Consider the following 72,089-nt stretch of genomic DNA (forward strand, 5'->3'; position numbering starts at 1 on the left):
AATCCACTGGTACGGGACTCACTTCAACCAATCCGCAGCAACCGGGCCATGCTGAGGCTAAAATCCCTACGAATCACGATATATAGACCTATATATGCAGCGGGAAAGAGGAACGAACGTCTCCCTCCTCACCTGCTCTGCTCGGTCGCGCCATGGCCGACCTTGCGGGCGGCTCCTTGGTGATCTGGACGCGTCGCCTGACCTGCTCGGCCACGGTGGCCCTCCTTGTCCTGGCTCGTGATGAGGGGAGGAGGAGAGGAGATGGTGGGGGCGCTCCTCCTGCCTGTGCAGGTGAGGACGACGGCGACGACGCCGGGGAAGTGGATGGCGCACTACAAGAAATATGCCAACTTGTGACCAGCACTATTGGTCACTAAATGGTCACTGTTTTCAATTTGTGGTCTTTTTGTGACCAAAAACATAAGGTCAATAGCTGGCCATCATAAACTGACTATAGCGACCTTTCTTCTGGAATGGTCGTAGACGTTTATGACCAAAATACGTCTACTGTGGCGTTTTGGTCACTAGCAACCTCCCCAGGCCACGTAAGCATCCAGCGTGGCAATCTGATGTGGCACAAGATTCAGCCCGGTCCAATTCGATTTTCTACATGGGCCTAGCCCAACAATTCGGCCTTTTTATATATTTTTTCTATCAATTTTTGATCGGCTTCATGGGCCAAGCCCAACATTGCAACTTTTTTTATTGTTGGGTTGTGGCCTTTTTGTCTAAACGAATTTAGTTTTTCTTTTTTTCCAAAAGAAGGGTCCACTAGTCAGATGGGTCCCGGTTGTCAGGTTCTGGTAACTGGGTCCCATTTGTCATGTTCTGGTAAGTGGGTCCCATCTATCAGGCTCATATTCTTCATATTCGAACCAGTATTTAAATGGGCGGACAAAAAGCACACATAATACTTGAAATAAGAGCAACCAGATCCTTACAAGTGTAATACAGTGGCAATCACAGTAATGATTACAAGTGTAATACAATACTTTACAAGCTTTACAAGCAATCACAAACTCACAACATGCCAAACTCGTTGGACTACAATAGTGATATGAACAACATGCCGAACTAGCTGGACAACTGTAGTTAGGGCTGGGAACAAACAAAGCGACCTTCAAGAAAACAGACAACATGCCTTCCTCGGTCGCCCTGTTACATGAATCAGCAGGGAAGAATCAGAAAAGGTGAAGAATCAGAACAGGCCATTCAAGAAAAGGAAACTTATTTAGAATGATAACAAAAATTGAGCTAGTACCATGCTTTTTGTTCTCCAGCTAGTTAAAATGAGATAACTCGTTCATACAAGAAAACAGAGACGCAATATGAACACACAGCAGGATTGACAAGTACACAGCAGGATTCAATAATTTTTTAGGATCGCAAGACACCAATATAAGCTAGAATTGACAAGTACACATCAAGATTGAATTCATCTTGCCCATATACAGCAACCAACAGACATCTAACATTTCAGCATGCACATACAATTTATTTACTTATTTTTGAGCAAAACCGCCCACTGCCAAACAGAATGTCCTTTCATTTGATAAATAAGAATAGTAGGCCAAAGAAAGGCAAGCATACAACAAACACACTGCAGATAAGCAAGATACTAGAGGTCAGCACACAAGTCATATCATATATTCTGTTAACCTTTGACACATCATATAGAATTATGAGCTTGACAGTCGTCGGTCTAACCATATCACGCAAGCAACGGCATACAAACTAATTAGCAGTACTATATATGATGCAGCATACGGACAGAATTTCTACCTTGTTATCATTAGGGAGCAACAGGGGGTGGGGGAAGATTTCGATCGGCTTCGTGTCAGCTGCCATCACCACAAACTTAGAGTCTTGGTAGCTGGGGAAAATAGAAAATAGAGATTAAAAATCATAGGAACTGAAATTAGCAGGACCGACCAAAGCACGCAACTAGGGACTGGTCACCTTCAAGGTAGAACAATGAATTAACTAGTTTTAGTCAAAGTCGTAAGCATGCACATACAGACATACATACGAATTGAACCAGAATCCATGTATGTCTGTGCACTTAATTGCAGGTTCTATCCAACTTGCAATTGGAAGGAGTACAACCTAGTTTACTAGCAGCCTAACAAAAGATTCAGGTTCTTGGTTTGGTGCATGAATCCTGCTGTCGTAGACAGACAGAGAGGAAAGAGCACTGACGGCACAACTACGACAGCAGAGCGATGCGAGCCTGTCAGGCGGTGCTTGATAAGCTATTGATAAGCAGTTTGCACACAATTAGCAGGCAACCAACAAAGTAATGTTGTATATTGTTCTGCAGTAAAGAGTAGAATTTCTTTCTGTTGGCTCTGAAATTTCTGTCCATGGTGCACACATGACATACCATCGATTTGAATGTGAAAATTAATTCTGCACAATTTAGTTGCTTATAAATTTCAGCACCAGATTAGCATGTCTCGTTACTAATGAAGTACTTCCTTTATCAATCATAGAATGGAAGGAATCACACAACATCGGGTAGTACTGTAATTGGATTTAGTAGTAAATCTGTAGATACATGTGGTTGGTATCTACTAGTAGGGAGTTGCACAGCATCTGGTGTTCTAATTAGAGAGTTGCTAGTGTGTTTTACTTACCCTGCTCTGCTCTTCTTTTCTACAAGCGAAAGCAGAGCAGGGAGAGCAAGCACACTACCATAACATACAAAGCCATCTACAACCAGCCCAAAAACATACATACCTACAGGACTCACTCACGCACTGCCATTGTGTTATGGATGAGCAAGTCTAGTGTGTGAGAGAAAATGCAGACAAGTTGAGGTAAAGTGCTGACCCCATGCTGTGAGGAACAGATCGAGGAGCTAATAACTGGGCAATGCAGCACCAAGTCCGACTCTACTACTACTACCTGTGATGCATCATTGTTTATCCATGGCAGATAATAGTAAAGATTAGAACCATGATTTTGATACAGAAGTTACCTAGCCTGGTAGCCTAGCATAGAACAGCACTACATAGTACTTGGCCAGCAAATTTGAGCAATTCAGTGACCGCGTCGCATGACAACAAATATAAAAAATATGAACAACATTGCATACGATGTGTGACAACAGAGAACACATTTGACAATGCAGAACGCATGCGCAACCACACATCCCATAACAGGGTTACAATCTAGAGGCAGTTAGCTAGCTGCAACCAGATCGCTCACTCATCAATATAGAACTGCAAAAGAGCGCAAAAGAAATAAATCAACGAGAGCATAAGGCATACTGTAGCCAGCTAGCTAGATTTCATCTTGAGACTTATCCTTGTGCTTCTGTAGCATCTCGATAACTTGGTCCAGGGGTGGGTCTCCGGGCCTCCGAAAAACCCGGTCGCCGATCTTGAACTTGTACGCCTCCGGCTGCACAGAATGAACTCCTTCAACTACAAAACACATACATCCATGCATATATACACTTGAGCTAGATTGCACCAACCAGTGTGTAACTAACCAACTAGTCCAGCTAATTAACTTCAAGCATGAACAATTAACCAATTAAACAAGACAGAAACTAGCATAATGATCTATAAACAAAATGGGAAGTAAGCAGACGTGACCTGGAGGTCGTTGGAGAGCTCGGGCGTGACCTGGAGGTACTTGGTCTTGTCCTTGAGCCCGGCCATGGCCACCTTCTTCCCCAACCACGGACACATACACCTTGCACACTTGCAGACACAAACTGGAGCAGAGACAAGGAACTCAACATCCCAGATTGCAGCGCAGCCGCATCGTTTCGAGGGAGAGTCTGGGCATGACCTGGAAGTCGTTGGAGAGCTCGACGTCGGCGATGGTGGTGGGGGAGGAGAGGTAGCGGTCGGCGTCGAGGGAGGCCTCGGGGAGGACGGCGCGCTGCATGACGGGGTCGCAGGTCAGCATGTCCACCAGCTCCCGCTGGATCTGCTTCGCCACCATTCGCACCCGTCGCTCCTTGGCCATGCACCGCACCACGCGCAGCCGCCGCACAGAGACGGGCGGCGAGGGCCCGTGGCAGCGGCGGGGACACCAGTGGCCATAACGGGAACATCCTCGCTGGCTTCATGGTGGTGGGGGATTTTGCGCCGCGGTGAGGCCGTCGGCCGTCGCTGTGGGGAGTGGGAAGGGGAGGGGCGAGAGGAGGAGGGCGTGGGGAACGGCGACGAGCTCCGCCGGAGGGAGGTGGTAGCGGTGACACGAGACAGTGAGGAAACGGGGGATCTGGATGGTGGAAGGAAGGATGGCCAGCGCTGGGGGCGATGAAGAGGTCGGCGGCGGCGGGGGTGGGGGAGGCCGGCGGCGAGTTTGGGATGGCAGAGAGAGGGAGGTCTGGGTCGGGGAGAGTGGGATCTGGGAGGAGGTGGCGGCGGCGAGGATCTGAGGGAGGAGGAGTGCGGCGGCTGCGAGGAGAGGAGGGATGCGATGGGAGGGGTCGATGGGATCTGACCTAGGGTTTGGGCTGCGGGTGGGGGGTATCTCTTTTTCATTTTATTTTCTTTTTTTCTGTAGATAGATGGATGGATGGATGTGGGATGGAGAGATGGATGGATGGATGGATGGATGGGCGCCATGTCATCAATCCGTGGGAAGAGTCGTGATTGGTTCGAAAAACCAGTGATTTAAAAAAATGTCTAAGTACTAAAAATAGAGGGATTTTGTGAAGTAGCTATCAAAAATATTTTGCAAAATGGCACCACACAAATTTTCACTAGATTTAGACCACATTTTATGGATAAGGACCAATTTCTATGCATTTCTGATCTTTCTAGCTATTTTTAATCATTTTCCGAGTGCCCAAAATGACTTTTTTTGTGAAGGACCTACCATATATTTGTTGCAAAATTGTACCAAATCAATTTTCTAAAATACTAGGACATATTTAATGCACAATTGACCAAATGATTGGGTGTCAAAATTTTTGATCCACCTCTCATGAAAAAGACAAATTTCCGCTCATTCAGTAGGAAACGGGTCAAATTTGAACTGCAGCGTCCTCATTGTTTGTTATTTATTTTTTCCAAAAATCATTTCTAGGTACAAAAGTATCTATTTAATCAGAGAAACACCAAAAAAATTCCAAGATTCAAGCACTAGCTAGGAACGGTCATTCCCGCCGTTTTGACCGCATTTTGAAACGGGCATAAAAAATTCAAAAAAAATCAAAAAATTGGGAAACCTTCGCATTGTGTCATTATATGTGGCCAAGTTCCTAGGAAAAATAACAAACTTGTAATACGGCAATTATTTTAAAAAAGTGTTCTCAGAAACGAGCTATCACATGTGGAGATCAATGGCTTTCAAGCCAAATGATTAATCTTATGGCCACATCCATGGCATAGTTTGTTCAAATGATCTCATATTGTGCACAAGGGTGCATATTGGAATGGCAAACAATGTTGCCTAAGGAAGTTTTCATTTTCTTTGGACGAAAAAACCATTTTCCATTTTTTGAGTGCCCAAAAGGAGGTTTTTTTGTGAAGGACCTCCCAAATAATTGTTGCAAAATTGGACCAAATCATTTTTCTAAAATACTAGGCCATATTTAATGCACAATTGACCAAATGGTTGGGTGTAAAAAGTTTTGATCCACCTCTCATGAAAAAGACAAATTTCTGCCGATTCAGTTGGAAGCGGGTCAAATTTGAACTGTAGCTGCCTTGTAGTTTGCTCTTTATTTTTTCCAAAAATCATTTCTAGGTACATAAGTATCTATTTAATCATAGAAACACCAAAAAAAATTCCAAGATTCAACCACTAGTTAGGAACGGTCATTCCCACCGTTTTGACCAGATTTTGAAACGGGCATAAAAAATCAAAAAAATCAAAAAATTGGGAAACCTTCGCATTGTGTCATTATATGTGGCCAAGTTCTTAGGAAAAATAACAAACTTGTAATACGGCAATTATTTTAAAAAAAAAGTGTTCTCAGAAACGAGCTATCACGTGTGGAGATCGATGGCTTTCAAGCCAAATGATCAATCTTATGGCCACATCCATGGCATAGTTTGTTCAAATGATCTCATATTGTGCACAAGGGTGCATATTGGAATGGCAAACAATGTTGCCTAAGGAAGTTTTCATTTTCTTTGGACGAAAAAACCATTTTCCATTTTTCGAGTGCCCAAAAGGAGGTTTTTTTGTGAAGGACCTACCAAATAATTGTTGCAAAATTGGACCAAATCATTTTTCTAAAATACTAGGACATATTTAATGCACAATTGACCAAATGATTGGGTGTAAAAAGTTTTGATCCACCTCTCATGAAAAAGACAAATTTCCGCTGATTCAGCTGGAAGCGGGTCAAATTTGAACTGTAGCTGCCTTGTAGTTTGCTCTTTATTTATTTCAAAAATCATTTCTAGGTACATAAGTATCTATTTAATCATAAAAACACCAAAAAAATTCCAAGATTCAACCACTAGCTAAGAACGGTCATTCCCGCCGTTTTGACCGCATTTTGAAACGGGCATAAAAAATCAAAAAATTGGGAAACCTTCGCATTGTGTCATTATATGTGGCCAAGTTCCTAGGAAAAATAACAAACTTGTAATACGGCAATTATTTTAAAAAAGTGTTCTCAAAAACGAGCTATCACGTGTGGAGATCAATGGCTTTCAAGCCAAATGACCAATCCTATGGCCGCATTCATGGCATAGTTTGTTCAAATGATCTCATATTGTGCACAAGGGTGCATATTGGAATGGCTAAGAATGTTGCCTAAAGAAGTTTTCATTTTTCTTTGGACGAAAAAACCATTTTCATTTTTCGAGTGTCCAAAAGGAGGGTTTTTTGTGAAGGACCTCCCAAATAATTGTTGCAAAATTGGACCAAATCAATTTTATAAAATACTAGGACATATTTAATGCACAATTGCCAAAATGGTTGGGTGCAAAAAGTTTTGATCCACCTCTCGTGAAAAAGACAAATTTCCACCGATTCAGCTGGAAGCGGGTCAAATTTGAACTGCAGCTGCCTCATAGTTTGCTATTTATTTTTTCCAAAATCATTTCTAGTTACATAAGTACCTATTTAATCAGAGAAACACCAAAAAAATTCAAGATTCAACCGCCGTTTTGACCGCATTTCGAAACGGGCATAAAAAATTCAAAAAAATCAAAAAATTGGGAAACCTTCGCATTGTGTCATTATATGTGGCCAAGTTCCCAGGAAAAATAACAAACTTGTAATACTGCAATTATTTTAAAAAAGTGTTCTCAAAATCGAGCTATCACGTGTGGATATCAATGGCTTTCAAGCCAAATGATTAATCTTATGGCCACATTCATGGCATAATTTGTTCAAATGATCCCATATTGTGCACAAGGGTGTATCTTGGAATGGCAAACAATGTTGCCTAAGGAATTTTTCATTTTCTTTGGACGAAAAAACCATTTTCCATTTTTCGAGTGCCCCAAAGGAGGTTTTTTTGTGAAGGACCTCCCAAATAATTGTTGCAAAATTAGACCAAATCATTTTTATAAAATACTAGGCCATATTTAATGCACAATTGACAAAATTGTTGGGCGTCAAAAGTTTTGATCCACCTCTGGTGAAAAAGACAAATTCCCGCCGATTCAGTAGGAAGCGGGTCAAATTTGAAATGCAGCTGCCTCATAGTTTACTATTTATTTTTTCCAAAAATCATTTATAGTTACATAAGTACATATTTAATCATAAATACATGGTTTTATGGCGATACGTCGAGGTTTGGGCGGTGGCCAAGGCCCCCAACTCTAGAGCGCGTAAACTCGCATGCCCGACGCGTGGTCACCGCGTGACCGTGGCGTTGCCATGTGTTCTGGGCAGCCTAAGCATGTCTAGTGGGTTGGGCACTCCCCGGGTAGGTTCTAGGAAGAAAATTACAACATAAGATTCTCACGAGGAGACCGATCGATGCTCAAACATGAATTAGCAGCCAAGTGTTTGATTAGCGGTACGGGAAATGCACATGGCCAATGGGCGTGAGTTTTTGCTGAGGATGATTATCTACTAATAAGAATGTCTTCGCAAATTTTCAGATCAAAAGGAGGATCCTAGGTGGTACTTGCTTTGCAAAGTACCACACTGGACAGAAATATGAATGTTGAAGCTGGGCTCAAAATAATGAATGGATTGAGCTGAAATTTGGTGCAGGATGGTTATTTGGGCATTGGAAAGAACCGTAGAAAATTGACACCATTTGGACATGCCAAAGTGGTACTTCCTTCACAATGCTCTTCTATGGACAGAAATTTGGGAAAACTAGTGAGAGAAATTGGATGAATGAAATGAGCTCAAATTTCGTGTAGGTAAGTTACATAGGTATGGTTATGCCTTGGTAGATTTTCAGATCATTTGGGTAAGCCTAGCTAGTACTTACTTCATAAAGCTTCTCTCGAGGTAGAAACTTTGAAAATTTCCTGAGAAAGATTGACTAGGAAAATGGAGCTGAATATTATCATGTGGCAATGATTTGGGTATGGAAGAGTGACCAAAGAGTTTGAGGTTAATAGGAGGGGTCTAGATAACACTTGCTTTGCAACGTGCCAATTTGGCCGTAAAATATAAATTGAACCTGGGCTCACATAGATAATTTTCCTGAGCTGAAATTTGGAGGAGTGTGATAGTTTGGGCATATGAAGAAACTGTATAAATTTCATGTCATTTGGATATATAAAAAAGGTACTTCCTTCACAATGCTTCTAGGTGGACAAAAACTTTGGAAATTTGCCGAGGAAGATTTGCTAGGCAAGTGGAGCTGAATTTTGTCATGTGGTAATGATTTGGATAGGAAAGAGTGCCCAAAAATTCCGAGGGCAATCAAGAATATATAAATAGCACTTCCTTCATAAAGTGCTGTCGTGAACAGAATAGGAAAATGAATATTGTTGAATTAGTTTTGAACTAGGCAAGGAAGGATTTTTACATATTTGATGAAGATATGACCCAAAAAATTTATGAGATTTTTTGGGAAATTTTGGGAATGACAGAAATATAGGTTGCTTCACAACCTAGGGCAAAAACTGCCACATGGACATGACACATAGGCAAAACTGATGAGGTGGCGCCTAGTCATAGCAACCCACCATAATTTACAAGGTTATGACCATCTATATTGGTCATGATCAGCTGGAAATAAGGCAGCAGACCAGTGCTATCTGCTTTATGACCATTTCGTGTAAGAAAATTACGACCTTTCTGACCAAAATGGTCGTTATAGTTTAGGTTTTGAAGCCCCCCGAACAACTTTTGACCAATTAGTCTGAAATGGTCATAGATCTATGACCAATTCTTCCAGGGTCACTAACAGAAGGTCACAAGTTGACATATTTCTTGTAGTGGTGGCGGTCCGGCCGGCTGGGCGAAGTAGACGGCGGCGGCGGGAGCTCCTAGGGTTAGGGGTTGGGTGGATGAGGAGGGACGAGCGGGTGCTGGAGGAGGCGGCGGCTAGGTCTCCGCCACGGGAGCCGCCTCCTTTTTATACCCCCTGTTGGTGAAATGACGGAAATGCCCTCGGTGGGGCAGCGGAATTACGCACGGTGGCACGAGACGACGGTAACTATTCATTGCTACAACGCCTTTTTTGATCCGGCGGCCCAGATCATCCAGATGCTCGATCCGACGGTTAGATTCGCATCAGTAAAATGAGATGGACGGCCCGAATCGCCTGAGCTCTGAGGCGTGGGAGTGACTGGATCTCTTATTTCTCGATTCACTTCGGGCAGTCTTCCATGTTTCATACAAGAGGGCAAGAAGTGGATAGTCACTTCTTTCCAATTCGTGATTCACAGAGTGCAGCATTCATGTTCCCCTACCATGTTTGGGAATCATGAATCACTCTTTAAAAAGGAGTATTTGTTTTCTCCCAATTGGCTGTATTATAGGGACCGTGATTGATCTTGTCTGAAAGAAAAGAAATACTGGTATTTCTGAAGTTACACTCTATTCATTCAGTATCTCTCATTTTATAGGTTGATTTTTTAGGTGTGGCCACATAGTGAGAATTAAGCGCTCAGAATAAAGTGGACAGCAAGCACGCACAAGACAGAACAGAGGCGGCTGTAGTGTTGTTTGAGTGTACATAGTACGTACAATTTCAGCTAATTAAGGGTGAGAAGATATTTCTTCATTGAGAACACAAACTAACAACTTTGGACATGACTTGCTGACAAGATAAAATATCTGCAAAATTAGGGAATCTGTTCCACAAACGTTTGAAAGAAAACATTTGGGAAGTTACAAATCCTAAAATTAGGATGCGTATTTGAGTGTAAACTTTGTACAGTGTCACAATATCTTATTCTTGATCTATCAGTGATACATGGGGGTGAAGTAAAGAATTTTTATTTTTTTGAAAAAGAGGATATACAACCGGACTCTGCACCTGGACGATGCATGCAGCCATTTTATTAATTATTCACAAGAACCTTATAAAGTAATACATCAGTAAGCCTGAAGCCTCCATCTTAGCAACACCTGTCGATACTTCTATCCACTTGTTAAAGGGGTGCCGACTGTCTGAGACTAATACCAAAAAGACATCGCACCAAACCTAGCATCTAAAGCAGGGTACCCCATCCAAGCCACAATGCCGGGACTGGGTCACACACCGCTCCGGCGCACTCTTAATGGGCACCACATACGCACACTGCAATGGCCGTCACCACCATCTTCCAACGATCTATCTTTAGAGTAGATACTGACGCTTCGGCCTTGCCAGGCCTCTCTACCGTCGACGCCACCACGACGCCAGACAACGTCGTCCTCCTGCGCGAGTCCATCGCCACACATCGAACACCAAGTCTCCACTGTGCCATGCCATCGAGATCCACCGCCATCAATGTGTAGGATGAAGCACCACTGCAGCAAAATACCGTCCACTGATCCCTCGAGCCCGTGTACACCTCCAAAAATGATGCCCCCAAGGAGGAAATGACACAACAGCGTCGCCGTTATCCGATCTAAGGATCTAGGGTTTATCCCAAATGTAGCAGATGATGGTCTGGAACTTCTCAACGGTGATGCCTTCAAGAAGGGAACGACACCGAAGAGCACTGCCATCACCGGCCTTGGCAGCTAGCCGAGAGCAGGATTTCACGTAGATCAGTTCGAAGAACCTCCATCAAGTGTCATGTACACACATCGCCGCCTTCTCTGACGAGGACTAGACGAAAGGGTCCAGCTGCGGCTGCCTAACCACCGTCGCCTGGTCGGCTACCGCGACCACCACGCAATCACGCAGCAGCAGACAACCACCATCACCGCGCCTCCAGCCGCTACAACCGGTGCTCTACAGGCCCGTCCATGCACATCGGCTCGAAGCGCGTGGCTGCACCGACCACAGCATCTTAGCCAACAGCACCGGATCCCTCCACCCATTGTCGACGTTGGGTCACCGGCATCGCCATGCCGCAGCCCGTAACCCATGCGCCGCCGCTGGAGGATGTACCCGTCACCGCCATGGAGGAAGGACGCCTTGCTGTCGCCTTCCACATGCAGGCTTCGCCCGGTGGCAACCCTTGGCGGCGGCGAGGTTTGGGGATCAGTGAAGGGAGCTGCTAGGCTGGGCGAGATCCAATCGCCGCCCGTGTCGCCTAGGCGAGCGACACGGGGCAGTTGTATAGACCTACGAAACCTTCAAAAATGGGAGAACTTTTCATTTCCCGGCCTCTGCACCAACTAGGGATACATACAACCAATTTAGTATGAGTACCAAGACAAATATGAGAAACTCCGTGTGCATCACCTGTCACTTCTAGGAATTAAACTCAGATAGTTAGGCTCCACAATCGCATGCCCAAACACTGAGCCAAGGCTCTCTTAGCACAGGAGTAAAGAATAAATTAGGTCCAAAAACTGATAGACCAGGAAACACGGTGAGGTAGCCTTAGCTAAACAGTCTCAAACTGCTCCCCTAACTGCGCCTCTCTGAAAGACTTGGCGCACAAATTCTTCAAGTTTGCTCCTATGAAGTATGAACTCCGAAGAACTTCAGCACTTCACTTCAGTGGATGTTTTGGTCAGGTACAAGAACATACTTACAAGGATCGAGCGACTGCGCTCTGCTATTCTAGGACCTGTGTCGACTCAGCTGGCTCACATCTTAGTTGTCGATGCTGGGGAGGGTTGCATTTTGCTTCAGTGATGCTTCGAGCCCCAAGATGGCCATCCATGGCTCCCTGGAGCAGTGGTTACCATACCGACTTTCTTACCGGATACATTGTGAGCTCGAATTGTCTCATCAGAACTTCTATCCGGAATTGGTAAACATGTGCTCTCTATGACAATGTTGAATAGCTCGAAAGCATCAACATCATGGTTGTTGTACCATACGGACATTATTGTAGTGGGTGTTCCTAATTACTGGAGGGTGAGAAGAGATGAAGAGAGATAGAACATGCTCATATATACAGTTTACAACTTGTGAGGGCAAGGCGCAGAGCTCGGCCGTTGCTATGTGGAACATGCTCATATATAGTTTGTGAAGAAGCCATCTGCATACCTGTGCCGGCAAGGAGTATAGCTTGGTCTTTCCGTGGTTCATACCAGTAATACAACAAACATAACGTACACAAGTTATGTACATAGTTAGAATTTGAATCGCGCATACAAATGCCACTAAAACCCACTGACATCCTAGGACTAGGAAGCATCAGGATTTGTGACTACGTCTGCCCCTGGAGATGTATTGCCTCAGAGGAATTACAACGAACGGTCGAAGAAGCAGTGACGACCAAGCAACACAAAGGATTTACCTCAAGACGACTTTGAAGTTCCATACCAGTTTTAATCCGTACCAAGAGGGCAAGAAACCGATAGTCAATTCAGTCGCACTCATGATTCATACGAGTCCAGACTACTAGTACATGGTATGCTATGAGATTATTTGCTTTCTCCCAACTCGCTGAATTAAGAGGGGCAGTGACTAATTTTCTCTCAAAGTGGAAAAATATACCAGTATTTCTTAAGATAAGCTCTATTGATTCCGCATCTCATTTTAGAAGGCAAATTTCTATGTGCAGCCAAGTGGTGAGAAATAAGCGCTCAGAACAGAGCTGACAGCAAATGCCGCTCAAAACAGAGGCCACAACAAGCTGAAGTGCTGTTTCATGTAGTACAGTTTCCACTAATTAACCAAGGGAACATATTTCTTCATTCCAAACACATACTAAAAGCTTTTGATATGACTTGCCAACAAGATATGGTCTGCACGTCAATCTACGCCGGCCATCGTCTTCGCCTTCTCCAATCGGAACGCCGCTACCCTCGCCTCGCCGTGCGACGGGTCTTATCAGCCGGTGGCACGCGTCTCCCCAGCTATCAAGCTATTTGCATAGCTGTGCGGGCAAGGAACAGAGCTCGATCTTTGCTTGGTTCAGACCAATAATAGCACAAACACAATGTACACAAGTTGTGCACTTAGTTAGAACTGGAATCGCACTTGCAATGCCACTAAAATCCACTGACATCCTAGGACTAGGAAGCATCAGAATTTGTGATTACACCTGTCTAGATTTCTACACACGAGGTTACAACATCAGTGTGATTTCCGGCTGGAGGTGTATTGCTTCAGAGGATTTAAAGCAAACGATGGAGCAGACGAAGCAACTAAGAAGATTGTGAAGAGTTTATTCATTCTCTCACAATAGGCTGAAGTTCAGTATCTTCCATTTTGGAAGACATATCTTTCGAGGTGCGGCCAATCTAGGAGCTTCAAACAAAGTCTTGACAGAAAAAGGCGCTCGAAACAAAACAGAGGCGACAACAGCACGAGAAGATTTTCCTTTTTCCCAAGACAAATTAACAACTTTGAACAAGATTTACTGACGAGTTAAAATGTCTGCAAAATTAGATCATCCGTTTCAGAGATGTTCGAAAGAAAACATTTGGGAACTGGCAAACCCTAAAACAGGAGACTTATTTTTAGTGTATAATTTGTACACAGTAGCTTATTCTTGATCTATCATTGCCACAAGGGAGTACAGTAAGGAAGAAACTAGGTGCAGAAATTGATAAGACAGTAGACCAAGAAACTAGACCCAGAAACTGAGAGACCACAGACCACAGTCAGGTAACCTTTGCTAAACTGTCTGAAACTCCACCCCTACTCACAGCGCCTCTATGAAAGAATTGGCGCCCAGATCCTTCAGATTTGCCTCTATGAACTACGAAGAACTTCATTACTTCATTTCGCTCGAATTTTTGGTCAGGTACTGGAAATTTAAAAGATCAAGCGACTGCGCTCTGCTGTGCTAAGACCTCTGTCCACTCAGCCGGCCACCAGTCTGGCTTAATCGCCTTGACCCTCACATCTCTGTTGTCGCTGATGGCAAGGATAGCGTTTTCCTTCAGTGCTGCTTCGAGCCGCAACAGACCCATCCCACGGCTGCCGAGAGCGGTGCTTACCGTACCCACTTTCTTACCAGAGGCGTCGTCCACGACATCTGAGCCAGGAGCAACAGCCTGCTCGAGTTCTGATAACGGAGGTTGCAGAATCAATATCCGGTTGACAGAGACTGGATGACTGCATAATTTAGCACAGAATTAATACCTTTGTCATTTTCATCTACAAACTTCAAGGGTATCAGGCGCTTCCTGATGACACCACGGTGGTGTGTGCGTGCGATCAGCTCCTGACCAATATAGCACCCCTTGTCGAATGAAATAGCATTCAGGCCTGCAAGATTGTACTCGAGTGGGATTGCTTCACCTGGTACAAAAGAAGATGGTTTTAGCAAAAGAGGAAAGAACAAGCATCTTAATGTTTAAGCTGGAAATGTAAGGAAACATAGTGTAACAGCCAAAAATGATACAATTAGGAAAGCAAGAAAGGGCAGGAGAAAAGATGTTAGTTAAGCATAGACAGAGTTCCCATACCAACTTGCCCATGTGCTACAGCCTACAAGAGACAAGAGACTATGCTTCTAAGCTATGCCCCTGAAGCCACCGTACTGAACAATTCACTAGCACGAATCAACCAGAATCTCTGGGCTCCTAGCATTACTATCTTAAGTCGTAAGACAGAAATGAAATTGCCTATACGATTTATGCTACTGTAGGCTTCTAAGCTCTTCCTTATAGATAATGTATGCCATTGTAAAATATCCATCACCACCACTAACCAACCAGAATGACCTGACAAACCATGAGTACGCAATCTAATTTCCTTAAAATTGCTTCAGTAGATGCAGATGTTTTCATCAATAGTTTTACTGTTGTTAACAGGATGTAGCACAGTTCTTCCTGTACCATTGAATTACAGTGCTGGGTACTACCTCCGTAAACTGATATTTGTTTACAGAGGGAGTACCAGTTTAAATGGCCAGACTCTTCAACATAACACTGAACGAATCATTCCAGAATCGAAGCCATGTCCTTAACCAAGGAACATCAAATAGCTATACAAATCTCTAAGTATGCTGATGTTTCAGTGTCTTAACAGATCAACTGGAAATTAATCCTACCTTTTGGTATCTCAGTTGAGCCTTCTGCAACCCCATTTTCTATACGCCAAAGCAAATAATGGCGTTCATCTGCTTCTTTGTCAGCCTCAACAAGTGGTGCTGCGGGCACAACCAAGAGTTACTTGCATGTTCAAATGACCATCGGTAGATATTGAGCACCATATCAAATGTAATTTTAGAAAGCACCAAGAACAAATGACTTACGTATTGTATCAGCTGGAAATATTCCTCTGTAGCCAAGAATGTCAAGCCGAGGATCTTTGAGCCACTGCCAACCATGACCGTTCCCTTGTGCAGATGACTCAGCAGCATGGTCACTGCCTTGTCCCCATCCAATGGATTGAGCCTCGGGTTCTTGAGTGGAAGGTTCAGAATGTGCGACATCACTTCCAAATCTTTGCCAGCACAAAAACTCCTCACTTACATTATCTATCTCAACCTTGCTTCTTAGCCGATATCTGCAAAATGGACAAAAAAATTGCCATGGCATAAGTGATTTGAACTTGACCCTGACTGTTTGGAAAGCTATAACGGACATACTAAATGATAAAAAAGCATCAAAATTCTCATGTCCACACCACAGTCAAGAACAAACCCCAACCAAACAGGATTGCTACTTGAGATCAAACATGCTCAGATCCCGAGTTCAGATCAGAACATGCTCAGATTCATAGTTGAGACCAAAACATGCTCAGGCTCCTAGTTGAAACCGAAACATGCTCAGATTCCTAGTTGAGACCAAAACATGCGCAGGCTCCTAGTTGGGACCGAAACATTGTCAGCTAGGATTAATTTCCCAATTGTGATCCAGCTGATGTCCTTCTGGGGTTGCAACTTCAATGTTTATGGCACTGAAAAATCAAGATTCATGACTCCAAGTTATGCACTGGAATGTCCAGCCAAAACGGGCACACAATCGATCATCTTCAAACTGTATCCTCTGACAACACAAGGAAATAACTAATCAATCAGCAACTGCTTTGACTACAGAAACTCCGTTTCCTAGAGCTAATTGGCCCCATAGGTTGATTAGCTCGTACTGTTTCTTTCCCCAAACAATCTTACTTTTCCGGTCGCAGTTCGACCATGCAAATGGTCAGAGTAATGACTGCAAGTTTCGTGTCAGCACGGGATGCACAAAATAAATCAGCTCTGCGAATCCTCACCTCTTGAAGCAGGCGAGCAGCTCGTCGACCTCAGCGGCGTCGACATCCGCGAGCACCTCCCCGTCCCCCTCCCCACCCTCCTCCCCGCCGGGCCGCTCCCCGGTCTGCGGCGCGGCCCCGGTGCGGTCGAGCATCTGGGAGCGCGGGGCGGGGCGGTAGAGGAAGAGGTCGTAGAGGAACCGGCCCTGCGGCGTGAGCAGCGCGGCGTACCGCGGCGGGGGCGCCCGCGCGGGCGCGTTGGGCGTGGGCGCGTACCTCTGCGGCTGGGACGAGGCGGGGGAGCCGTGGGAGAGGAGGACGTCGTTGGTGAGGAGCGAGTTGAGGAAGCGCGCCGCCTCGGGGCCCCGGAAGCGGACCACGGCGCGGGACGCCAGGCGGCAGGCCAGCACGCCCGGGTCCGCCGGCGGGGCCGTGTGGAGGAGCCGGCGTCCGCGCGGCAGCAGCAGGCGGCGGGCGAGCGGCAGCATCTGAGCGGGCGTGGGAGTTGTGGCGGGGGTTTGGGGCAAATCTGGGGTGGGGGTGGAGGGAGGGGGTCGGGTCACGGCGGCGGCGGCGGTGGAGGTGAGGTGGGGGGACGCGTGGGGAGGGACGTGGCGGGAGCGCGAGCCGGTGCGTGCTCGGGTCGCGTCGCGTGGGCCGTGGAGATGTGTAGACGAGGGGTGTCGTGTGGTGACTCGTGTGCCCGACACGGTTAAAAAACTACTTCCACAGATACGCAGCTTTAGAAAAAATTAATAAAATTTATACTGTACTAAAATTGTGTTAAAGATATGCCAGTTAATTTGGATTTAACGTTCATACATATGTACTCCCTCCGTCCGAAAATACTTGTCGAAGAAATAAATGTACCTACACGCATTTTAGTTCTAAATACATCTATTTTTATCCATTTTTGCAACAAATGTTTCCGGACGGAGAGAATATATACACACTCGCGCTTATAAAGGCAAGCATGCACACCATAATCAGAGACAGATAAACTGAACTTTATTAATAGCTATTGATACTATATTAAATCAGAAGCAACTGACCCCAGGGTCGCAGAGATTGGAGAAGTCATTACAGTTGACGAAAACATCTTCTTTTATCAAACATACAATTTTTTTGACAGGTCTCTTATCAAACATGCATTGCCAGCGAGCAAAAAATAAATTTAATCAGTGTCTAGTGTAGAATTTAAACTCTGATGAACTGGAATACTACCATTCTCCTAACCATCCACTCACCCAAGTCCTTCCATTGATTTTAGATGAAGATTCCTGGATGTATTTTCTTTTATTATTTTTTTATGTTTGCTAGGGTCAAGAAGACCACGCGGGCGAAGATTCCTGGCCTTCCTTATGATGTGCCTAGACAGGCCCTAATATTACTCATAATAATTTTACGACATCGATAAGTGTCACACGTGTGGGCGTAAGAAAATCTGTCCACACATTTTATGTGGTGTATAAGAGGAACAGCCCACACATCTATGTGTGGGCAAAACAAGTAATGTCCACACACCTCTTTTTTCCCTCCCGATTCCTCTTACATGCGTGCGTGTGGGCGAAATAGATAACCCCCACACGCCCCATACGTCAGGCCTCGTACCTTGTGGTCCCGCACGCCCCGCCTGACAGTCACCGCGCGTCCCGCAGTTGCCATGGTCGAGACCCTCGTTCATGTTCGTTTAACTGTAGTTGCCATGTCGCTGAACTTCGGTTGCCATGTCAGACAACTACAGTTGCCTATTGGAAATATGCCCTAGAGGCAATAATTTATTATATTTCCTTGTTCATGATAATTGTCTTTTATTCATGCTATAATTGTGTTATCCGGAAATCGTAATATATGTGTGAATACATAGACATCAACATGTCCCTAGTAAGCCTCTAGTTGACTAGCTCGTTGATCAACAGATAGTCATGGTTTCCTGACTATAGACATTGGATGTCATTGATAACAAGATCACATCATTAGGAGAATGATGTGATGGACAAGACCCAATCCTAAACATAGCACAAGATCGTATAGTTCATTTGCTAGAGTTTTTCCAATGTCAAGTATCTTTTCCTTAGACCATGAGATCGTGTAATTCCCGGATACCGTAGGAGTGCTTTGGGTGTACCAAACGTCACAACGTAACTGGGTGACTATAAAGGTATACTACGGGTATCTCCGAAAGTGTCTGTTGGGTTGACACGGATCAAGACTGGGATTTGTCACTCCGTATGACGGAGAGGTATCTCTGGGCCCACTCGGTAATGCATCATCATAATGAGCTCAAAGTGACCAAGTGTCTGGTCACAGGATCATGCATTACGGTACGAATAAAGTGACTTGCCGGTAACGAGATTGAACGAGGTATTGGGATACCGACGATCGAATCTCGGGCAAGTAACGTACAGATTGACAAAGGGAATTGTATACGGGGTTGCTTGAATCCTCGACATCGTGGTTCATACGATGAGATCATCGAGGAGCATGTGGGAGCCAACATGGGTATCCAGACATCGTTGTTGGTTATTGACCGGAGAGCCATCTCGGTCATGTCTACATGTCTCCCGAACCCGTAGGGTCTACACACTTAAGGTTCGGTGACGCTAGGGTTGTAGAGATATGAATATGCAGTAACCCAAAAGTTGTTCGGAGTCCCGGATGAGATCCCGGACGTCACGAGGAGTTCCGGAATGGTCCGGGGGTGAAGAATTATATATAGGAAGTGCAGTTTCGGCCATCGGAAGAGTTTCGGGGGTCACCGGTATTGTACCGGGACCACCGGATGGGTCCCGGGGGGTCCACCGGGTGGGACCACCCATCCCGGAGGGCCCCATGGGCTGAAGTGGGGAGGGGAACCAGCCCATAGTGTGCTGGTGCGCCCCCTTGGCCCATCCCCTGCGCCTAGGGTTGGAAACCCTAGGGTGGGGGGGCGCCCCACTTGCCTTGGGGGCCACTCCACCCTTGGCCGGCGCCCCCCCTAGGAGATCCCATCTCCTAGGGCCGGCGCCCCCCCTTGGGGAGCCTATATAAAGGGGGGGAGGGAGGGGCAGCCGGACCCTTGACTCTTGGCGCCTCCCTCTCCCCTGCTACACATCTCCCTCTCGCAGAAGAACGGTGAAGCCCTGCTGCGGTGACTACTGCATCCACCACCACGCCATCGTGCTGCTGGATCTTCATCAACCTTTCCTCCCCCATTGCTGGATCAAGAAGGAGGAGACGTCACGCTGACCGTACGTGTGTTGAACACGGAGGTGCCGTCCGTTCGGCGCTAGGATCTCCGGTGATTTGGATCACGTCGAGTACGATTTCCTCATCCCCGTTCTTTGAACGCTTTCGCGCGTGATCTACAAAGGTATGTAGATGCAATCCGATCACTCGTTGCTAGATGAACTCGTAGATGGATCTTGGTGAAACCGTAGGAAATTTTTTGTTTTTTGCAACGTTCCCCAACAGTGGCATCATGAGCTAGGTCTATGTGTAGTTCCTTTTGCACGAGTAGAACACAATTTGTTGTGGGCGTAGATGTTGTCAACTTTCTTGCCGCTACTAGTCTTATTTTGCTTCAGCAGTATTGTGGGATGAAGCGGCCCGGACCAACCTTACACGTATGCTTACGTGAGACGGTTCCATTGACTGACATGCACTAGTTGCATAAGGTGGCTGGCGGGTGTCTGTCTCTCCCACTTTAGTTGGAGCGGATTCGATGAAAATGGTCCTTATGAAGGGTAAATAGAAGTTGACAAATCATGTTGTGGCTTTTACGTAGGTAAGAAAACGTTCTTGCTAGAACCCTATTGCAGCCACGTAAAACTTGCAACAACAATTAGAGGACGTCTAACTTATTTTTGCAGCAAGTGTTTTGTGATGTGATATGGCCAAAGTTGTGATGAATGATGAATGATATATATGTGATGTATGAGATGTTCATGCTATTGTAATAGGAATCACGACTTGCATGTCGATGAGTATGACAACCGGTAGGAGCCATAGGAGTTGTCTTTATTTTTTGTATGACCTGCGTGTCATTGAGAAACGCCATGTAAATTACTTTACTTTATTGCTAAACGTGTTAGCCATAGTAGTAGAAGTAATAGTTGGCGAGCAACTTCATGGAGACACGATGATGGAGATCATGGTGTCATGCCGGTGACAAGATGATCATGGAGCCCCAAGATGGAGATCAAAGGAGCTATGTGATATTGGCCATATCATGTCACTATTATTATTTGTTTGCATGTGATGTTTATCATGTTTTTGCATCTTGTTTACTTAGAACGACGGTAGTAAATAAAATGATCCCTCATAATAATTTCAAGAAAGTGTTCCCCCTAACTGTGCGCCGTTGCGACAGTTCGTTATTTCGAAGCACCATGTGATGATCGGGTGTGATAGATTCCAACGTTCACATACAACGGGTGTAAGACAGATTTACACATGCAAACACTTAGGTTGACTTGACGAGACTAGCATGTACAGACATGGCCTCGGAACACAGAAGACCGAAAGGTCGAGCATGAGTCGTATAGAAGATACGATCAACATGAAGATGTTCACCGATGTTGACTAGTTCGTCTCACGTAATGATCGGACACGGCCTAGTTAACTCGGATCATGTTATACTTAGATGACTGGAGGGATCTCTATCTGAGTGGGAGTTCATTAAATAGATGAACTTAATTATTATGAACTTAGTCTAAAATCTTTACAATATGTCTTGTAGATCAAATGGCCCACGTTGTCCTCAACTTCAACGCGTTCCTAGAGAAAACCAAGCTGAAAGACGATGGCAGCAACTATACGGACTGGATCCGGAACCTGAGGATCATCCTCATAGCTGCCAAGAAAGATTATGTCCTAGAAGCACCGCTAGGTGACGCACCCGTCCCACAGAACCAAGACGTTATGAACGCTTGGCAGACACGTGTTGATGATTACTCCCTCGTTCAGTGCGGCATGCTTTACAGCTTAGAACCGGGGCTCCAAAAGCGTTTTGAGAGACACGGAGCATATGAGATGTTCGAAGAGCTGAAAATGGTTTTTCAAGCTCATGCCCGGGTCGAGAGATATGAAGTCTCCGACAAGTTCTTCAGCTGTAAGATGGAGGAAAATAGTTTTGTCAGCGAGCACATACTCAAAATGTCTGGGTTGCATAACCGCTTGACTCAGCTAGGAGTTAATCTCCCGGATGACGCGGTCATTGACAGAATCCTTCAGTCGCTTCCACCGAGCTACAAGAGCTTTGTGATGAACTTCAATATGCAGGGGATGGAAAAGACCATTCCTGAAGTATTTGCAATGCTGAAATCAGCAGAGGTAGAAGTCAAAAAGGAACATCAAGTGTTGATGGTGAATAAAACCACTAAGTTCAAGAAAGGCAAGGGTAAGAAGAACTTCAAGAAGGACGGCAAGGGAGTTGCCGCGCCCGGCAAGCAAGCTGCCGGGAAGAAGCCAAAGAATGGACCCAAGCCCGAGACTGAGTGCTTTTATTACAAGGAGAGTGGTCACTGGAAGCGGAACTGCCCCAAATACTTAGCGGACAAGAAGGCCGGCAAAACGAAAGGTATATGTGATATACATGTAATTGATGTGTACCTTACCAGTACTCGTAGTAGCTCCTGGGTATTTGATACCGGTGCAGTTAATCACATTTCTAACTCAAAGCAGGAGTTGTGGAATAAGCAGAGAATGGCGAAGGACGAGGTGATGATGCGCGTCGGGAATGGTTCCAAGGTCGATGTGATCGCCGTCGGCACGCTACCTCTACATTTACCTATGGGATTAGTTTTGAACCTCAATAATTGTTATTTAGTGCCAAGTTTGAGCATGAACATCGTATCAGGATCTCGTTTAATACGAGATGGCTACTCATTTAAATCCGAGAATAATGGTTGTTCTATTTATATGAGAGATATGTTTTATGGTCATGCTCCAATGGTGAATGGTTTATTCTTAATGAATCTCGAGCGTAATGCTACACATATTCATAGTGTGAGTACCAAAAGATGTAAGGTTGATAATGATAGTCCCACATACTTGTGGCACTGCCGCCTTGGTCACATAGGTGTCAAACGTATGAAGAAGCTCCATGCAAATGGACTTTTAGAGTCTCTTGATTACGAATCATTTGACACGTGCGAACCATGCCTCATGGGTAAAATGACCAAGACTCCGTTCTCAGGAATAATGGAGCGAGCAACCAACTTATTGGAAATCATACATACTGATGTGTGCGGTCCAATGAGTGTTGAGGCTCGCGGTGGTTATCATTATGTTTTCACCCTCACTGATGACTTGAGTAGATATGGGTATGTCTACTTAATGAAACACAAGTCTGAGACCTTTGAAAGGTTCAAGGAATTTCAGAGTGAGGTTGAGAATCAACGTGACAGGAAAATCAAGTTCTTGCGATCAGATCGTGGGGGAGAATACTTGAGTCACGAATTTGGCATACACTTAAGAAAATGTGGAATAGTTTCACAACTCACGCCGCCTGAAACACCTCAGCGTAATGGTGTGTCCGAACGTCATAATCGCACTCTATTAGATATGGTGCGATCTATCATGTCTCTTACCGATTTACCGCTATCATTTTGGGGCTATGCTTTAGAGACTGCCGCATTCACTTTAAATAGGGCTTCGTCGAAATCCGTTGAGACGACACCGTATGAATTATGGTTTGGGAAGAAGCCTAAGCTGTCATTTCTAAAAGTTTGGGGATGCGATGCTTATGTCAAGAAACTTCAACCTGAAAAGCTCGAACCCAAGTCGGAAAAATGCGTCTTCATAGGATACCCTAAAGAAACTATTGGGTATACCTTCTACCTCAGATCCGAAGGCAAGATCTTTGTTGCCAAGAATGGATCCTTTCTAGAGGAGTTTCTCTCGAAAGAAGTAAGTGGGAGGAAAGTAGAACTTGATGAAGTATTACCTCTTGAACCGGAAAATGGCGCAACTCAAGAAAATATTCCTGAGGTGCCTGTACCGACTAGAGAGGAAGTTAATGATGATGATCATGAAACTTCAGATCAAGTTTTTACTGAACTTCGTAGGTCCACAAGGACACGTTCCGCACCAGAGTGGTACGGCAACCCTGTCTTGGAAATCATGTTGTTAGACAACGGTGAACCTTCGAACTATGAAGAAGCAATGGCGGGCCCAGATTCCAACAAATGGCTTGAAGCCATGCAATCCGAGATAGGATCCATGTATGAAAACAAAGTATGGACTTTGACAGACTTGCCCGATGATCGGCGAGCGATAGAAAACAAATGGATCTTTAAGAAGAAGACGGACGCGGATGGTAATGTTACCATCTATAAAGCTCAACTTGTCGCTAAGGGTTATCGGCAAGTTCAAGGGGTTGACTACGATGAGACTTTCTCTCCCGTAGCGAAGCTGAAGTCCGTCCGAATTATGTTAGCAATTGCCGCATACTATGATTATGAGATATGGCAAATGGACGTCAAAACGGCATTCCTTAATGGTTTCCTTAAGGAAGAATTGTATATGATGCAGCCGGAAGGTTTTGTCGATCCTAAGAATGCTGACAAGGTGTGCAAGCTCCAACGCTCGATTTATGGGCTGGTGCAAGCGTCTCGGAGTTGGAACATTCGCTTTGATGAGATGATCAAAGCGTTTGGGTTTATGCAGACTTATGGAAAAGCCTGCGTTTACAAGAAAGTGAGTGGGAGCTTTGTAGCATTTCTCATATTATATGTAGATGACATACTTTTGATGGGAAATGATATAGAGTTTTTGGACAGCATTAAGGCCTACTTGAATAAGAGTTTTTCAATGAAGGACCTTGAAGAAGCTGCTTATATATTAGGCATCAAGATCTATAGAGATAGATCAAGACGCCTCATAGGTCTTTCACAAAGCACATACCTTGATAAGATATTGAAGAAGTTCAATATGGATCAGTCTAAGAAGGGGTTCTTGCCTGTGTTGCAAGGTGTGAAATTGAGCTCAGCTCAATGTCCGACCACGGCAGAAGATATAGAAGAGATGAGTGTCATCCCCTATGCCTCAGCCATAGGTTCTATTATGTATGCCATGCTGTGTACCAGACCTGATGTAAACCTTGCCGTAAGTTTGGTAGGTAGGTACCAAAGTAATCCCGGCAAGGAACACTGGACAGCGGTCAAGAATATCCTGAAGTACCTGAAAAGGACTAAGGAAATGTTTCTTGTTTATGGAGGTGACGAAGAGCTCGTCGTAAAGGGTTACGTCGACGCTAGCTTCGACACAGATCTGGATGACTCTAAGTCACAAACCGGATACGTGTATATTTTGAATGGTGGGGCAGTAAGCTGGTGCAGTTGCAAGCAGAGCGTCGTGGCGGGATCTACATGTGAAGCGGAGTACATGGCAGCCTCGGAGGCAGCGCATGAAGCAATTTGGGTGAAGGAGTTCATCACCGACCTAGGAGTCATACCCAATGCGTCGGGGCCGATCAAACTCTTCTGTGACAACACTGGGGCTATTGCACTTGCCAAGGAGCCCAGGTTTCACAAGAAGACCAGACACATCAAGCGTCGCTTCAACTCCATTCATGAAAATGTCCAAGATGGAGACATAGATATTTGTAAAGTATATACGGACCTGAATGTAGCAGATCCGTTGACTAAACATCTCCCTAGAGCAAAACATGATCAACACCAGAATTCCATGGGTGTTCGATTCATCACAATGTAACTAGATTAGTGACTCTAGTGCAAGTGGGAGACTGTTGGAAATATGCCCTAGAGGCAATAATAAAAGGATTATTATTATATTTCCTTGTTCATGATAATTGTCTTTTATTCATGCTATAATTGTGTTATCCGGAAATCGTAATACATGTGTGAATACATAGACACCAACATGTCCCTAGTAAGGCTCTAGTTGACTAGCTCGTTGATCAACAGATAGTCATGGTTTCCTGACTATAGACATTGGATGTCATTGATAACGAGATCACATCATTAGGAGAATGATGTGATGGACAAGACCCAATCCTAAACATAGCACAAGATCATATAGTTCATTTGCTAGAGTTTTTCCAATGTCAAGTATCTTTTCCTTAGACCATGAGATCGTGTAACTCCCGGATACCGTAGGAGTGCTTTGGGTGTACCAAACGTCACAACGTAACTGGGTGACTATAAAGGTATACTACGGTTATCTTCGAAAGTGTCTGTTGGGTGCACGGATCAAAACTGGGATTTGTCACTCCGTATGACGGAGAGGTATCTCTGGGCCCACTCGGTAATGCATCATCATAATGATCTCAAAGTGACCAAGTGTCTGGTCACGGGATCATGCATTACGGTACGAGTAAAGTGACTTGCCGGTAACGAGATTGAACGAGGTATTGGGATACCGACGATCGAATCTCGGGCAAGTAACGTACCGATTGACAAAGGGAATTGTATACGGGGTTGCTTGAATCCTCGACATCATGATTCATCCGATGAGATCATCGAGGAGCATGTGGGAGCCAACATGGGTATCCAGATCTCGCTGTTGGTTATTGACCGGAGAGCCATCTCGGTCATGTCTACATGTCTCCCGAACCCGTAGGGTCTACACACTTAAGGTTCGGTGACGCTAGGGTTGTAGAGATATGAATATGCAGTAACCCAAAAGTTGTTCGGAGTCCCGAATGAGATCCCGGACGTCACGAGGAGTTCCGGAATGGTCCGGAGGTGAAGAATTATATATAGGAAGTGCAGTTTCGGCCATCGGAAGAGTTCCGGGGGTCACCGGTATTGTACCGGGACCACCGGATGGGTCCCGGGGGTCCACCAGATGGGACCACCCATCCCGGAGGGCCCCATGGGCTGAAGTGGGGAGGGGAACCAGCCCATAGTGGGCTGGTGCGCCCCCTTGGCCCACCCCCTGCGCCTAGGGTTGGAAACCCTAGGATGGGGGGGGGGGGCACTTGCCTTGGAGGCCACTCCACCCTTGGCCGGCGCCCCTCCTAGGAGATCCCATCTCCTAAGGCCGGCGCCCCCCCTTGGGGAGCCTATATAAAGGGGGGAGGGAGGGGCAGCCGGACCCTTGACTCTTGGCGTCTCTCTCTCCCCTGCTACACCTCTCCCTCTCGCAGAAGAACGGCGAAGCCCTGCTGCGGTGACTGCTGCATCCACCATCACGCCGTCGTGCTGCTGAATCTTCATCAACCTCGCCTCCCCCATTGCTGAATCAAGAAGGAGGAGACGTCACGCTGACCGTACGTGTGTTGAACACGGAGGTGCCGTCCGTTCGGTGCTAGGATCTCCGGTGATTTGGATCACGTCGAGTACGATTTCCTCATCCCCGTTCTTTGAACGCTTCCGCGCGTGATCTATAAAGGTATGTAGATGCAATCCGATCACTCGTTGCTAGATGAACTCATAGATGGATCTTGGTGAAACCGTAGGAAATTTTTTATTTTCTGCAACGTTCTCCAACATTGCCATGGTTGCTCAACTGCAGTTTACATGTATGGTCTGGTCTACTGCAGTTGCCATGATTTCAAAACTTTAGGAGTTGTCACCCACTAACACTAGGCAGTTGCCGTGTAGCACTACAAAAAGGCATGGCAAAAAAACATGTTCGGGTGAATGAGAGAGTTGCCGTGTGCTCACAAGCACGCTAGGGCAGTTGCCATGTAAAGAGAAAGAATTGCCATCTGTTTACATGCACGCTAGGGCAGATGCCATGTACCATGCAAAAACATATGACAACTCGAGTAAAAAAAGTTACTATCTGCTTACAAGCAAAGCTAAGGCAGTTGTCATGTACCCTGCAAAGACACATGGCAACTGCCAGCTTTGGATGTGGGCGAGGAGACGGACATGTGGGCGAAGTGATAAACACCCACACACCAGCCCCCTCTGCGTGCGTGAAAACTGGTGTGTGGGCGAATTGTTAAACGCCCACACACCAACCCCCGTGTGGTGAAAAAGAACGTGTAAGCGAGCGGATAAATGCCCACATACCAATTTAGTCCTACGTGGCACACAAAAACTGCTAAAACGCGTCAAGATTCGTGAAGAATTAATTGGACACCCTCAGCCAAGCACCAGTGCACAAGCTTAACACAGAAAATACCAGTTTTATTAAGCAACCATCCACAGGAAGCTGAATACTACTGCAGGCACACAGCTTGTATTCTTCTAGGGTTATTCGTGTAACCCGGCACCAAGGGACATTACAGATAGTAGAGCTTATAGCATATCTTTACAGGCAGATCAGATAGTAAACACAATAGACTCAATCACAGAATGTATTCACGATACAGGGTACAGGGCGCGGCCGAGCGGTGGCACATAGCAGATCACATCCGGACCTCCAGGCCTCCATCACTTTCAGTTTAGCTTCCTACTCGTATCTAGCTAGGGGAACGTACACTCGAAGCTGAACTGCTTGCGCAAAGCAGCAGTGCTTTATTCATTTGCTCCGTGGATTCGGCTATTCCCTCTGCACGAGATCATGGGATGAGTTGTGATTTTGACCCGGCCATCACGCCTCATCGGGCCTCTCTTCACCCTTCAGGAGATTGGGATGATCCGCGATGACTTTGGCTTTGGCTGCCCGTTGTCGTGCCTCCTTGGATCACGCTGTTGCTGCATTCCGGGGAGCGCCCAGTTCTGTGCAGGCTGCCTGGCACCGTTGGTACCACGGTTTCCTGTTGTGAATAATCAGTACATACTTGATGGTTAGAGAAGGCAGCGCCATGCAAATGAGTATGCTCACAAATATATAAATGATGTGCCATGATGGTATTAGACAAATCATCTCAGCGAGTACAAGCCAATCAACATGTTAAAGAACCACATGGTGTCCGTTTAATCGCAAATTGTAGTTGTAATGCTAGGCAGAACAGCAAATTTGTGCACCAATGGCCTGTTTGTTATCAGGCCCGCGAGTGTATATTCATCTAATTATCTTGCTACATTCGACCATAACACACAGTTATACTCCATCAATGCTTAATTTCCCATCAGTCAGTTTGTCATACTTGATGAAAATGACAACAGCCACATCAACACTTGTGAACAGGTTATCTGGCACTTCATTTGATCTTTCAAGTCCGCGGAAAACCCAGTAAACAAAAGTCAAAGCTAAGGTAAAAACTGGAACTGGACCTAGTCTTTACATCCCATCAAGACAGACCTCATAGAACCAAATAATCACCCCTTCGAGGATCATCCAGCCTCCAGGGAGTAACTAGTTTCAGTTTCAAGTCGGGTCATGTTAACATTTGCTGAACAGGCACCAAAAACATTTCACATGTCCAACTTCTCAGTCCAACTTCATATTTGAGCAATCAATAATGTCTAACAATTGTTCTCCAGCACTGCAATTGTAATTGGTGCCCCACTAGGAAGCTGTTCACATGGAAATGTCCAATCTGACCCCTTTCTACTTGAATGCATTTTGTTTGTCATTTCCAGCCCATTTTAAGATGCAGGAGATAATTTTTCTGCCAGAGAAAGAAATACTGCAATATCTCTGTGTAGTTGGCACCATTCTAGATGGCATCAAATTTGTGCATGTTACGACGAAACAAGAGATAGATATTGCTTACCAGAGTTGTCACCATTAGATATACCAGCATTTTGGTTCCAGCCTGGTAAGTGTTGTCCAGCATTGCCCTTCCATGATTCTTCAAATCCAGGTAACTCATCTGTATAGGAAAATATTGTTAATGACATATAAGAAGTGTACTGTGGGCACATCAGAGCAGGGAAAGCTAGAAGTACAAAACAAACCTTCATTGAGATTGTGCAGTATCTGTGTACTGTCCACCTTCCCGTCTGATTTCAGCTTCCTTGTTACCGAGTGTCCCTAGAATAAATTAAGAAATGAGCCAGGAACCAAAATCCAGGGGATATATAACCCCAGCTTTACAGATAAGTTATACATGTCACTGCTGGTTCAATTGATTAATACAACGAAAAAAAGCTGCAAACTCATATTCACTAGATATAACCTAAGCTTTTGATAGTACAAGTTATATGTGTCATCATTCCTGATTCAATTGGTTTATCTGATAATCCAACTCTGTCTCATAAAAGGGACTGGGCTCTAAAATTTACCAATATGACATGTTTCAATCCAGTGTGCATAGACTTACTCAATATCACTTTAATTACTTAATTATTTAGTAGGTCGATGAACATATGAAGGGGCCATCTGGCTACCTTATCATGAATTCCCCTGGAGATCCTATGAGTGGCCTCTTTAGTCGTAGTGTCTGCTTCCTTGCTTTCTTCGACAGTAATCTGCACGAAACACACTAATCAGTATCAGTTCTGATTACCACAAAGCAAACGAATCAAGTGAATTAGTCCCATATCAGTAATTTGCCTACCCCATCGCTGCCACTCCTCCGGGTCTTGGAAGCGGTATAATAGGCTCCATTAATCCCACCATAAGTCACCGTGGAGCTCTGATAGGTGAACGAACGCGACTGCGGCTGGCCGCCACCGTTCGCCCTGCTGGGATCACGCCGCAGCTGGACCTGACCCCCCTGCATCCCTACAAACACATAAACACATCACACGAAAAACTCAGAGCCACATGGCGTCCCAGGAAACAGCACATGAATGGTGAAGAAACTGAACCAATCTCATCCCAGCCCTACCATCATTCCCATCATCCGGCTCCTGAACATATGCCCCGCGGTTCGCCTCCCGGCCGCCGCGCTCCCCGTCGCCCTCCTCTTCGTCCTCATCAATCTCCGTGATGACAGCACCGCTCCTCGCGGGAGCTTGCTCAAGGAACCCGTCCCCGGGCCCGGGCCCGAAGGCGCCGAACATGCCGGGGCCGCCGCCCATCGGCCCGAACAGGCCGGGGCCGAACATTCCTCCAGGGCCGCCCATCCTGGCCCCGAAGGGCTGCGTGAAGAAGGGGTCGTCGAAGGGGTCCCTGCCCCCGCCGAAGAGGCCGGGCATCGGGGCGCCCCCCAGGCGGCCGAATCCGGCGAACGGGTCGCCCGCGCCGAAGGGGCCGTCCCTCCCGCCCCGCCCGCGCTCCATCTCTGCGGCAGCGAATCACGGCGGTATGAGCACCCCTCGCCGAGATAGAGCAGGAATCGACCGCGCGGGTGTGTTGGGCGAGGTTACCTGGATCTCCGGAGGCGGGGGGAGGAGGAGGAGGAGCTGGAGGTGGGTGCTGGGGTCTCGCCGGAGATGCTTTAATTCTCGGCCGGGGTGGGGTTGGTGTGGGAATTGGAATTGGGGGCGGGACGTGGAGGCCTCTGGAAGACTGGAATCCCACGTTTCCCGAACGTTCGGGTCGGGAAGCCTCCAGACCAGGCTGGACCCCTGGGCCGAGTGGGCGTTCGCCACCAGCCTGCACCCAAAGCCCAAGCCAAGTGCAGGCAGACGGAGGACACGAAGCGCGGGATGATGTACCCTCCTCTCGCCCGCAGCCTCTCCCCTTGTCCTACAGTTATGGGACGGCCCAGTACTGTAGCACGATTACTCTGGGCTGTCATGCAGTGATTTCCTCAGTTCTTTCTGTTTTCTGTGAGTTTTTTATTTTTCTTTTTCTTTCGGTTTTCTCTAGCTTTTTCTTTGTTTTCTATCATCTTTTTCTTATCTTTTGGCTTTCTTCGTTTGTTTCTCGGTTTTCTTTTATTTAACAAAAGTCTACATTCATATCATATACATCAACTACATTTTTTGCATGTTTATTTTCTTCAATCAAACATTTCGTACTTCTAAAATATATTTTTTTCGTGTATATTTTCTTTTTTCATAAACATTATGCATTTTCTATACATATAAAAGCATTTATATACCTTTATCAATTTTTAAATACATGATTAATAGTTTTTATATTTTTTGAGAGCTACTTTTTATTTATGCAGATTGTGCACTTTTCATATATAGTAGGAAAATTCTTTTTACACTCGTTAACCATTTTTCAGATACATGTTTCACATTTTTGAGATATATGTTTGGATGTCTACTTTTTTCCATATATATTGTATTTTTTTTGTATACGTAAGAAACGTTTAACATTTTTCAAGTACATGATTAATATGTCTCAGATTTATGTTTTGATGTTTATTTTCTCATACAGATTGTATATTTTCGTATACATAAAAAACATTTTTCTTATACACATTTAACATTTCTATTTTACATCATTGATATTTTTTTCAAACATATGTTTTGATGTCAATTTTTTTCATACATTGTACATTTTTCCTATACACCAGAAACGTTTTCTATACACATAGTAAAATGTGTATAAAAATATTTTTTGATGAGTACATAAGAAACATCTTTTGATGTGTATATATATATATATCTCTGTGTGTGTGTGTTTTGATGTCTACTTTTTCATACACGTTGTACTTTTTTTCTATACATAAGAAACATTTTTCTATAAACGTTTACTAGTTTTCAAATGCATCCATAACATTTATTTAAAATTGTATGCAAATTGATTTTTATAATATATATATATATATTTAGAATATTAAAAAATAAAAAACAAGTAAACAAGAAAAGAAAAAAAAACTAAAAGATTGTGAATAAACAAGCGCCTAAGGCCTATGAATCTCCAGCGCATTAGGCAGGCCCATTGTTGCCCGCTTCGGGCGAGACCTTAACGACACATAGTCGCGCCCGTGATGGGCCCTACCCAATATATGTCGTTAAAAAGATTAGTAACACAATTGTTGAGGTAGAACGGTTCAGATGGTTAGATTCCTTGTGGTGAAATCAGACACCAGAGTCTAAGTCTTTGTATGTGTTTTGTGGAATGCCAGCGGTGAGTGCCGGCCGGCCTGCTCGTCACTTGTATGCATTTTTGGCCAATTAATGGTAATTGTATTGTAATAATGTGACCTAAATATTTTAAATGTCAATGTAAAACTAAATTTATTTATACATGTGTGTACTACTATATAACTAAAAATACTTTCGCAAATAAATAATTATTTTGGTATCTTGTGCAATGACAAAACTCCAGAATTCGGACATTTTTTTCTTTGAGAGATAGTGCTTGCTCACCTTCCTCAACGTGCTACCTCATAATGAAAGACGTGCCTATCAATAATTCTCATATATAGAATCTTCCTCCTTCTCCCATGCCACTTGCCTAGTGTTCCGTCTTACCACCCTAATAGAGAATGCCACTCATTGTATTTATGTCTAGTTTCGGTAAGCTACTCATAGAAATGGGAGGCATTGAGAACTTCTTGGACATCATCTAGTCACACTAAAGCTATGAAAATCATGCTATTGATTTCATCGAGCACGTCCCGACTACTGGATCGGTCTGTGGTTCCACTATGGCACCTCGACTAGCCTCCAAAATTCCGTATCTATCCGAAGAGAGTTGTCACCGGTGTGAGTACTTTCCGGCGAAGTGCATATTGGAAAGCAGGCTCCAGTCCCTCCAAAATTCAGAATCCAAGTCACTGCGACCTAGCTGAACCAGGCCAGATCCTCCTCCTCTGGACGGCTTAGTAGCTAGCAAAGCATTATGGCAATGGTACACGGACACATTTAATTTGACTTGCAGTGGCATTAGAGATTTTTGCAGCTCCAATACGTCTCCGTCTTTGCAAAGTAGATAGAAGGGGAAATAGGTTAGCTCATAGTCTTGCCCAGTTGGGGCGTAGAGAGTTGCGTGGTGGGGTTATGCAAGACACAGTGCCAACCTACGTATTGAGCGAGGCCTTGCACGATTGTACGAACTATATTTTCTCTACTTAATTAATACAACTCTCTATTTCAAAAAAAATATGTCTCCATCTTTGCATTTCTCATCCATTTGTACGTTGGTGAAAAATGCACATGCAGGCCAAGCTACTGCAAACACATTCAAATATTCCCTAGTAGGGCATGCAAAACACCGTGAAAAACATGTCAAGTTTTACACACTGAACTTGTATGCGTATTAGCATCACAATCCCCAAGCCAAACCTTGGTTGGGATGGAAAGTTCAAATTCAAGCTCTTCATGAACTGTGGTCCCAGAGGACCTGCACGCGTGCAGATGTACAGTTTCAGGTGGCCAGTGAGTTTCTCCCCCCGGTGTGATTTATGGAATCATGTGCACCAGATATCACATATACTTCCTCCGTTTCTTTTTACTTTGCATATAAGATTTGGTCAAAGTCAAACTACACAAAGTTTGACCAAATTTATATAAAAATATATAAACATATACAATACTAAAACTATATAGTATGAAAGTACGTTTCATGGTGCATCTGGTAATATTGATTTCATATTGTGAATGTCTATATTTTTTAATATAAAATTAGTCAAATTCTACAAAAAATTGACTTTGACCAAACCTTATATGTGAACTAAAAAGAAACGGAGGAAGTACGCGCACACTCAAAAAATAGTTGTGAAATATTGAGATTTTAGAGACCGCCAAGCTAACCCAATGAAGACATCTAGTGTGGCACCAAAAGCTTCTTTTACATTTTATTATTGCTGCATACCATCAGTTCATGTTTTCATGAGCATTATAGTACATGTTAGTTCCATGTGGTGTGTCACCGTTGTTGATGAGTCCATGATATCATATCTCTAGTTCTCTTCCACCCACATCCGGAGAAGATGGTTGCTAGGGCGGTGAGGAGGTGTCTCTAGGGTCGCCAGATTTGCTTGCTGGGGACATCACTTTTAATTCTCTGTGAGGGTTGGTGTGGGAATTGGGGGCGAGACGTGGAGGGGATGTGGCTGGGGCGCGAGGTGTCTGGAATTCCACGTTTCCAGAATGTTCGGGTTTCCAGAATGGGGCGGGCAAGCACGTGTAACAAGGATTTCAATTGGGAGGAATTGGGCATCGAGAATCATGCTTTGCAAGACCTCGACTCCGCCATTACCGAGGACGAGGTTTGGGAGGCTATGAAGGATATGCCTAGTGATAAGGCGCCGGACCCGGACGGATTCACGGGGATGTTCTTCAAGAAGTGTTGGGAAACCATCAAGCATTCGATCATGGAGGTCATTCAACGTTTTGATTCTCTACACACCTCCAACCTTCAGTGGCTAAATTCGGCCAACGTTGTTCTATTGCCAAAAAGGATGGCGCGAAAGAAATCTCTGACTATAGGCCCATTAGCCTCATCCACGCCATCGCTAAAATCATTGCCAAGATTCTCTCGCTCCGGCTTGCACCCCACATGGATGATCTTGTCTCCAACGCCCAGAGTGCATTCATCAAAAGGAGAAGTATCCATGACAACTTCATGTATGTTCGAAATTTCGCCCGGCGCCTTCACAAATGCAAAACGCCCGCACTCCTCTTCAAGCTTGATATAAAGAAGGCGTTTGACTCGGTCAAGTGGGGATACATCCTGGAACTTCTCCAACGATTGGGCTTCCCTCCAAAATTCCGGGCTTGGATTGCTGCGTTATTATCATCTTCTTCATCTCGGATTATGTTAAATGGGTTGCCTGGTCCTCCGGTCAAGCATGGTCGTGGATTCCGGCAGGGAGACCCCATTTCCCCCCTCCTCTTTGTTCTGGCAGTTGACCCCTTGCACAAGATCCTCGACTTGGCGACGAGAAAGGGACTCCTCCACAAGATCCGTGGTCGCGGGTCCATGGTGCGTACCTCCCTGTATGCGGATGACGCATCGGTCTTTGTGGCTCCTATCAAGCGGGACATCGACAATCTCGCCTCTATTCTGAGAGGCTTTGGGGACGTGACAGGCCTTTGCTCCAACTTCCAGAAAAGCTCGATTGTGCCTATTCGTTGCAACCACCTCGATCTTGAGCAAATCCTTGAGAGTATGCCGGCAACACGGGCCTCTTTCCCGATAAAATACCTTGGCTTACCACTTTCAGTTTGGCAGTTAAAGAAGGTGGATTTCCAATATCTTGAGGATAAGGCAGCCGGGAAACTGGTGACCTGGGAGGGACAAAACATCACTACCATTGGTCGTACGACACTTGTTAGGTCGGTCATCTCCTCCCAAGCGGTGTTCTCCATCACGCCCCTCGTCGTGCCTCAAGGCTCTCTTGATAGCCTAAACAAGATTGAGAGGGCTTTCCTTTGGTCCGGTGCAGACAAGACAACGGGAGCCAAATGCAAGGTTAACTGGGAAGTGGTTTGTAGACCAAAACAATACGGCGGCCTTGGAGTGCTCAACACCGACAAATTTGCGCGTGCTCTGCGGCTGCGGTGGCTGTGGTTTGAATGGAATGATCCCCGCAAATTATGGGTTGGACTGGGAAACCCCTGCACCGAGGAGGACTACGAGTTTTTCTATGCCTCTACGACTATCACGGTGGGAGATGGCGCCAAAACGCCTTTTTGGGACTCCCCGTGGCTTCTTAGACGCAAACCCAAGGATATTGCACCTCTCGTCTTTGCGGCCTCGACAAGAAAGAACTGGAAGGTTCGTGAGGCCCTCAAGGGGAACGCTTGGATCCTCAAGATCAGCCACATCACGGTTGTCTCCGCCGCCCACATTCAAGAATTTTTCACTCTATGGATGCTCCTAAATGATTTTCACCTGCACGAGCAAATCGAAGATACCATCGTCTGGAAGCACGCGAACGACGGGATATACACGGCGGCCACCGCGTACCAGGCCCAATTCCTAGGCTTGACTTTTTCCCCCTTGGATCACATGGTTTGGAAGGCATGGGCACCTCCAAAGGTCATTTTTTTTGCATGGTTGGCATTGCAAGATAGGATTTGGACCGCCGATCGTTTAGAGAGGCGAGGTTGGCCAAATTGTGGCCTCTGCAAGCTTTGCAATAGGGAACAAGAAACATGTGCCCACCTTTTCTTCAAGTGTCGCTATACGATTCGGCTATGGAAGGCTCTCATTGAGTTGCTTGGTCTCGCGCACATGGATACGTCCGGGTGGCACATGGACGAATCCGTCTTCGAATGGTGGGACAAAAGAACCGACAACCGTAACCCCAACCGGCAAGCTTTGGCCTCTCTCACCATGCTTGTCTTGTGGACCATTTGGAAGGAACGAAACGCTCAGGTGTTTCGTCATAAGAGTGCGCCACCGAACATCCTACTCGCCGCCATCATCGACGAGGCCAAGCTTTGGGTGACCGCCGGTGCAAACAAATTAGGGTATATTTTTGCGGGCGAGTAATTGTCATGCCGTGCCTGTGGGTGTGTTGTAAAACTCTAAACTCTATTCTCTCTTTATTTAATAGATGAGGCAAATCTTTTGCCTCCGTTTCAAAAAAAAAAAAGAATGTTCGGGTCGTGGAGGCACGAGAGCCCTCCAGAACAGTCTAGGCCGACTAATGCCTTGGCAAATGATGTACTATTCTACCAAATCAATAAAATGAGCCATGATGGAAAAATTTAGTAACACAAATGCCAAGGTAAAAAAAGTAACCCAAATACTGAAAACTCGATTCCCTCACAAAAGAAAATGCTAAGAAAGCGCACACACGCACTGTTTGGTCCTATCAACCCCCCAGTGTGAACCAACGCAGCAAGTGACCCTTAGCCATGTTGTTTGGGAAGGAAAAAAGTCGATAGCCAAGCCGTTTCTAGTCACTGGATATGATACTATGACAGGGCTTTTGTCAAAATCATGCTAATCGCGGACGATTCAATTCGATGGTGTGCTGTCCTTTTTCTTTTACATGCGCTGAGGTGGTTTCAGTGATGTGCCGACGTGATTTTCATAAATGTGAAGGAATTTAGTTTTCTTTTTCTGAAGTCTTGAAGATAATACCAGTGACATGCCGAGCATATGTGACCCGCATTGGCATGTACTAGAATAATGTGCCCATGGTATGCTGTTTTTTTGAGACAAACCCATGGTGTGGGAATTGGAATGGCCGATGCTAGGCGCCGGCGCACCGGCCGAACAGTTTCGGCCGGTCCAGCCCTATCCGTTCCATGCGCGCAATTAGGAGCCGTTCGATCCTCCGCGTTGACTTCCCTTTTCCTTCTTCCTCTCCTCTCCCAGCCGCCGGCCGTCACCCCGTCACCTGGACCTCCTCTCTCCGCCCCCTCCCCCCGCTACTGGATGCCGCACTCGTCACCGGTCGCCGCGCTCACCGCCGGTCTCCGCTGTCTTCTCTCATGTTTCTCGCCGGGATCCACATGCAGCAAAAACTTCGCCCGTGGGTTGCAGCTCCCCTCGCTGGTGATGGCCGCGGCTCCGGCAACGCCAGTCGCCGGTTGTAGCTCCAGCAGCTTGCAGTCCCGCGCCTCGCCGCTCGCAGTCCAGCGCCCCCACCGGACCCCCTGATTAAAGGTTGTAGCAAAATTCATCAACGGTGGCAGCAAAAAACACCGCCGGTTGAAGCTTTTTTTTCCAATTGTTGATTTTGGTTGTAGCAAAACTCGACGCCGATGGTAGCACGGCAAAATGCAGGTTGTAGCAAAACTGGACGCCGGTTGCAGCTCCTGGTCGTAGGTTGCAGCTATCTGCTGTCGCCGGCCACAAGTTTGCCGTCTTTGGTTGCAACACGTCAGTCCGATAGTTGTAGCTTTTTTTGTTGCCGGTCGTACCTTTTTGCGGCGTGAGTTGCAACTTTTCTGATCTCCCAGTTGCAGTTGTTTGTCGTCTTCGTCCAAACTACATCGTCGAAAGATTGTAGCAAATAGAGACGCTAGATGTAGCAAAAAAATGATATAGTTGTAGCAAAAACCAACTGTGTTTCCAACTCACTTATTGGTTGCAACAAAAAATAGCTGTGGTTCCAGCTCTGAATTTCGCCGGTCGAAGCAAAACAAAATGATGGCTCCAGCATTGTTGTCCGCTCGTTGGGGTCGCAACCTTCACCGTGGTCGTCCATGGAGGCTCGTCGGCATGGCTCGGCATGGTGCCCCCGGCGCGGTCCCAGCACCTCCGTCGCGACGCCCCGATACGGTCCCGTTACCTCCGTCCCAGAAGCATCTGTGCACCACGGAGCATGCGAAGAAGCCCCAAAAAACAGTAGGGGGTGGGCCTGGGGCGCAAAAGGGGGAGGCGGGAGAGAGGTTGTTGGTCAGCGGCGGGGCGCGGGGCGAGGCGCGCGCGGCCGCGCGAGCTCACCTGGCGGTGGTGGTTCGCCGGGGAGTGAGAAGAAAGAAAGAAGGATCTGGGAGAGGACGCAGGACGCAGATTTGCTTCGATCCAACGCGTCGTGTGCGTCCGGCGCACCGGGTGTAAACATTTCCCAATTGGAATTGGGGCGGGACGTGGAGGGATGTGGCTGGATGCGGCGCGAGGCCTTTGGAATCCCACGTTTCCCGAACGTTCGGGTCGGGAAGCCTCCAGACCGGGCTACACCTCCCTGGGCCGGGGTGTGCGTTTGCTCGCCTCCCCTCCTCCCCCGCAGCCAGCCTCTCCCTGTAGTTATGGGATGGCCCATTACTGTAGCACGACTACTCATGGCTGTCTTGCAATGATTTTTTTGAGTTCTTTCTGCTTTCTGTGAGTTTTTCTTTTTATTTTGAGTTTCTTTGTTGTATTTTCAGTTTTACTCTAGTTTCTCTCTCGGGTTTCTATGATTGTTTACATTTCCTTTTCTTTTGTTTTGGATTTCTTGGTTTGTTTCTCGGTTTTCTTTTATTTAGCACAAGTCAATACTTTTCATATACATCCATTTTTTTACATGTTTAAGTTTTTCAAATGAACAATTCATATTTTTCAAATATATATTTTGGTGTTTATTTTTCTCATACAGATTTTATAATTTTGTATACATAAAAAACATTTTCCTTATACACTTTTAACATTTTTAAAGTACATGATTAACATTTTTTTCAATCATATATTTTGATGTCAATTTTTTTTCATACATTGTACATTTTTCCTATACACCAGGAAAGTTTTCTATACACATTCAACATTTTCATATAGATTATTAATATTTAAAATCATTTATGTATTGATGTATAATTTTTGCAACATGCGTGCCACTTGTCGCAACTTGTGAGTTTTTCTTTTTTTTTCATACATCTATTTATTCCAAACGTTTAATCTCGTGTGTCCAAATCTCGAACCATTTTCACTGTTGGATTCCTTGCGTCGAGATCTTCAAAACTAGATTCCATGTTCATAGGTTTTGACGAACCCTTTTTCACGAAAAAAACAGACAAAAATACCAAAACAGGAGCACTTTTTTTCTCCTTCCGAAAGAGCCCATGACTCTTGCGAAAGCACAACCGTGCCTCTCACAGAAGCAAAATAGTGCCTATCGTGAAAACACAACCGTGCCTCTCGTAAAAGTAAAATAGTGCCTATCGCGAAAGCACAACCATGCCTCTCGCAAAAACAGTGCCTCTTGTAGAAGCAAAAACGTGCCTCTCACGTAAGAAAACAAACAGAAAACGTGTTTTTTTTTGTTTCGAGAGGCACGGCCGTGCCTCTCGCGGAAGCAAAAACGTGCCTCTCGTGAAAACCCCCCAGAAAACATGTCTTCTTCTGTTTCCGAGAGGCACAACCATGCCTCTCGTGAAGGAAAAAAACTTGTTTTTTGCACAATTTTTTTAATTTTTGGTCCAAAAGCTAAGGAAGACCGGTGAAAACCAAAAGGTGAAAAAAAACAGGAAAACCCGTTAAAAAGCTGAAAATGCATGCGAAAAAATAAAAATAAAACAAAATCCGAAGGTAGCGTCCAGAGCAATGACACATGGCGGCGGCTGAGAGTGCACCAAGTGGGTGCATGTACGTGTCTATGAACATCTGCGGTTATAAAGTGTTAAAAAAAGTAACCCAAATGATAAAACAATGGTTACCCTCACAAAAGAAAATGTTTAAAAAGCGCACATGCACTATTTGGTCCAATCAAGCCCACGGTGTGAACCAACGCAGAAACTGACACTTTGCCCTATTGTAGGGGAAGAAAAAAAAAGCAATGGCCTAGCCTTGTAGTCACTGGATGTGCCCTCTCGGACAAGGGAAGGGCTTTTTGTTGAAATCATGCTAACCCTGGATGATTCTACTCCGTTGTGCTATCGTGTTGTCAATTCGATTAAACAATGGTCAAAACAACCTCACATTTTGATGTTGCGTTGAAAAATTTCTTGTACATGTGCCAAGGTGGTTTCAGTAATATGCCGAGGTGATTTCCGTAAATGTGTAGGAATTCATTTTTCTTAAAATCTTCAGAAAATACCAGGCCTGGGGGTAAGCCAGTGGCGAGTGACGGCCGGCCTGCTCATCACTTGTGTGCGTTTTTGGCTCATCATTAGTGGTAATTGTTCAGTAATAATGTGACCTAAATATTTTAAATGTTAATGGAAAACTAAATTTATTTGTACATTTGTGTACTACTATAATAACTAAAATACTTTGGCCAACAAATAATTATCTTGGTATCTTGTGCAATGAAAGAAACTTCTGGATTCAGACATTTTTTTTCCTTTGAGATAGTGCCTGCTCACCTACCTCACCGTGCTACCTCATATTTTTTTTTTGAAAAACCCCTCCATGTATTAATTAACTTAAAATGTTCGTACAATCATTCATAACAAACTTTGCCATGCAGGGCGGAACGGAAAGAAACAGAAAACCATCAGATCTATTATCAAAACTAAACTTTGCAATCTCATGAGCCACCATATTAGCCCTCCTGTTGATCTTAGAAATCTGTAAATTCACCAACAACTTTGAGACATCTACAACTTCTTTCTTTAGATCAACAAGGGATGATCTGTCCACATAATCTTCAAAAACGGAGGCCACAAAGGAACAATCAGTTTCCAAAATGACGTGCATGTCTAGAGTCATACCAATATATAGGCCGGACAAGGAAGCTCTAAGTTCCGCTTCCTCGATGCTATAGCAAGCACCAATATAATCCCAGGAGGATAAGATCACTTGTCCACGGTGATTTCTAACAACCACTCCACGCTCGCAGCTTCAATGGCCTCCACAAAACTTGCGTCGACATTAATCTTGTAGACGGCTGGGGTAGGTGGCCTACAAGGAGTAACCAGCCTCTCAATGTTATTGGTTGGCTCAAGATCCAACTCCACTTGCTTCCCTTTACTGTATACCTCCACCTGCATTTTAGCATGGCAAGACAAGAAAGATGCCCACCGTGCTACCTCATAATGAAAGATGTCCGTACCAATAACTCTCATATATAGTATCTTCCTTCTTCTCACATGCCACTATAGCCTAGTGTTTCGTCTTACAACCGTAATAGAGATGACACTCGCTGTATTTATGTCTAGTTCCGATAAGCTACTCATACAAATGGAAGGCATTGAGAACTTCTTGGACAACATCACCTCACACTCAAGCTATTAAAATCATGCTATTGGTTTCATTGAGCACATCCTAGCTACTGATTCGGATATTCCTTCCGTTATGGCGCCTCGACTAGCCTCAACAATCCCATATCCATCTGAAGATGGTTGTCCCCGGTGATCTTTCATGCTGCGGCCAAGCGCCGGCGGAGGCGTCCAGGGCTCAGGCCCAAACCATCCGAGTACATTCAGTGAGAATGCGAGCTAGCTGAACCTGGCCTGATCATCCTCCTCTGATTGGCTTAGTAGCTACCACGAAGCGAACCTGGTCGATTGGTGCATCCTGAAAAGTACAAGTACATATGGTGGTCTCACTACAGGAATCAGCTATTTTGCCGTCTGTCACGGCGGACGGCAAAGGCCTTTGCCGTCAGCCGCGGACGGCAAAAGGCTCCGGCAAAGTAGGCTACGGTAAACAGCTACTTTGCCGTCTGCTTCCTGGCGGCTGACGGCAAAGGCCCTTTGCCGTCTGCGGCGGACGGCAAAGAGAGCGGACGGCAATAATTGCGCTGTCAATCCGTTAAGTGGCTAACGGCAGGCCTTTGCCGTCCGCCGCTGACGGCAAAATTTCTAGTGTCTTTGCCGTCCGCCGTATGATGCCATCTACACGTCACTACATGACAGGTTCTTTGCCGTCTGCCACTGATGGCAAAGTCTTTGCCGTCTGCCACTGTAGGTAAACTGACCAAATGAGTCAGCTCCCAGGAAGCACAGTTGGATGCCACGTGTCTTCTTTGCCGTCCGCGGCATACGGCAAAGAGCCCGTTGCCGTCGGTGGCAGACGGCAAAGAGCCTGCTTATTGACTCTTTTATCTGTTTTTTATTAAATCCAACAATTTTCATCACAAATATATATGACATATATAGATATATTTCAAAAGGCCATTACAGAGCAAACATATAAGATATCCAACACATAACTTCATCATCCAACCATATATATTACATGCATATTTCCATCATACATAACAAGTTCAACATAGAGGCATCCAACCATATGTATTACAATAGTTTCATCCAACGATACATGCATAGTTCAATGATACAAAAGAAACAGAGAAAGGGATAAGGAGCACTCCATCTATGCAAGCTTTCGTCAAGTGAATGAAATCTGCAAAATGAAAAATAAGAAAGTTAGAACAAGAAGAGTAGAACAAGAAGAAGAGTAGAACAAGAAGAGTAGAACAAGAAGAAGACTAGAACAAGAAGAGTATGTCATTTATGAGCTAACTTACGTGAAATGGATCATATATGAGCTAACTAAGTTGAAATGGGTCGTTTATGAGCTAGCTAAGGTGAAATAGATCATTTATGAGCTAACTTAGTTGAAATGGGTCGTTTATGAGCTAACTAAGGTCAAATGGATCGTTTTTGAGGTAACTAAGGTGAAATGGATCGTTTTTTAGCTAACTTAGGTGAAATGGATCATTTATGAGCTAACTTAGTTGAAATAGATCGTTTTTGAGCTAACTTAGATGAAATGGATCATTTATGAGCTAATTTAGTTGAAATGGATCTTTTTGAGCTAACTTAGGTGAAATGGATCATTTAAGAGCTAATTTAGGTGAAATGGATCATTTTTTAGCTAACTTGGTGAAATGGATCGTTTATGAGCTAAATTAGTTGAAATGGATCGTTTATGAGATAACCTAGGTAAGATGGGTCATTTTGGAGTTAACCTAGGTGAAATGGGTCATTTTAAAGCTAACGTAGGTAAAATGGATCATTTAGGAGCTAATCTAGGTAAAATGGGTCATTTTTTAGCTAACTTGGATGAACTGGATCATTTATAAGCTAACCTAGGTAAAATGGGTCATTTTAGAGCTAACTTAGGTAAAATGGATCGTCTATGAGCTAACTAAGCTAATTATGCAATTTTTGACATAAGTAAGCTAAGTACAGATCGTTTTAGAGCTAACTTAGGTAAAATGGATGGTTTTGGAGGTCAGTAAGCTTATTAAGTCATTTTGGAGGAGAAGAAGCTAAGTCTAGGTCATTATGGTAAGCATTGGAGGAAATAAAGCTAAGTATAGGTCTTTATGCATGTGTTAAGCAAAACACTAGATAAACTTACCAAGATCCAGAAGGTGTAGGAGCGGGGTGGCTCGTGGCGGTAGATGGAGAAGGATCGTGCGATGCTTGTCTGGAGTTACGCTGCACCAAAGATCATTTCCAATGTCTTGTTAGCATGATGACACTCAAATGTTAAGACTAGTAAGTAATGTCCATTCAAATAAAACTCACTGTGGTCCCAGGAGCAATCACTGGCATCGACGGAGCGGTCTGACCTGTCTTCTCGCACATAGACTGCACATCTGGTTTTGACGACTCAGTCATACTAGTTAGTAATGAGACAAACACTACATGAATGTTTTGGCTAATCTGCAGAAGAAACTTACCACAAGGAGCTCGTACATGGCCCTTGCCTGCATGTCATTCCGTGCCCTCTCCTCCTCCATCATCTTTGTCGTCCTCTCCTCCAACTCCCGCTGCCTCTCCGCCGCATCCGCCATAAGTTTCTCCGTTCTATCTCTCTCACTCTGTATAGCAGCCTGCAACACCACTCACATGACCATTTGTAATCATTGATGGAAGCGCACACAATGTAATTAATGGAGAAAGATAACTGAGTACGTATCACTAACCTTGATGGTGAGTTGCACTAGCCGTTCACGAGGCCTTATCTCAGGAGCGGAGCTCGACTGGCGCGCCTTGATCTCCGGGAGAGTGCTAGGACAACGGATAAGTTCATCTCCAATGGCTATGGAGCCATGGGACCTCCCGCCACCAGATATCATCACCAGCTCTGGATCAATGGGACCCTGGCTCGGGTTAAAGTCCTCCCCTTTCCTCGCCTTCCCCTCATCTCTATATCTCACGAGCTTGTTGTGGGAGGAGATGTTGGTGAAGTTGTTTGCATCATCGAGGTCAGACTGAGAGAAAGCCTTGACTTTCTTGAAAGAGGCAGTGTGGGCCATGGCATACAGGTCGTACACCTCTGGCACCTTATCCGCCTTATTGTAGCGTGCCTGAAAGAGAGAAACAATGAAAATTAGTAATTAAAGGGCTCAAGCTAGCATGATGAATGAATTGCATGAATCATGAAGCAAACCACATACCCAGTTGCGCCCGAACTGATATAAGTTGGAGCTGCCTTGATGGTGTGGCACACCTTCCATTTGGGCACGTTTGTCCTTGGCCTCGTTGTGGAGGGCTAGCCATTGTTTTGAGCACCAATCATCGACCAACACCTCCCAACAATCCATCCGATCCGCACACCATCTCGGAGGCGCCTAAGTTAGCAAATAGAAACTTGAGCGCTACGGCTAAGAATTACTAAATGAAGGAACTTAAGTAGAGAAGGCCTTAAGAATTACCTTCATGTACTGCTCCTTACTCAGGAACTTATCACGGCACGCCGGCTTGGTCTTCTTGATACCACGCAAGGCGTAGTAGTCTCGAACAACCTGCACCCGAGCCTCGTGCCATAAGTTCTGGAGTAGGCGCTTGCAGACGTTCTCGATAACATGTGCCGCGTCCTCCTCGTATCCCTCCTCACACCTATAGAATGTCTGCAATCAAGTGAGACAATATTGATTAGTACAATTAATAACTAGCTAGTTGAAGATTTTTAAATGTGTAAAGGAGAAATTACCCAGAACTTTCTGATCACCATGTCTGCCCTCGTGTCGCACACGACACCGTCGATAATCTCATCCGGCGGGGCCGGGGCAGCCACGTAGTGCTCCCAGCTCAATCCAAGCTCTGGAAGCCGACCCTGACCAGGCAACGTGACAAACCCCGGGAAGTTTTGCCGGCAAAGAACTCCAAGGACGGAGTTGGGCCGGCGGACACTATGATGGTGGTCCCAACCCCTGCAGCATGACAAGGCCAACGCATTAGTTATTTGAAGAAACGTGAATGCAGAAGGTACACAAATATTAAATGCACTTACGTACCTCTCCCCATCAGGGAAAATCAACCACCTCTGCTCGCGGGTCACCGGCATGGACGGGAGCCGTGTAGCACCACGCTGGTAGACGTTGCCCCCCTCCTCCCCCTCCTCATCAGTCGGCTCCCCGCCATCATCAGCATGGCCACTCGGCTCCCCACCATGCTCAGGCTGACCCGACCAGGTACCCCATCCAGACGTGTGCTCCTCCGGGGTCTCGTGGGCCGAAGGCCCGTCGACCCGAGGCTCGTGGGCCGAAGACTCGTGGACCGGAGGCTCATGGACCGGAGTTCGTGCAGCCTCCTCCTCAGACGAGTCCACCCTAGCAGTCACGTGCTCGGGTGAAACAGCTGGGGACGGTGGCGAGGAAGGCGTCGTACGAGTCACCCTACCTCCTCTCCCGCGACCACGTGCTCCAACTCCTCTCTTCTTCTTACCTCGTCCCCTGCTGGGCACCGCGGTCGACGAAGAAGGGCCCGGTGGTGTCGCCATACTGTCCAGCAACGCTCGGCGGAGAGGTGCGTGTGGAATGGAAGACCTCGCACCACGCGCCGACGAAGAAGGGGCCTCGGCGCGCTCCCGACCAGCGCCCACCATCTTTCAACACCTGCCATGACAAAGAATAAACGAAATTAGTACAACATAAAAAAGTACCGACATGAATAATAATATGTATATCACTTAAGTGTATCATCATCAAGTACAACATAAAAAAATTGAATACCTGACACTACTAATAATCTTGATCAGTATCATCAATAAATGCATAATCATCATCATCACTATAATCAATGATGGGCTCATAGGGTTCATTGGCATCAACATGTGCAAGGCCACCTTGACATAATCGGTCAAGCATTGACAGGTCATCCGCAGCAGTAACCTCTTCTTGTTCCGGCTCTTCTTGTTCCTCCTCTGGGGTGATGTCGGATTCATTATCGCTGTCTACTTCAATGTTTTGGGGTGAAGTATAGCGGTTCTTGAAACGCTTTTTGGAAAGACGTGTCTCTTGGAAGAATTCTCCTTCATATGTGTCTGGGTTAATGTGAGGCTCATAATCCTCTTCCTTTGGGGGAGAAAGTCTAGCACGTGGCGACATTTCATAAACGACATCCCAACCTTTCAGATTTGGATTAGTTTGGCAGGCCCACGGTAGATAGAATACTTGGGTCGCCTGTTGAGCCATAATATAGACATCAGGAACATCTAAATGAGTGCTTTGGTTGATTTCAACTAGCCCTATATGTTCATGAGTCCTTCTAGTCTCCTTCGGCTGAAACCAATAACATTTGAAGACTACGACATTCGGTGGGTTTTCACCATAGAACAGAAGTTCATAAATTGCTTCAACTCTCCCATAATACTCAGTACCTCCTTCGCCGATAGCAGATACACAACAATTTGTAGACTTACGGTCGCCATAGATAGCTCTTTGCCATAGGTACGAAAGCGATACCCGTTGATGTCGTACTTGTCAAATGAACGGACCTTATAGTCAAAACCATTAGCGACTTGTCTCAATTCGGCGTCCATAGACTCTGAATTAGCCTACAAGTTTAATATGAAAGGATTGTTGCATTATGCACAAATTAGCGAATGAAATGAAATTGTCTAATAGAAATTACCGTTTGTTTGAACCAAGAGATGAAACCGGGATAGCCACCTCCTTGCTTTGCGAGAAGCTCATACTCTTCGACGGAATCCTTTTGGATCTCCGCTCCAGACGAGAATATGGCGACGTATCGACTGTATGACATATCCAGGAATAAGAGTAATTCAAAGGAAATAGAAGTTGCGAAACAATGTACCGAGAACTTACTCGATGTACGGCCGCACTTCTATCAGGTTGTTGAAGATATACAACGAAATGGTCCGCCATTCTTCGTTATCCAAAGATACTGGATGTGAAACACTAGCTGGTGCGAGATTCCCTTTGAATAGGCTGAGGTTGGATCCACCCTTTTTAGGCTCGTCAACATTGTACCGAGGCTTCGGATTATGCAAATGACGATTTTTGGCTTCGTAATGCGCTGTTACGAAGTTTGCCGCCTCCTCTGTGATGAATGCCTCAGCCATCGATGCTTCAATTCTACGTTTATTTTTACATTTTTCTTGAAGCGTCTTCTACATCCTCTCAGTTGGGTAGCACCAACGATTTTGCACGGGCCCCCCCAATCTTGCCTCGGTCGGGAGATGCAAAATCAAATGCTGCATTGGATTAAAGAAGCCCGGTGGAAAGATCTTCTCTAACTTGCAGATCAACTCCGGCGCCAACTCTTCCATTTCTTCTAGAACGCCAGGCGATAGTTCTTTCGCACAAAGAACACAGAAGAAATAGCTGAGTTCTGCCAGTACTAGCCATTCATCCTCAGGGATGAAGCCACGCAACATCACCGGCATTACCCGCTCAATCCATATGTGCCAATCATGACTCTTGAGACCAAATATCTTCAGTTTATCAAGATTCGCTCCCCTCTTTAGATTCGCTGCATACCCATCGGGGAACATCAACTGCTGTTGCACCCACAAGAGAATTTCCCTCATAGCTGGCCTTCCAAGATTGAACCATGCCTTTGGCTTCGTCCAGTTCTGCTTTCCTTTCGGTTCTTTCATGTTTTGTAACGGCCTATCACATAGCGCCTCCAGATCGACTCTAGCCTTAGTATTATCCTTTGACTTCCCATCTATGCCGAACAATGTACCAAAAAGTGCCTCGGCGATATTCTTCTCAGTGTGCATCACGTCGATGTTGTGTGGGCAAAGGAGGTCTTTGAAGTAAGGCAGATCCCATAAGCATGTTTTGTGAGTCCACGCGTGCTTAGTATTATACCCCTTGAAGTACCCTGGACGTTGTGGATCTGGCTCGAGAGCGTTTAACTGATCCAGGGTCTGTTGGCCTGTCAATGCAGGTGGTGCAGAGTTTTTGACAACTCTACCCCTGATGAAGTTCTTCTTGTCTTTCCTGAACTTATGGCGAGGATCCAGGAACTGTCTATGCATGTCGAAGCAAGAAAACTTGCGACCGGCCTGAAGCCAACGAAACTCAAGAGCTCCCTTGCATGTGGGGCACGGGAACCTTCCATGCACACACCAGCCAACGAATAGCGCATACGCCGGCAAGTCATGTGTCGAGTACATGTACCAGACACGCATTATGAAGTTCCGTTTGCTAAAGTCGTCGTATGTCTTGAACCCATTATCCCAGGCTTCTTGCAATTCGTCCTTAAGCGGCTGCATGTACACATTCATATTTTTGCCCGGATAGTTGGGTCCTAGAATTATCAACGTCAGGAAAATGTTCTTTCTTTGCATAACCTGTCCGGGGGGGGGGGGGGAGATTGAGTGGAAAGACAAATACGGGCCAACAACTGTATTGGGCTGCCGTCATACCAAACACACTGAACCCATCCATGCTGATGCCGACTCGAGGATGCCTCGGATCTGCCGCTTTGTCAGCACGTAATTCATCAAACTTTTTCCACGCAACACCATCCGATGTGTGTACCATCATCAGATTCCCATCTGCATCTAGTTCGGTTCTTTTGCCTGTTTTGTGCCATGTCATCTGTCTGGCCGTCTCTTCGACCATGAAAAGACGTTGAAGTCTTGGTACGATTGGCATATACCGAAGAACACTAACGGGGATTTTGGTCTGTGTCTTCTCACCCATACCGTTGTCTACCATAATATACCTGGAAGACTTGCAAATGGGACAATAGTTCAAGTCCGCATAGTCAAGCCTAAATAAGGCACATCCTTTCTCACAGGCATGTATCTTATCATAGGGCATCTTCAGTGCACGGAGGACTTTGTCCGACTGGTACAGGTTTGCAGGCATTACATGGCCTTTGGGTAGAAAGCGTCCAAATACTATCATAATTGCGTCATAGCATTCTCTGCCCAAGTTGAACTGAGCCTTCAGAGCCATTACTTGTGAGATGGCATCCAACTGACAAAGCTCAGTGTGCTCGTGGAGCGGACGTTTCGAAGACTCCAACATTTCATTGAAGGCCTTTGCAGATTCCTCCATCTCCTCGTCCGAATCCCGAGCATCATCATAGCCTTGCACCATGTTTTCCATCCCGGTACCATGCTCGTCGGTGCGACGACGATCCACCTCAGCTCGGTCACGTTGGGCAGACTCACCATGAAATGTCCACACCGTATAATCGGACGTTAAACCACTCTTCTGCAGGTGTTTTCCCATTTCAGCCTCTGTCTTCTTTTCCCAATTGCCGCACCGGAAACAGGGGCACCAGGTTTTCTTTTGGCCATTTGCAAATGCGGCTTGCACAAACCCCTTAGTTTTTGTGAACCATTCAGCGCTCCATTTGTTCTGACCAGTGTGACCGGTATACATCCAAGCACAGTCACTCATCTTGACTTTCAGAGCTACTGGACACACAACAATTATATATGTAATTCACCATGTGTATATTCATCAGTTGATCTACTTTGTCAATTTTATTACGTCCATGCAACCTACACTCTAGTAGGTAATGATAGGTCCTAATCCCGCCCGTGTATGTGTAGATTGGGTTCATTTTCCCATGCTATGCTCCGGATCCGACGCAAAATTTCGGCAGCACCTCCCCGCTGTTCTCCTGATACATGTCTCTGCAATAAACAGAGAGGATGTGTACCCGGAGAACAACAAGGGAGGCACTGACGAAATATATGCGTCGGATCCGGAGCAAAGCATATGGGAAAACGAACCCAATCTACACATACTCGGGCTGTCCATGGATAGCGTTGGACAATTCGAAAGAATCAAGGTTATAAATATGCAAATGCATGCATATTTATAACTATGACGCTTTCGAACGGGAGACACATATTGGTTACGCATACTGATGATTCAAGACACATATATAGCTACCTATCAAGTTTCATCGGAATAGATCAAATAATTAATGAGGGAGGAGGACTTGTCATTTGTGCTCACCCACGAGCGAAGGGGCAGAGCTCGTCAAACGCACGGCGAGGTCGTCGAACACCAAACCTCGCAGCGATGAAACAACTGCACATTTAAAACTACACGATCAACACAATTATATATGATGTTTTTCATAACAAAATCAAAAAATATATGATCTAACTAATAATTCACAAATATATGACCCCGTCGGCCTCTGGAAGGCCAAAGAACACCTTTTCGGGAGGTGTCGGTGGTCGGGGTGTCCTGTCGGTGTCGGGGTGTTGTTTCGGGGTCGGGGGGTCGGGGTGTCGTGTCGATGTCGGGGTAGTGCCGTGTCGGTGTCGGGGTGTTGTTTCGGGGTCGGGGTGTGGTGTCGGGGTCAGGGTGTCGGGGTCAGGGTGTCGGGTCAGGCTCGGGGTCGGGGTGTCGGGGTCGGGGTGTCGGGGTCGGGGTCGGGGTCGGGGTCGGGGTGCCGTGTCGGTGTCGGGGTCGGGGTGTCGGGTCAGGCCCGGGGTCGGGGTCGGGGTCGGGATCGGGGTCGGGGTGCCGTGTCGGTGTCGGGGTGTCGGGTCAGGCCCGGGGTCGGGGTCTCGGGGTCGGGGTGTCGGGTTGGGTGCCGGGTCGGGGTCGGGGTGTCGGGTCAGGCTCGGGGTCGGGGTCTCGGGGTCGGGGTGCCGGGTCGGGGTCGGGGTGCCGTGTCGGTGTCGGGGTAAGGGTGGGTGTGGTGTCAGGGTGTCGGTGTCGGGGTGTCGTGTCGGTGTCGGGGTCGGGGTCTCGGGGTCGGGGTGTCGGTGTCGGGGTCTCGGGGTCGGGGTGTCGGGTCGGGGTGCCGGGTCGGGGTCGGGGTGCCGGGTCGGTGTCGGGGTCGGGGTGTCGGGTCAGGCTCGGGGTCGGGGTGTCGGGGTCGGGGTCGGGGTCGGGGTGTCGGGGTCGGGGTCGGGGTCGAGGTGTCGGGGTCGGGGTCTAGGGGTCGGGGTGTCGTGTCGGGGTGTCGTGTCGGTGTCGGGGTCGGGGTCTCGGGGTCGGGGTGTCGGTGTCGGGGTCTCGGGGTCGGGGTGTCGGGTCGGGGTGCCGGGTCGGGGTCGGGGTGCCGGGTCGGTGTCGGGGTCGGGGTGTCGGGTCAGGCTCGGGGTTGGGGTGTCGGGGTCGGGGTCGGGGTCGGGGTGTCGGGGTCGGGGTCGGGGTCGAGGTGTCGGGGTCGGGGTCTAGGGGTCGGGGTGTCGTGTCGGGGTGCCGGGTCGGGGTCGGGGTGCCGTGTCGGGTCGGGTTTTTTTCCCTCTTTTTTCCTTTTCTTCTTCTTCCTATTCTTCATTTTCTTCCTTTTCTTCCTTTTTTCCTTATTCTTCTTCTTCTTCCTCCTCCTTTCCTTTTTCCTCTTCTTCTTCTCCTCCTCTCCTCTTTTTTCTTCTTCTTCTTCCTCTTCTTCTTTTTTCTCCTCCTCCTCCTCTTCTTCTTCTTCCTTTCCTTTTTCCTCTTCTTCTTCTCCTCCTCTCCTCTTTTTCTCTTCTTCTTCTTCTTTCCTCAAACTAAACTAAACCTAAAACTAAAACTAAAACTAAACTAAACATAAACGTAAAACTAATAAAACAGAAAAAAGGAAAAAACTAAATCTAAACCTAGAACTAAGCTAAAACTAAACCCAAAACTAAAACTAAAACTAAATCTAAACTAAAACTAAAAAGGAAAAAAAACAGAAAAAAAGGAGGGGGGCTCACCTGGGGCAGGGCCGGTGGAGGAGGGGGCGGGGCGGTGGAGGAGGCCCCCGGTGGAGGAGCTGGCCGGGGCCGGGGCGGTGGGGCGCGGGGCGGCGGGGGGCCGGGGCGCCGGGGCGGCGAGGGGCCGGGGCGCCGGGGGGCCGGGGCGGGGGGGGGGGGGCGACGGGGCGTTGGGGCGGCGGGGGGGGGGGGCGGCGGGCTGTGGCGGCGGCGGTGGGGTGGGAAGTGCTGGCGGGGCGCGTCGGGGGCGAGAAGAGAACAGAGTAACGGGCGGGGGGGTACGGGCCGTAATTAGGTAGTGTCCTCTTTGCCGTCCGCCCTTTTGCCTCTTTGCCGTCTGCTGGCAGACGGCAAAGAGATGGGCCGTTAAGTTTTTTCCAAACGGGCGGGGGGTGGGGGCCACCTCTCTTTGCCGTCTGCCAGCGGACGGCAAAGATTCTTTGCCGTCTGCTGGCAGACGGCAAAGAGCTCGCGGACGGCAAAGAGCTTCTTTGCCGTCTGCCATTTTTTTGCCGTCTGCTTTTGGGTAGCTGATGGCAAAGAGCTTCTTTGCCGTCCGCTAGCTGACGGCAAAGAGCTGGCAGATGGCAAATGAGCTGATTCCAGTAGTGTCTACTTCTAACAGGCATTTTTCACAGCCATGCTTCCCGCAGGTGCCGAGTTGAATGATCGGGGACTGTGGTACTCACATGCATTTAATTTGACCTGCAGTGCCTGGCATTACAGGTTTCTGTACCTTCAATACGTCTTCCTGTTTGCATTTCTCAGCCATTTGTATGTTGGTGAAAAATGCACATGCAGGCCAAGCTAATGCAAACACATTCAAATATTCCATAGTAACGCATGCAAAACACTGTGAAAAACATGTCGAGTTTCGCACACTGGACTTGTATGCACATCAGCATCACAATCACCAAGCCAGACCATGGCTGGTTGGAAAGTTCAGATTCAAGCTCTTCGTCAACTGTGGTCCCAGAGGACCTACCCGCCTACAGATGTACACTTTCAGTTGGCCAATGAGTTTGTTCCCCCCCGGTGTGATTTCTGAAAACATGTGCACCACATCTATAATAACTAAATAGTTCATCCTTACTAAACTACTCCTTCCGTTCGGAATTACTTGTCGCAAAAATGGATGTATCTAGATACATCCATTTTTGCGACAAGTAATTCCGAACGGAGGAAGTATTTCTCTTGACATGCAGGCTATCCACATCAGCATTCTTGCCACATCAACATGCACTATATTCTCATGCGTTCATGTCATCATGTTGCTCACACCGTCCGCATGTTACATCCCACGACTTGATTTATTGCTGCTGGGCTATACTACGAATTTCCGGCGGCCGAACCTGTCATTCTCTCTTGCCTCCGCCGGCTGTTCTTGGCGGATGGACATGAGGGAGGGGTGGTGCGGTAGAGGAGAGTGCACAGTTGTGTCTTTGGTTCCTCCTGGTGGCACATCTCAGGTCAAGGAGCATACGTTGCATAAGAATAAAAAGTTAAAAACCTTCCCACTCCATCCCTATGGTTGTCGCGTGAGATCCGGCGAGGCCACAAAGTCTGGTAGGGTGTGCTCCTTCATGCCCGTGATGTCAGGTATGTGGAGAGAATCTATACGAGTTCTATTTTTTGCCTTGAGGTGGGGGGCGGTTGTAGCTTGTATGGATTGTGATGAGCGATGAGTGGCTTCTCTAATATGTTTCCAGGCAATCGTTGGCGGTGGTTATAGGGGCAGAGGAGCATGGGGTTGGGTCGTCGCCCCGACTGTGTTCGTCAACTCGAAAACATCTTCCTTTATCCGATGATTATTGCGTCTTGAATTGTGATGGTGCTTCTCTTTGTCCCAGTGTCGACCTTCTGAACTGCTCTGACATGCGCACCGACGACAGCGGAGCTTGGGGAGGCGCGGTGCGGCAAGATTGGTTGAGGCAGAGCTTCCGAGAGACTGGATTGTAGGGTGCATATTTTGCAGAGTACTCTGCGATTGGACAATTGTCTTTCGTGTTATATATATATATATATATATATATATATATATATATATATATATATATATATATATATACCCAGGGTGCAGAATAAGTTATTCTTCACTCGAGGTAATATTACGATTATTTCATAATTAAATTACATTTCGAATTCAAATAGTTACATTTTTATTGATTCACTACGTAAAATTTGACATAAGAAAATAAAAATATAGGTCATAAGACAAGAAAATTTACAGTTTATGTGTATTTTAGACTATGTTTTTACGTTTGTAATTTTACATAACATAAAATATTTTTTACGGCGATTATATATTTTTCTTATGGTCCCTTTTTACGTCGGAAATAAGACATAACTTACCGAACGTAAACTTACAGTGCATTGATGGTAAAATAGAGGGGGGGGGGGTGAAGAATAGCTATTCCTCACCCAGGGTGACGAATAGCGCGACCCTATATATATATATATATATATATATATATATATATATATAATCCTGGGATTAGAATAACTATGAGAGAATTCCTTATTTAACACTGACTTTAATTTTTTTGACCTATTTGACACTGGTAAACTTTTTCTTCCTTATCTAACACCAATTCTAAAATTTGTTCCCTTTGTGACACTTCCATCTGTTTTGAGTACTAACGGTGTTAAGTGACACCTAAAAAGACGGTTTTACCCCTGATGTAACATGTGACCAAAAACTATTCACATGAGAAGTAATAACTTTTCCCTATTGTTAAAAGCAAAATTGGGCAGAACCCCCCCTATAACCATGAACAAAAAAAATCCACATCTCAGATTTAAATCATTTCAAAATTTAATTCAAAAGATTGGGCAGAACCTCCAACTAATTTGACACCACACAATTCGCATATACATAATTCAACACACAGTATTCAAATTTGCCAATGGCATGAGACATAAACATTGAGGTTCACATCCAAGTATACTTATATATGACTTCAACCTAGCTAGGTACACATATATGAGTCCAAATCCGACCATACATCATAAAAGCAACACAAAAGTGACGCTCATCATATACAGGTTCACATATATACTCCAAGTCTATACATACATGCCATGAGTAGCACAAGTGACTTTAGAATCACATACATGAGTGCAAGTCCACGCAACATAACATGAGCAGCACCAAGAACATGTGTTGTCTGTATTTCCAACTCCAGCGTTAGACTATTTTGGCGTTTGGGACCAGCTACACAGAACAGCAGGCAGGACTAAAAATGACATGGCCATGTGAGAGATTACAACCAAGTATAGGCACTGCAAATAGCAATAAGAATAAAATCATATAAGTAATTAACTTTGAAGAATAAATAGAATAATAAGAGGTCTGGCGTTAGGAATTAAGAAGCAACCGATGCAACAAACGGGGAACAATTAATAATGGGATCGGTTAAATCACCGTTATGATTTGATTCTGGACAATGCATCGGTTAGTGCGCACACACAAAATGAATCTAGCCAAGTATCACATTCAAAACCATGCTACGTTATACCGTTGTACAAACAGTAAGCCCTGAGGATGACAAATGACAAGGACAGGCCTCTAGAGAAACTTAGTTTTCAATATTAAAGCTATAACTGAACATTTGCTATGGCGAATTGAAACAAATATGCATGATTGGGTTTGAAGCCTGCAAGGGTAGGGTTTACTCAATTTCTTAAAGCCACGAATTGCTGGTACAAATTATGTTCGAATGCTAGATATCTAAATACAGTACAGGGAATGAACTGTTCCAGAAATTGAATATGTCAGGAGTAGTGCTAAGGGAAGGAGGCAGATATTTACCACTTTCCAGGGTTCATCACTGTTGGAGTGCCAACCGAGCCATGCCTTGGCCTAAAGCTGCTGCCGAGTCTGACCCAGCAGTGCCCTGGCCGGAGTCTCCAGCCAGTGTCGCGCCCTGGCCTGAGCCCGCTGCAGCCGAGCCACCGCCACCTGCAGAAGCTGCGCCATCGCCACCCTCAACCGCGCACTCACCCGTCCCCTCCGCAGCCGCAGCCGCGCCCTGGCCCAAGCCCACCGCAGCCCCGCCGTTGCCATCGGTTACCAACGCTGGATCCACAGCCGCGCCAAGGCCTAACCCGTCCGTCGTGCCCTGGCCGTCTTCCACGGCGGTCTTCATCCGCTGCACCGCCTCCATCCATAGCACTAAGCCGCCGCCGCTATGGTTCGTAGCCGCGCTAGGGTTGGGGAGAAAGGGGATGAGAAGAGAGAGGCCGGTTCGGCCATTGTTTTTCCTTTTTCTAATGTTTATTATAAACAGGGGCAATTTCGTCCAACTGCAAAGAACTGACATTGGTCAATGCAGATTTTAACGGTGTCTCCTAACAGAACTGACGGAAGTGTTAGAAAGGGCAAGAAATTTACACTTGGTGTTATATAAGGAAGAAATTTCTTTGCAGTGTTAAATAGGGAACCAACATTTAAAACAGTGTTATATAAGGAATTTTCTCAATAACTATTTGGATCACGGAGCCCTATATAGGAGCAGCGAAGGTGTTCCCGAACTCATAAAAAGAAAAAAAGAAATCCCACCCCCGAACCCATGTTCCCCACCTCTCCATCGCTCTCTCCCTGATCCCCGTCGCCGCCATCCCCGCTGTCGCGCGCCTCCTCCCTCATAGCTCCTCTCCCCACGGTTGGCGGGCCTCCTCCCCACGGCCGGCGTGCCTCCCCCCTCCACCCCCGGTCGGCGCGGATCCTCTCACGTAGTCGGGCCGAGGGGGCAGGAGCTGCTGCCGCCCCCGCCGGCATCGTCGTCCTACGAGGCGTGGGACCTCTCCGACAACGAGGCGGCGCCGGCCACGTCCTGGGCCACCCTGCCCAACAGGGCACTGTTGTGCCGCCCGCCGCCGCTCGATGTCGGGAGGTGCACCTGCATCATTGTCAGGGAGAAGGCCACCGGGGCCAGAGGCGTCGCGCTCTACTCGCTCTACACCAACGTGAGCTAATCCCCGTCCTCCCCCTTCTCTTTCTCGGCTTCAAACTTTCAAAATCCGGGGAAGAGTAGTGTGATTAGTTGCTGAGATTGGTGTCATAAGGATTCGTGTGTGCCCATCTCTCTGTTGTGCGATTGCAAGAGGGGAAGAGGCGGCAGGAGCGGAAGCTGGCGGTGGCCCGGCACCGGAGGAGAGGGAGGTCGGAGTTCATCATGGCACAGAAACAGGACGGTGTCTTCTGCAGCTCCGACAAGAACTTCCTCGGAACTATGCGTGCCAATCTTGTTGGATCCAAGTACCAGATTTGGGGCCAGGTACATGATGTTCCCCTTCGTGATTCCTGATGTCGCTCTCCTGGATTCCGGACTGATTTACCATGGTATACATGAACCAATGATGAGTGTTAATGGTCGCCGATGTAGGGGAACCGGGTCGATGAGCTTAAGAGCCGGTCCAAGCGGCTTCTTGGCGTTATCGCGTAAGATTCAATCTCCGTGCGTGACATGTCCATGAATTGTATGGATTTCTTGACCAATTTTTTATTTCTGCAGGTTTGCCCCTACTATTACTACGCTCATGGGGAGTTTCAGAAGCATGAGGGCATGGATCCCCAAGAACCAGTCCATGCAGGTGAGGACCAACAGTTCTGCTTAGGTAAATCCATTTGCAACACTGGGAGATTCATTAGTGAACTTGAATGGATTCGTTTAAACCAAGGATGCATATGGTCTTTAGTTGTGGAATGTTGCTGCAGATTCAGCACGTCAGTGGGCTTCCAAAGGATTGGCGGGAGAAGAGGAGCAGAGCTGACCAACTCTGCTCAAGATCACCTTTCTACAACAATGTAAGCAGCTTCCCTTAAGAAACTTATTGAGCCTTCGGATCGACGTATCGGGAATTGGGAGCTAAGCTTTGAGATGTAATTGTTTCACCAGTACTAAGGCAATGTGTCTGTTTTCTGCATTTGCAATAGATGACGAAGCACTACGAACTAGATTTCAGAGAGAGGGTTGGGAGGATGGATACAAGGTGCAGACATCAATGAAGAACTTCCAGATGACTTTGGAGGTAAAATTCTGCTTCGACCAGATCCCGCCGCTGCGGCCAGTGCCCCGACCTGATCCTGACGCCCAGCACTCTCCCGCATCCCATGGCCTGCGTGCCTCCAACCATGGCCACTGCCTTCCCCACCCACGAGAGCCACCAACCCCCCACCGACTGGGACGGCCATGGAGGATACTGCGACCATCCAGCGGCCGCCGTGCCATCCAGCTGCAGTTCAGAGCCGCCAATAGCTGCAGGTCACACCCATACCCAACAGCGCCGCTGGCGCAAAGGTCTTCATGCTTGTACCGGTGCTTGGGGGTGCGTCGGAGCACTACTGCCCACCTTGGCAGCTGCATAATTGATTCACCTAGTTTTAACAAGTACGTATTGTGTTTCAGTGACTGATCTCTACCCGTTTCACATCAAGCATGTATTTTGTCTTGTAGATGCCGGTGAGGCCAAAAGTGCCGGTGGGGATCAAAGGAGGAAGCAACAAAAGAAGTAGCCACGCGATCCAGTACAACAAGCTGCAGGCAGTGCAACATTTTTGTGCACTTCAGTTCAGCTTCTACTCGCGTGCCATGCTGCCACTACCCTGGTGGCGCAACCCGCCTCTCCCTGTTAATTACTGTGTGCGAGAGCAATGCAGGTGTTGCCCCTGCACACGCAGCCTCAACACGCGTTGTATATTTTAGTAACAGTTTCATGATGTTGTAGATAGGTGGCATTTGTGCCCGTGGGTGTTTGTGATTATTCCTAAATGGGGATATCTCGTTTCATATTTCTGTTGCTTACCACATGGGTGTGTAGTGTGTGCTGATGCATGCGACACAACCACTGCCTGGCAGCACACGCATGCCACCAAACATCCTAGTAGTATCTTTTTTAGGTCAAATGTGTGTACTACAACATGTTCAGTTGTCAGTTGTGAATTAGATACATGATATTTCGACATTTCCCATTTCAAAAATATTGATGAATATTTCTACATGTGTATATTGAACTTAAGAATTTGCATCCGATTTTTATAGACCAAAACACCATAGTTTAAAAATGCAATAAATAAAATAAAAAATCACGTGAAGTTCACTAGGAATACATAGGAAATATGGAGAACAAAAACGTTGACGTTATTTTTTTCAAAAGTAAATTTTTTAGAAAACCATCAAGCTAAAAGAAACAAACGTTTGTAAATCCAGCATCGCCGAATAAAGAAGTTCAAAGGAAAAACTAACAAACACAAAACTCAGGTAGAGCAATTAGATATTATATAAAATATAAAAAAAATCACATTTTGAAAATAAACTAGGATTTTCCCGGCTTCTAAAAAAACCCTAGAATTTCAAATTTAAATAACTAAGGGTTCAATGTTTATTAAATAACTAATACTTTCCTCATTGCTAATGAATAAATAAGTAAGTTAGAAAACAGAGCGTTTCATAACTTGTAAAACAATGATTTTCTCTGTTTTTTTAAAAAAATCTAGAAGTTCAAATTTTATGACACAAAAGTTCAATGCTTATTACAAACCAAGAAGGTCAAATTGACAAAACAAAACAGTTTTAAAAAGTTCATAAAATACGGGTTTCCTTGTTTCTAAAAAATCTAGAAGTTTCAATATAAATAATAGAGCGGTTCGATGTCTATTACAAAATCAATAAGGTCAGATAAAATATTTTTCAAAAAGGTTTATAAAAAAAGAGAAGTTTAAATGAAAATAATGAAGCGGTCCGATCTTTATTCTGAAACTAGGATTTCCCTGTTACTCAAAGAATAAACCAAGAAGTTCAAAATAAAAAAAGGGGCAGTTCAAAAAATATTGAAAAACGGAGTCCCCTATTTCTAATAAAAGCAAGAGGTTCAAATTTAATGACGAAGAATTTCGATGCTTATTACAAATCCAAGAAGTTGCAATTAATAAAGATTAGTTCCAAAAAATTATATAAATCGGATTTTCCATGTTTATATACTAAGAAATAGAAAAAGGCTCACTTTGAAAATGTTAACTCTCAAAGTTCAAATTTAATAAATTGGATAGTTCGACAAAAAATAGAAAACAAAAACGTGACATACATATCTTTGTACAAAAAAATCCCATGGAATTTAATTTTTTTCTTTGGAAAATGGATGTTTCTCGTTCCTTAAAAACACCTGAAAGTTTAAATTTAAATAACGAGTGGTATGATATTTATTAAGGAATTAGGATTTTCCCCATTACTAAATAATAAATTAGGAAGCTCAAATTAAAAAAATAGAGAAGTTACAAATTTTATAGAGAAAATCAATTTTCACCGTTTCTAGAAAAAACCTAGAGTTTCAAGTTTAAATACCGGAGAAGCTCAATGTTTAAATAGCGGCAAAGTTGCGTGTTTTCAATAGCTTTCCATCGGTATATCATTTGCTCAATTCTGGTAACTGGTTGGGGATTTATGGATAAAAAACAATACATGAAAAGCAGAGTGAAGTTCAAAAAGAAGTGCTCCAGAAGTTCAACCTCTCCACGAAGTGCATTTTTGGAGACTCTGTTTTTCCAATGAAGGCATAACGCATGATCTCAGAAGTTCAGGTTGATAACTGCCAGAAGTTCACGTACTACACGGTGTGCATTTTGTATTAAAAAGAATAAAAATGCAAGGCCTAAAGTTTTGTTGCTAGAAGTTCAAGTGCTCGGCCCGAGAAAGTTTAAAAATTCTTGTGAGAGAGGTTGAACAAAAATACGTGACAAAAGTTCAAGCTGAAAACAACGAGAAGTTCAACTACTGCAAGGAATGCATTTCAGATGAGAAAAAAATTATAGACAAATAAAAGCTTAAAAGGTTTGTTGAAAGAAGTTCAAGTGCTCTGTCCAGAGAAGTTAAAAAATTCTTGCGAAAGAGGTTCACCTTGTATTTCCATGATCAGTTTTTTCCGTATAAAAATTGAATACAATTCTTTACTCAAAATATAAAAAGGTGAAGTTCAAATTGAAATAACAGAGAAGTTTAGAGTTTATTAAAACCTAGGATTTACCTGTTCAAAAAATGAAAAACATAACGCCCTCTTTTACACTTAAAAAAACTCATAAACGAAAAAAATGGTTGCTAGAAGTTCAACTGCTCGGCGAGGAAAAGTTCAAAAAATTTCTTTTGAGAGAGGTCAACCGTGTATTTACATGTCCAAAATACATAAAAAAATATGTTGTTTTTGTGTTTTAAAATAATTCTCTCAAACCAGAGAGAATTTCAAAGTGATAACAACCGGAAGTTCACGTACTACATGGTGTGTATTTCATATAAGAAAAATACAATAAAGTGAAACAAAGTGAAGTTCAAACAGACATGCCCCAGAAGTTCAACTACTTCATGCAGTGCGTTTCCATTCGCAATGAAGGAAAAAATCATGATCTCGTCATTTCTCTAATTTACTTCAAAACAACAGGAAATATCATCTGTGTAAGTTCAAGTCCTCGATCGAAGAAAGTTAAAAAAAATATTGTGAGAGAGGTTTGTACAAAAAGAGTATCATTTGTGTAACATTGACGAAATGGATGAAAAAATTACAAAGGAAAATACGTCACAGAAGTTCAACGTGAAAACAGAATGAAGTTCGACTACTATAGTGAATGAATTTGAGATGAAAAACTTTTAAAATCGTCGGGAGTATGAAAAAATGATCAACACGTGAAAGTTGCGTGTTTACAATAGCTTTCCATCGGTATATCACTTGCTCAATTCCAGTGAGTGGATGGAGAGTTACGAGCAGTGGATGGAGAGTTACGAGCAGTGGATGAAGAGCTACGAGCAAGAAAAGAACGTGAAAAAACAGAGTGAAGTTCAGGTACACGCGCCGAGAAGTTCAGATTCTTCCCGCGGTGCATTTTCGAAGAATCTGTTTCGCGATAAAGGCAGAATGCATCATCCCGCCGTTTTCGAAATTACTTGAAAACGGTTAGGAATCAGAGAAAACCATCAACATGAATTTTTTTTTGAATTTTCCGTAGCTTTTCAGCGGTATATTATTTGCCCCATTCCGATAAAGTTTGTAGAAATTATGGCAAAATATGTTTTTAACCATTTTCAAAACTGACATAAAATCGTAATGAATTAGGAGAAACAATATATACAAAAAAGTTTTGCATTTCTTCAAACTTTCCAACGCCATATCATTTGCTGCATTTGGACGTACGGTTAAAAAATTAGCTCGAAAATACGAACTTGGTGGAACTTGTACCGTTTTCTAAATTACTTTTAAACCATTCAAAATTAGAAAACACTTTTAACATAAAAAAGTAGCGCATTTTCATAAGCTTTCCAACGCCATATTATTTGCCTTAATTAGATTAGCCGTTTAGAAATGACGTAAAAAATACGAACTCGGGTGTTCGGTTTGCGAAATTTTATGATTTTCCGAATTACTATTTAACCGTAGGGAATCAGAGAAAACTTTCAACATGTGGAAGGAGCGGTTTTGCAGCAGCTTTCCAACGCCATATTATTTGTCTCATTCCGATAAACGGTTTAAAATGCGATCGAAAATACGATTCACGTTTTTTGTATGAAGAAAAAACGGTTTTCAAAACTGCTCTTAAACCGCTTACATTTTGCCAAAAATTTAACTTGTGTGATGATACTGATGTCCATAGCTATCCAACGGTATATCTCAAGCCCCATTTGGAGACCTTTTAGCTAAAGTTCAACCTACTACTCGGGGAAGGTCAGGCGCGTTACTCGGGAAGTTCATGTTGTGATCAAAATATTATTCGTATCCCGTGATCAGAATAGTGTTTATATATATATATATATATATATATATATCCCTGATAATAAAGCATGGATTAACTTTGTCGGGTTCACCGTCACAATACGTTTTTTCCCGCGACTTTACGCTTTCAGTTTTTTTCTACACATCCATATTTTTTATCCAAAATCCTAGGTGGTACTAATCTATCTATATATGACTTTGTACAAAATTTCAGAGTTGAGCCACAGCACGCACACGAAGGCTTCGTTGAAGCGACGCGCACACGTGCCAGCCCAATTATCACGTGGTAGGGAAAATTCGAAACAAAAAAATGCGAACGCTTGGAATCAAACCCCTGACCCCAGGAAAGATTCTAGCGAGGCTAGCCAGCCGAACTAGCGAGGTGGAGTGATATAAATGCAGCGCAAACCTTAAAGTTTGCATTCAACATTTTTTATGATATGTGTTGAACAAAATTTAAAATACAGTGACGTTTTTTGCAAAACATATTGAACAAAAAAAATACTCAAAATGAACATTTTATAGTATACATTGAACAAATGTCTTAATATACGATGAACAAAATTTAGATATATGATGAACAAAATTTAGATACACAATGAACATTTTCTAAAAATACGTTGAACAATTTCATAATTTATGATGAACATTTTTTTAATACACGATGAACATTTTTGTAATACATGATGAACTATTTTATAATGCAAGGTGAACTATTTCATGGTATACAATGAACATTTTCTTAATACGATGAATTTTTTGTAATACTTGGTGAACTTTTTATATAATACGCAATAAATAGAATAAGAACAAAAAAAAGAGAAACGTAAAAGAAAAAATGAAAGGAAAAAAGGAACCAAAACATAGAAGAAAAACGAAAGAAAAAAAAAACCCGCAATAAACAAGAAACAGCAGCAAACCAAATATGTACATAGGCCGGCCCATGTGGTGACTCCCTTCAGCGAAGGGTCATCCTTTTGACGCCTGCGGGCGTCAAATAGGATCTGCCGTCCGTCGTTGTAAAAATTTTCGTACGTGAGATGCATCGTCAGCATGGGCCTCAGCCCAATCACATGGTGGCCCATGCAGTCTGGAGAGGAGCAAACAATTGTGGGCTCTTGGACTCAAGCACACGACTTCCCTTTCAAATCCGAGGAACGCAACAACCTGACCAAGCCAGAATCTGTTGAAACTAAGGATTCTTTTATTTTACATTATCCCACATCGCCCCCTTACACAAAATCTGACTGATTTATATACCTTGCACACGACTACCAGTTAATATCAATAAGCCGCTTAGAGAATCGGGAAGGATTGGATCCGTCGGGAGAAAACTATGGAATTAGTAGTAGAGCGACTAATTAAGCGGGTGATATACACTCCCTCAAAAAAAAAAGCGGGCGATATACACAGAGATGTTAAGGAGGGTCAATTAATGAGAGAGACGATTTAATAAATCGGTGCATGTCTAAAACTAAACTTATAGTCAAAAGCAATTTACTAATTGCTATCAAACTATGCTTCTTTTTATTTTTCAATCAGTTTTGAATTTCTCCATTATTCTAGCTTATACATGCCAGTGAATTAAGTCTTGGAAGTTCTTTTATCTTATCACTTTTGTGTAGCCTGGTGTGTTCTTCTTACACCTTGCACTTTATGTTCTTTTAGCGGGTGGGTGAGAGATATTTTCTTCTCCCGTTGCAAAGCACGGGATAATATATATACAGGGACACACTATTCGTCATCCTGGGTGAGGAATAGTTATTCTTCACCCTCTCTCTATTTTGACATCAATGCACCATATTTTTATGTTTCGTAAATTTTATCTTATTTTATACATAAAAAGAGAACGTAAGAAAATATATATTCACCATAAAAAATATTTTATGTTACGTAAAATTACGAATGTAAAGACATAGTGTTAAACATACATAAAATGTGAATTTTCTGGTCTTATAATCTATTTTTTATATAAATTTTACGTACTGAATCAATATGCACGTAACTATTTATATTCTAGACGTAATTTATTTAGGAAGTGATCGTAATATTATTTCGGGTGAGAAATAACTTATTCTGCACATTGCGTGATGAATAGTAACACTATATATATATATATATATATATATATATATAATTATTCTTCACCCCCTCTATTTTACCATCAATGCATCATAATTTTACGTTCCGTAAGTTTTTTATTTTTTCCGACGCAAAAAGAGACCGTAAGAAAATATATAATCGCCGTAAAAAATATTTTATGTTATGTAAAATTACAAATATAAAAGCATAGTGTAAAATACATATAAACTGCAAATTTTCTTGGCTTATGACCTATAATTTTATTTTCTTATGTCAAATTTTATGTAGTGAATCAATAGGAATGTAACTATTTGAATTCCAAACGTAATTTAATTATGAAATGATCGTAAGATTACCTCAGATGAAGAATAACTTATTCTGCACCCTGAATGATGAATAGTATATATATATATATATATATATATATATATATATATATATATATATATATTTGTCACCCTGGGTGAGCAATAGTTATTCTTCACCCCCTCTATTTTACCATCAATGTGCCGTAATTTTACGTTCCGTAAGTTTTGTCTTATTTCCGACGCAAAAAGGGATCATAAGAAAATATATAATCACCGTAAAAAATATTTTATGTTATGTAAAATTACAAACGTAAAAACATAGTCTAAAATACACATAAACTGCAAATTTTCTTGTCTTATGACCTATATTTTTATTTTCTTATGTCAAATTTTACGTAGTGAATCAATAGGAATGTAACTATTTGAATTCAAAATGTAATTTAATTATGAAATGATCGTAGGATTACCTCGGATGAAGAATTACGTATTCTGCACCCTGGGTGATGAATAGTAACACTATATATATATATAAAATATTTTTTACGGCGATTATATATTTATAGGTCATAAGAGAATAGTTGAAAGTAAGGCAAAACTTACGGAACGTAAAATTACGATGCATTGATGATAAAATAGAGGGGGGTGAAGAATAACTATTCCTCACTCAGGGTGACGAATAGCGCGACCCTTATACACACACACACACACACACACACTAATTGGATGCATCATACGAGCTTCCATGTTAATCCACATCATTAAGAATATCTTAACCATCTGGTCTATACAATTGATCTATCTTAGCCTTACGATTAACATTACTGTTGTAGAGAAAATAAAAGACCCAAACAGGTCCAAGCTGCACGTAAACTTTTTTTTTTTGCAAGTAAGCTACACGTAAACTTGACCCAACTACGTTAATCTTTTTTGCGGGGCACCAACTACGTTAATCCCTACCACACGCAGCACAAAAAAAGCCTCCACGTTATAAAACTAACCAATTGGAGGGATCAGATTTAATAAGCCGTCAAGGAGTTTTATCCTGTCCTACTTAGAGTCCTAGAGGCTTACGTTTAGTACTCAAACAGAAATTCACTAGATAAAAATAGGTAGAATTACCATCATGTACGCAACCCTTCATACTCACGTACATTCCCAAGCTACTGTATTTTGTGAAGACGTTCTCCCATGTACGGAGCCACCATCACGTGAGTCCTCCATCACGCCTTCAGCTTCATCCGGTGACCAAACTTCTCCTCTTCTCTCTCGCTCACAGATACAATTTCAATCGGATCGTCACTTTTTTGCATCTCGATTAGCTTTCCGTTGTCTCTCATCCGACATGTCTTAAAATTTGGTATTGATGAAAAAGTCGCGGGCTGACGGCAGCCACGACGCCCGTAGCGAAGGCGTGTATGAAGGGTTTAGAACTGCGTACGTACGTCCACTTGTGCGCCAGCAGCCAACACATGCAGGGCCGTCTCCAGAAATTCGAGGCCCCGGTGCGAAATGCAAATGATGCCTTAAAATCTGAAAAATTCCTGTAACTACAAAATTAATATAACTAAAGCATACTCTCATTTGAATTATATTAATTTTAAATGTGAGTTATATCGTACAAAGTTATGAAATATATCTAATACACCAACTATCTTCCCTAAAGAATTCATTCATGGAGCAATAATCATATGCAATTTATCATTTAATAATTAACTTAAGAACTGATGCACATGTACAATATACTGATTAGCTATTAAATTATTATTACCCACAAAAAAAGCCATTAAATTATTGAACAGAAAAAAAGCCTAATATAAAGCGGCTTTGGCCTAGGTGCACCTGATGAACATGGACTGATAGGTGATGCATAAATTACATCTTCAAATTGATCTGGCCTAAGCCTGGGTGCTCGACCATCGTCGCCTTCTTCTTTTCTTGGCTGCATTGTCCCTAGCGGCTAACGCTGGTTTCTGCTCGAATTTGTGGGGTGAATTCTGCCGCCTGTCCATGCCCTCCTGCTCCTTGCGTCCGTGCGGACGGCAAGCAGATTCGTTCGAGTCCTGGGTCTCTGAAACACTGGAAAGTTTTGTTTGAAGGGACTGAAAAACTGAAAACGAATCGCGGGGTATACGGCTGACCGAGTGGCAGTCGGGGAGTGGCTCGGGGCTTACGATCGATCGGGATATGCCTCTAGCGATGAGCAGGCCGGCCCAAAACAGTGACAGCAAGAAAATAGCCTAATAAATATATGACGTTGGCTCAAAATTAGGGCCTTATGGGATTTGGGGGCCCTGTGCGGTCGCACCTCTCGCACATGCTTTTGGACGGGCCTGAGCACATGATTAATCTCATAAAAGCTGAAACTAATTCTGATTTGGTGGATGCATGCGTAGACATGAATACAATGAATGCATGAGCATGGCCGCTAAGGTCTGATTTCTGATGTCACTAAAATCGCCTAAGACACGTGAACATATAAGTTGTTTCGTTACTTTGTAACCCTTTTTTTACCACTGCTTCATTTTCAACACATTGGCTACACTAGAGGTGAATCCAGTAGTCGAGGAGTCATCCTTTGCTGTCTCTGCCTATAGAAGTTCGATTGTCCCCCACTCATATTAAAGTTGGTATGTTCCTTTCTTTCTATATTTCTGCATTTTCCAACTGCATTGGGTACAAACACTGAGGTGTTATTACTGCACATTGTTGGCGCAGCACGCTTGAGCACACGACGGCAATCACCGCAGACACGATCGGAGAGGAGGAAGAAGCACACAGAAGTTTTGCCGGCGCACGAACGCCCCCCCCCCCCCCCCCCCCCCCGGCACGAACGGGATTTTCTATTTTTCACCACGAGTACGAACTCGTTTTCCTCCGCGATTACACAGGGGTGGAGTGGGTTATATGCCCGCGAGCTCCGACATGCCGGGCCAAGCTCGAACGTGCCCACTCGCCACTCACCACGCCCCGCAGCGCTCTGGCTCGCGCTCTCCGATCGCGCCCAAACGCGATCGCCGCGGCCATGTTGCGCCCGACGCGGTCCACTCCTCCTGATCCCTCGCTAGCTATCCAGCACACACACGCGCTGACACACGCACGCATGCACACCTACACTTGGGCGCGCACGCATGCACCCAACATCGCCCTGGCCCGAGTCCGACGCGTCCACCGCACGCGCTCGCGCGCACCACACGCCGGGCTCGCCACGGCTTATTCCCAACACATATGCATCTATTTTTTTGCCTTAATTAGGAGAAATAAATATTAGAAACGATTGTATGCTGAAATCTCCATACCAATATACTAACTCGAGGTAATAAAAGTAAGCCTGTCATCCGTCATAAATAAAAGATACTCAGACACATATATGTGTTGCAGATAGAAAACCTTTGAGGAGATCCCACGGTATACTTGCACAAATTTCTACACCATCAACATATTCTTGCATCTAGATGCTCTGTATTTGTGAACTGCATAATATTGTATAAGGTATGTTTTTACATGAGATGTCTTAAGCTAATAAATCATATCTTCCTAACATTGCTCATAATAATGGTTAATACACAGCCGCAATTTTTTTAAACTTATTTGGATATTGTTTTTCAGATTCCCCAACAAAGCCGATAATATTTCGCAACTAAAATGATTGGTCGTATGAGGTGGGTTTGCTTAGCACAAATATAGTGGCCACAATACCCTCCTTGGGAGAAAACAAAAGGCAAATTTGAAACTAATTAATCTCCTAGATTCTCTTAGCACTCTCATAATTTCCAATATATATAGACTTATTTAATACAATTATTTCATTTTAGTATGTCCTACGAGATACTTATATTTGTAACTGGAACTCAAATACGCAAGACCCATTAATATGCAATTCTAAGTTATATGTTGTAAATTTGTAATGAATACTAGCCCGTGCTGGTGCACGAGTTGATGACTAGTAATTCCTAATTAGGAGGCTGATGGAAGAAAAATCTATGGATTCTATCCAATTAATTCACACATCAATAGTGATTTTTTCACAAGGTTTAGTTACATTATATACTTCGTTTGTAATTAGGAGGTTAGTGGATAATGCATGTTATATCTTTTGACAACGACATAATATATATTTTTATGTTGCATTCCTCAATCCTATTTTTTCACATTCTTTTCTCTTTTTCTAGAGGCCTTAGAATTTCGTAGTTTAAATTTAAAACTAGTCATCTTGAGTGAACACCTACATCTGTAATTGAGAAGAACTCTCATTAGTACTTTTTTGGACAATTTCTATTTCCAATTTTTTTTTCAATATTTCTATCTAATGTGATAGTCACTTTGATTTGTATTCGTTACAGTAATGGTAGATCTGACAACTGCAATATAGATTACATTCCATAGTTTCACTATCTGCCACTCGATGAATCTTCCTTCGATACTTCTACAACGCTATGAAATTTCCGCAGCAACGCGCGGGCTATCATCTACGGAACACACACACACACACACACACACACACACACACACACACACACACACACACACACACACACACACACACACACACACACACACACACAAGTTGTGAAATATTGAGATTTCAGAGACCCAAGCTAGCCCAATGAAGACACCTACAATAGTGTGGCACCAAACTTCTTTTACATTTTATTGTTGCCGCATACCATCAGATCACGAGCATTATAATTTATAGTACATGTTACTTCCATGTGGTGTGTCACCTTTCATTGATGAGTCCACAATATCATATTTCTAGTTGTCTGCCACCTACATCAACCCAAAATTATAGATCCTCGCCGAACCTTCACACCATACAAACCATCGGTTTATCGTCCTTTACAATCTCATCTTGCTTACAATTAGACATCTAGTTAAGTAACTAAAATATAAGATCCCTCTTGCTCTACAATATTCTATGTTTTGATGTTGCCTGATGTTTACGTATATCATGGAAGATCGTGCTCACTTGTTTTTTGATTTCCCCGCGGCGTGTGCTATTTGGACTGCTATTCGTTTTGTCCCTCGCTGATTACAGCCATTTGGACACCACCCTCAATCAATGGGTTACCCTCATCCATTTGGCTGTTCATCACCGTTTTGTTCCTTTGGGAGATTTGGGATGCCAGGAACCCCAAGGTTTTTAGGAACATCGATGTAGCCCCAATTGTTGTAACACATAACATCATCTATGATCCTACTTTCTATTCGTACCGCCTAAAAAGGCAATGCTAGGGGATCATGCCGGCTTGTGGAGTGACTACCTTTTCTCTGTACAGTAATAATCTCATTGTTCAAACAAAAAAAAAATGAAATATGTTCTGGTGGGGAGCCTTTCCCCCGGGTGACAGTTAAAAAAAAATCAATGGCATTGTGCTGAGATGTTTTTTGTAAATGTATCAAGGTGGTTTCAGTAATGCGCCGAGGTGATTTATCTAAATGTCCAAAAAATTGTGTTTAATAAAAACTTGGAAGAAATATCAATGATAGGCTAAGTATATGTGCCCCTTAATGGCATGTAAAATAATGTGCTCATCACTGATATGGTGTTACCAGTGGCATGCTCATCATTGGTAGGCATTTTTGGTCGTCACTAGTAACTGCTCTTGTCATAGTATGACCGAAATATTTTGGATGTCGCTAAAATATTTAAATTTTCTTTGTAATTGTGTGTATTACTACTAGAACAACTGAAAAATAGGGCACAAACAATAACCCAAAACACTTTGACCATCAGATAATTATTGTCGTATATTCTGCGATGACTAAAATTTTGGAATTGGACATATATTATTTGAGATAGAGTACACACTCACCTACATTTATCGTGCTACCTCATCATAATGAAAGACGTCTGTATCAATAGTTCTCGTATATATCTTCTTCTTCTCACATGCCCCTAAACCAGTGTTTTGTCTTACCATCCTAACAAAGAATGCCACCCACTGTATTTACACATATGGGTCCGATAAAAACCTCATTGAAATGGAAGGTATTGGAAACCATCTGCCCAAGCTCACGCTACGAAAATCATAGTCTTGGTTTCACCAAGCACATCGTGGCACTTGGTTCCCTAAGTCATTCTATTGTAGCACCTCAAATAGCATCAAGATTTCCCTGAACTGTCACGTTCCCGCTGAGTGCCGGCAGAGGTGTAAATGGATCAAGCCCAACTCATCTGAGTACTTTCCGGCGCAGCTTGGCTCCACTCCCTTCGTTTGCAAAGTCACTGCAAGCTAGCTGAACCTGGCCTGATTATCTTTCTCTCGCAGGCTTAGTAACCAGCAGGAAGGGAACCTGGTTGATTGGAAGCTAGCACGCACCAGCACGTAGGAACGTCCACATACATATAGTGGTTCGATTCTAACAGGAATTTTCCACAGTCATGCTTCCCGCAGGTGCTGAGTTGGATATGACAGTGGTAGTAAAACACAATTAGACCTTTAGTGACATGCAGAATAGCGGTTAAATACATTACAGAGTTGGCACTCTCATCTGCTAGTCCCATATGCTCTGCATGTTCCATAGGCTAAGGAACACCTTCGAGTACTTTCCCAAGTAAAAATTGC

At 44.5% G+C, this 72,089-nt stretch overlaps 2 protein-coding genes, 1 long non-coding RNA gene and 2 pseudogenes across 7 annotated transcripts in view; 1 reads left to right on the forward strand and 4 right to left on the reverse strand.

Moving 5' to 3' along the window:
• LOC147957640 (uncharacterized) overlaps window positions 1-328 on the reverse strand; it is a 6,903-nt gene extending 6,575 nt beyond the window's left edge. For all 4 annotated transcript variants that reach the window (XR_015611505.1, XR_015611503.1, XR_015611504.1 and 1 more), the window contains exon 1: window positions 133-328. This is a non-coding gene — a long non-coding RNA (uncharacterized LOC147957640). The remainder of the gene's footprint in view (window positions 1-132) is intronic.
• Window positions 329-3,206: 2,878 nt separating this feature from the next.
• On the reverse strand, window positions 3,207-4,069 carry LOC125518275 (putative ribosome-binding factor A, chloroplastic pseudogene; annotated as a pseudogene).
• Window positions 4,070-13,882: 9,813 nt separating this feature from the next.
• LOC125522143 (Glycine cleavage T-protein family) lies at window positions 13,883-17,173 on the reverse strand. The gene is made up of 5 exons (XM_048687220.2): window positions 16,628-17,173; window positions 15,666-15,919; window positions 15,462-15,560; window positions 14,549-14,707; window positions 13,883-14,471 (listed from the first exon to the last, which is right to left on the reverse strand). Exons 1-5 carry the CDS (start codon window positions 17,092-17,094, stop codon window positions 14,227-14,229), a joined length of 1,224 nt encoding a protein of 407 aa, XP_048543177.1. The 5' UTR covers window positions 17,095-17,173; the 3' UTR covers window positions 13,883-14,226.
• A 10,496-nt stretch (window positions 17,174-27,669) lies between these two features.
• LOC125520514 (uncharacterized) lies at window positions 27,670-30,862 on the reverse strand. 2 transcript variants are annotated; one of them, XM_048685467.2, is made up of 7 exons: window positions 30,706-30,862; window positions 30,225-30,620; window positions 29,952-30,118; window positions 29,782-29,862; window positions 29,350-29,425; window positions 29,166-29,264; window positions 27,670-28,262 (listed from the first exon to the last, which is right to left on the reverse strand). In XM_048685467.2, the coding sequence occupies exons 2-7, from the start codon at window positions 30,616-30,618 to the stop codon at window positions 28,126-28,128; spliced, it is 954 nt and encodes a 317-aa protein (XP_048541424.1). In that variant the 5' UTR covers window positions 30,619-30,620; window positions 30,706-30,862; the 3' UTR covers window positions 27,670-28,125. The 2 variants fall into 2 exon arrangements, with proteins under 2 accessions (XP_048541424.1, XP_048541423.1); XM_048685466.2 differs by having other exon boundaries at window positions 30,225-30,833.
• A 25,371-nt stretch (window positions 30,863-56,233) lies between these two features.
• LOC125518276 (tubby-like protein 4) lies at window positions 56,234-59,088 on the forward strand (annotated as a pseudogene).
• The last annotated feature ends 13,001 nt before the right edge of the window (window positions 59,089-72,089 follow it).

Source organism: Triticum urartu, chromosome 7A (genome assembly GCF_056163025.1).
Source record: "Triticum urartu cultivar PI428250 chromosome 7A, HENAU_Tu73, whole genome shotgun sequence".
Taxonomy (NCBI): domain Eukaryota; kingdom Viridiplantae; phylum Streptophyta; class Magnoliopsida; order Poales; family Poaceae; genus Triticum; species Triticum urartu.

What these genes read in the sequence shown, in the direction of transcription:
- LOC125522143 (XM_048687220.2), bottom strand. Translation starts at nt 17,094, where the DNA reads ATGCTGCCGCTCGCCCGCCGCCTGCTGCTGCCGCGCGGACGCCGGCTC. An exon ending in CTGCTCGCCTGCTTCAAGAG is followed by an intron (nt 15,920 to 16,627) that starts GTGAGGATTCGC and finishes TCCATTTTGCAG; the next exon opens with ATATCGGCTAAGAAGCAAGG. An exon ending in CTCAACTGAGATACCAAAAG is followed by an intron (nt 14,708 to 15,461) that starts GTAGGATTAATT and finishes CTTTTGTACCAG; the next exon opens with GTGAAGCAATCCCACTCGAG.
- LOC125520514 (XM_048685467.2), bottom strand. Translation starts at nt 30,618, where the DNA reads ATGGAGCGCGGGCGGGGCGGGAGGGACGGCCCCTTCGGCGCGGGCGAC. An exon ending in GGAGGAGTGGCAGCGATGGG is followed by an intron (nt 29,863 to 29,951) that starts GTAGGCAAATTA and finishes TGTTTCGTGCAG; the next exon opens with ATTACTGTCGAAGAAAGCAA. An exon ending in ACTGCACAATCTCAATGAAG is followed by an intron (nt 29,265 to 29,349) that starts GTTTGTTTTGTA and finishes TTTCCTATACAG; the next exon opens with ATGAGTTACCTGGATTTGAA.